At 34.1% G+C, this 61361-nt stretch overlaps 2 protein-coding genes and 1 long non-coding RNA gene across 3 annotated transcripts; all 3 read left to right on the top strand.

Moving 5' to 3' along the window:
• The first annotated feature begins 14227 nt into the window (after positions 1-14227).
• On the top strand, positions 14228-18799 carry LOC143613900 (xylose isomerase-like). The gene is made up of 20 exons (XM_077087493.1): positions 14228-14359; positions 14426-14479; positions 14561-14686; positions 14772-14846; positions 15325-15454; positions 15547-15638; positions 15732-15782; positions 16651-16727; positions 16821-16875; positions 16959-17060; positions 17157-17208; positions 17310-17355; positions 17441-17496; positions 17627-17678; positions 17838-17917; positions 18057-18127; positions 18248-18288; positions 18385-18484; positions 18560-18631; positions 18695-18799. Exons 2-20 carry the CDS (start codon positions 14426-14428, stop codon positions 18782-18784), a joined length of 1422 nt encoding a protein of 473 aa, XP_076943608.1. The 5' UTR covers positions 14228-14359; the 3' UTR covers positions 18785-18799.
• Positions 18800-20297: 1498 nt separating this feature from the next.
• Positions 20298-20678, top strand: LOC143613899 (uncharacterized). Its single transcript, XR_013150199.1, has 3 exons — positions 20298-20347; positions 20428-20466; positions 20540-20678. It is a non-coding gene; the product is annotated as an uncharacterized LOC143613899 (long non-coding RNA).
• Positions 20679-21710: 1032 nt separating this feature from the next.
• On the top strand, positions 21711-22482 carry LOC143613898 (ADP-ribosylation factor 1-like; the record flags this gene model as incomplete). The annotated part of the gene is made up of 4 exons (XM_077087492.1): positions 21711-21863; positions 21958-22005; positions 22117-22247; positions 22365-22482. Coding segments are annotated over 4 exons (366 nt in total), but the record flags the coding sequence as incomplete, so codon positions are not given.
• Positions 22483-61361: the final 38879 nt, after the last annotated feature.

Raw genomic sequence — 61361 nt, 5'->3', positions numbered from 1 at the left:
GGTTTAATGATGACATCGGTTAAGATTTGTGTTTCTAATGGGGTGTTAAAGGAAGATTTCCACACATAGAAACTCACGATAGAATCGATGATGTCAACACAATATAATGTGTTTATCGTGATGTTGCGGATGTTGCATAAATTTTCCTATGTCATAAGTGATAGCCTCTTCATTGACCCTGAGAGTGAGTTTGCCGGTGCAAACATAAATAATAGCTTTTGCAATGTCTAGAAAGTGTCTTCCTAAAATTAGAAGTACACTTTTGTCTTCCTACATATCTAGAATTACAAAATCTACTGGGAAAATAAATTTGTCAATTTTGACAAGCATGTTTTTGACAATGCCCCGAGGATATTTAACGGATCGGTCAGCTAACTGAATGCTCATGCGGGTGGGCTTTGGTTCTCCTATCCCTAATTTTGCAAAAACCGCATAAGGCATTAAGTTAATACTAGCTCCTAGGTCAGCCAGGGCATTGCTAACAGACAAATTTTCTATGGGACAAGGGATAGTAAAGCTCCCTGGATCGGTCATTTTCGGTGGCTGCTTGTTTTGGAGGATAGCTGGACATTCTTCACTCAGGGTGACATGTGATAACTCCTCCAGCTTCCTCTTGTTTCAGCACTTCTTCGAGAAACTTAGCATATTTTGGCCTTTGAGCAATAACTTCGATGAAATGGATGTTGATGTGGAGTTGTATAAAGAGTTCTAAAAACTTCCCATACTGAGCTTCCAATCTTTCCGGCTTCAGCCGTCCAGGGTATGGAATAGGTGGAACATAGGATCAGACTGGTTCCTTAGGTTGTACGTTGCCTGTTGGAATCAGTATCTCCTGCGTTTTGTCAACGGCTTCCTTCTCCATAACTAGTTCTGAATTTGGTGAAGCAACAGTGGTCGTGCCACTTCTTAGTGTAACAACGTTAGCTGTTGCATATGGATTGGTGATTGTGTTGCTTGGAAGAGTGTCAGGTGGTCTTTCGGATAATTGTCGGGCAATTTGTCCGATTGGAGTTTCTAGATTCTGCAATGATGCTTGTTGACTTTTAAGGTCAGCTTCATGCTTTAGTAATACTCCACTGATATCAATAGCTCTTGAGTCGGCCTTCTTTTCTGCTTCATTCGTTTAGGTCATGATTTGGATCAACATTTCCTCAATTTCTTAGTAGCTCGGGTTCTGATGGCTACTGGAACTTTGTTCTTGGAATTGAGGTTTAGGCTGGAAGGATTGATTCATTGGTCTTTTTTCGAATCCGGGTAAAGTTTGAGTGTTACCTCCGTCTTTCCAACTGAAATTCGGGTGGTTTCTCCATCTTGGATTGTAGTTGTTACTGAAAGTGTTGTTTTGATGGGCGATGAAGTCAACTTCCTTCATAGACATAACGACTTGTTTGCAGTCACTTTTCTTTTGAGTTCCTCCATAGGTGTCACGGGTGATTTTGGTTTTTAATATTTCGGATTGAAGTTGTTCGAATTTTTTGGAAAGGGCTTCAAGTTGTGCGGTGACAAGAGTGTTGGAATCGACATGGTGCATTTCTTTGTGTGTTGGTGTAGATCTTGGTGGGTTATAAGCGAAACTCTTCTTTGCTGCCTTCTCCATGATTTCAAATGCTTCGTTAGGTGATTTGGATCCCAGGTCTGCACCGGCGACTTGGTCAATGGCCTGTTTGTTTTGACTGGATTGTGCGTCAAAGAAAGTTTGTATTTGTAACCATACGCTCAATCCATGGTGTGGGCATCTTCTCAGAAGTAGGGATGAGCAAAATCGGGACCGGTACCGAAATCGGTACCGATTTGGTAACGTCGGTACCGAATCGGTACCAATGTTTTAAGTTTCGGGATCGGTACGGTACCGGTATTTCCCGATTTTTTACCTCCGGTACCGGTATAATCCCGGGTACCAGTACCGATACCAAGAATTAGGGATTTTCGGGATCGGGATTTTCGGGATCGGGACCGGTCGGTACCGGTCCGGTACCATGCTCATCCCTACTCAGAAGACTTTTGTATCTCTTCGATGCTGCGTGTAACAAATCATCATTATCGGTCCGTAATCCGGTAATGTTGGCTCGATATTTGGCAGTTTTATCAAGCGGAATGTATTTGAGGAGAAACTATTCAACCATCTGGTCCCAGTTGGTGATGGAACCAGAAGGAAGAGATTCTATCCATTCTAAGGCTTGACCCCTTAGAGAGAAAGGAAAGAGTTTGAGTTTGATCTGATCTTCTGAACAGTTTTGAATTATAAAGGTTCCGCAGATTCGTAGAAATCAAGATATATGAGAAAGAAGGTCTTCGTCGTGGAGAACACGAAATTGAACTGAATTTTCCACCATATAAATGGTGCTTGATTGATTTCGAAATGTTCGGTGATATCGGGTGAAGCCACTCCAGTGCCGTAGCCTTCGAGAGTTGGCTTGGCAGACTGGCTCATGTTTGGTTCATTGTTTTGTGCTTCCATCATTTCTTCGGTTTGATTTCCTCCTGATGCCGTGGCGTCTACTGACTCGTCATTGATCGTTTTGGCGGTTTCTGCAGTCTGTTTTGGCGTTCGTCGACGAAAGAGTCGTTCCGGTTCAGAAATTGGAGAAACAAGCTCAGGTCTGAATGTAGAGGACATACATGGGGTTAAATCAAATTTAAACTATTTAAATTAAACTAAAGGTTAGGCTAAAGTTAAGCTAAAAGTTAAGCTAAGCTATTTTAAAACTAAACTAAGGTATAAGTTAAGCAAAAGTAAAGGTTAGGCTAGCCTTTAATATATTATAATATAATATAATATTAAGTAAAATAAAATAAAAGTAAAGAAAATTTGTACACTTATATTCAATGATTAAATTAAAACTTGGATCGTTCTTAGAAATGTACCGTGTCCCCGGCAACATCGCCAAAAAACTTTGATGTCTTGTGTGCGGTGCGTTAAAATATATTATAATTTGGAGATTTAGCTTTGCACAAGATCGTGTTTTAAATTTATAAAAGTGATTTCTACTAAAACTAAACACACACAAAATAGGCAAGTGTACCTATCGTATATGTATGATAGTATTGGTAAGAACCAAGTATCGATCCGTGGACACAAATGTTTCTAATAATGAATCTTCGTTTTAATGTAATCGCAGAGTTTTATTCATTTTGGGTTGATTTTTGAACTTTTTATAAAATATAAATACTTATATATAATATATAGGTGACAAGAAGAGAAGTTCTAAACGAGTAGTTCAATTATATAAATGTTACCATCTAAGATCAAGAATCCACTTCATTGTTCCTTGATGATTATTAAATAAACATGTTATCAACTTGCCCTAATAATATATGATAGACTATATTCCTCATTTTTGAGTGAATACATTCTATGACATAATAGAAAATAGCATGCATATTTTCAAGTCTATCATGTGCTTAATAGCATGCTACGACGAGAATGCCAATTTAAGTAGACAAGTAGTTGGTAAAGTAGAACGATTAGGATTGACTTCGATTTCTCAAATACCAATCCTAACAACTTCGAGTGGTTGTAGTTAACTCACACAACCTCCCCTTGGTTGATTAGATTAGGTTATAATTACACATTCCATTAACATATGATTTCTTTGACTAGCATGATAACCTAAGCAATCGTGTTAGCAATGTTATTTTCGAATTATCAAAACTAGAGAAATAGATCATAACCTATATCTCATCATTTCTAAGTGTAACATAGAGATCCATGTTTTATCTTGAATAAATTACCAAAGTATTCTTTTTACCATTTCTTGTTTCCAAGAACATGAGTGATCATGAATTATTTTTAGTCATCAACCTTGATGTATTGAGTTAAAGTGATAAAACATTTCTTCATCAATCGATAATTGCAAAATAACCATGTACTTTACCAAGCTAAACCACATGTTTCACATAATCACAATTAAAACAAAGCTTCTTCATAGATTTTAGATGGTAAATGGAGTTTAGCTCATAATGAGCGTTGTTATGAACATTAAAAGAGATGATGATAACAAACACATGATTAAACTAGAACAATCTAACCAAATGTGGATGAATCTCCCTTCTTAAGGATGATGATGGATTATGATGATGTTGATGATGATGGATGATGATGGTAACCTCCAAGCCTTCAAACTCTTCACAATATCTTCAATATGAGTGTAATGTGAGTGTTTTTAAAAGATAAACCCGTATAGAGATTTTCTTCAAGCACACTTGGTTAATGCATTCTCCTCTATTTATAGGTAGTCTGAGGAAGTAGGCACGGCCCCGTGTCCTTAGAGGCACGGCCCCGTGTCCAAGTGTCCAGTTGAATTAAATATTGTCAGAATGTACATGATGACTCACCACGGGGGCGTGCTTCCTGAGGCACGGCCCCGTGCTTTTTAATGACATGTGCTAATTCTTTTTGTCTTATCTGGAAGGTAACCATGGCCCCATGGTGGCTTAAGCACGCCGCCGTGCTTCTTTGTCCAATGTTTGTCTTTTCTTGTAGATTTTTGTCTTTTCTTGAGTTCAGAAGCATGGGGGCGTGGTCCTTGAGGCAAGAGGGCGTGATTGAGGATTTTCTTGAGTTTTCTTTCGTTTTTCTTCGTCTTTTCACTTGTTTCTTCGTTTAAGGCTTGATATACCTGAAATTGCATTTTAATATGATAAGTAGCCTTCTGAGCTATATTATTTGATATAAGTTTTAGTTTTTAGAGATTCTTTGATGCTAAAAAGATGTATAATTTTATGTACATCACCCACCGTCGGCCACAATCACCGTCCACTACCACCGTCCACCACCCACCACAACCGTTCATCACCACCACATACCGTCCACCACCACCATTCACCACCTACCACAATCGTCTACCACCAATCGTCCACCATCACCCACTTCATAGTTCGTACACCACCACCAATTATTTTAGCAATCTACAAACGTTAAATGACTTCTATCTATTGTGATATATATGATAGGTAACTAATTTTCGGCTTATACAGACGATATCCAGTATATATAACAAACAATATTATATTTTCAGATTGCAGATCTTCATACCACATCTTAAGTTACAGACATTAAATCAGATGAAATCAGATTGCAGACAGTTTTTGTTTTAGAAAACAAACAACACCTAAGGAACCCAAGTCTTATCCTGACAATTTTTTGCATGTGTCACCATCGGGTGACACGTGGCAGGTTTACGTGTCAACTCAGCGACCATATAGGTCTAGTTTGTGCCACGCGAACCAATCCTTTGTGCTATGCGAATGACAAAAGATTTCAATGGCGGTTAAATAGTCCTTCGCGCTATGCGAACGGACCTGATAAAAGCCCTTCGCTCGACGTGAAATAGCACCTTTTCTGCCTATAAATAGGCATCCATGGGATGAAGTCTCAGTCATCCATCACACCTCCAATACACACATTACCTAAAAATACGTGACATGATTCCGACGTTCCGGTATTCGTGTCTCGAAGTATGTGCAAGGTGTAGAAGTGTTGTTTGTTTATTCTCTTGTTTAACTACCGACAAGTAGAAGTGTTGCCCATGTCAAGCCTAGGCATTTCTTATAACATAGCCATACAAAGTAGGGGTTGCGCCCGATTATTTTATTATTTATGGCTTGGACCCTAGTCGTGGGTATAGTCTATACCTTGATGATATAATAAGTGAAATATAGTTTTTATAAGAAAATTGTATAGATAAAATATTATTTCTTTATAATTAAAAGATGTTATAATATTTCTTAAGTAAAAAAGAAACTTAGTATATACGTTTCTTCATGAAAAAAAAAACGCAGTGTTTAATTGATAACTGTTTTGGACTAATTGTCCAAGTATAAAGAAATGACTGTCAAGGTAAAGAATATGCAAATAGACTAAAGGTCTAAAAGCTAGATTGTTGATCTAGTATTTATAAAATGTTATTATCGTACTATAGGTCCGATGTAACAAAGAAGAATATATCAGTTAGATACACTGATCATAAAAAATGTGAATACGTCCAAACTTTTTACAAATTATAAATAGGTGTCTTTAAGTGTTTACATGGGATTGTGTATCCCTAAAATGTTATAAACAAACGTAATCGATGGCCCTCAGGCTATCGTATAAGTTTGTCTGGATCCTTACATATGTGGTTAGACGGTGGGAACACCTTACCACACTTGATATGCCTCCACCACGTTAGGCCCGACCTAAGTAATGTCCGAGTGGGAATTGTCTTGTGTGTATTGATAGTAGCTAAGTAATCTCGAACGCTGCGGTGTTTTTTGAGCGATTCGAGTTGAGCTGGAGTTTGTAATTGTTCTTCAGATTTCAGAACTTGATTATTTCCTAAGCCACGTTGGGCCGAGGCCTAAGTTATGTCTGAGGAGATAATCAAGTAATAAAATATTTTGTGTTAACGTGTTCACCAGCATGTGTTGCTGACGTATTTTATAAACTGGTTTACAGGTAATCAAGAATAGGTGTTTGGAGATGGAGGATAGCCATTAGACGATCTGGTGGCTCAGATGAAGCATTTTGATATTAAAATAATGTAATTATGGTTTTCATGTTCAAACATTTTGTAACAAACTAACGGGTGTTTAATTCTCGTCTTTTTAAATATATTAATATTTTAATCACAACTTCCAATTTACAACCTTAAACTCTGATATATTTACAAAAATGTACAAACTATTGGTCACATGCCTAAGCTCTAAGTTGGGGTGTGTCATTGATGTGACAACCGCCAAAAATTAGACTAATTTGGTAATTATCTTACCCGTAATCGCGTATTAATTAGTAAAATAAATACATAGGAATAATATTTTTTAGCTAAAGTTTTTTATTTTAGTTGAGTTTTAAAATATGGAACCCGAAAAAGTTCAATTTTGTCGTGTAGCTGACACTGTACAGATTGACACCGGGTAATGTCTCGAAACAGATAAATTCATAAACATGTCAAGATGACCTCGAAAAATTAAATTTTATGTTAGGATATTAGAGATAGTATTTAAACTTAATTTTAGAAGATTCGAATCGCGAAAATTAGAAAATAAGTAACCGAAAGCCAGTAGAGGACACCGTAAGGACCCGACATTAAGTTTCTCAGAAAATTATGTTTTTAGGCAGGCACTTACTGTAATCTAATTTCGCTCAAAGTCTGATAAAAATTATTAGAAACGGATGTCGTTTGGCTAGATAAATTACGAGATACGTTAAACCCTAACACCTAGATAATACCATATATTATTATTTATCACAAACCTTTCCACTCCCTTACCCCCTCTACGGCCGCCACTCTCACACAAAACCACCCACTTGCATTATTATATTAATATATACATACATACAATGATTACCTAGATTACTTGGAAGCTTCAAACATGGACACATTCACACTCTATTATCCAACTCATAAACCTATACCTCTTTCTCTCTTTATATAACCGGCCACCCACACCACCCTTCACCATCATCATCATTTCAAAAACCACCTTACACCATTGTTAAAGATTAGGAGTTTTGATGGAGGATTAGGCAAATAACAAGGAGTAGGAAGCCAAAGAGGGAACCATAAGCTAACTTAAGGCCACGTTATCACCTCCATAGGCACCAAATCCGAAATCCAAGGTAACCCACTTCAAGATTTGTGTATATTAGTTGCTATTTGATGTTTAAATCTTGATTTTGGTATGTTTGATCATGTGCATGCAAGTATAATGTGGATGTATGCATGCAAGTATAATGTTAACCCGTGATTTTGCATGTGAATGTATAAGATGGGTTTTGTTGATTATAGGACTTGTTATGGTTGCATTTTAGCTTGTATAGATTGTCTATATTGATGTTACTTGAGTTTGTTTAACAAATGGGTTTAAGTATTGTTTTAATAATGGAAGTAAATGTGTAAATGGTCAAAAGATTGGAAATGGATTATGGGTAAAAACATCCATTAGAACCGTGGGTTTTGATTTGGGTGTTGGATTGAAGTTGTAAGCTTGTTAAATGGTAAAATGGTTAAAGAAAGAATGATAATTTTGAAAACCCACATACTTGATTTCTTGAAAAAGTTGTAAGTAATAATAATAATGGCTTTGAAAAGATAAAAAGGATCTTGGAAAAGGGTTGACAAAAGTGTAGAGATTTGATTTTGTTGGAAAGTTACTTACACATGCAAGTAATACAAAATTTTGATTTTTGATCATAAAGCTCATACTTGTCTTGTATTGATTTTTATATGGATTGAAAATGACAAACTAAGTGATTGAATGGGACATATGGAAAAGAATAAAATCTACTAGAAGTACTAGGATGCATGAAACATGATAACTTAGATAAACAAGAGTTTGTGTTAAACTTACTAATAAAAGAAACTTTGTAAATTGTACAAGAAGTTTTGCAAGATGATTTGATAAGTGAACATAATCTTGTGTGGATGATTAAAGACTTGTGGTTAGGATTACTTTAGTAAACTCTATTGTAAAGATTGTTAGTATGATAATAAGGTTATTAAAAATTGCTACTTACTAGTAATAGAAACTTTGTTGTTAAAGAATCAAGAATGTGTTTGTTTAAAAGATGATAATGGGATGAAATAAGAGGTTACTATGGGTTATTAAGATCTGGAAATTTTGGTACATAAACACCTTGTAGAGACTATAGAAATAACATGTTCAATGTGTAGTTGAAAACTTAAGTTAAGGTTTGAGTATGTGTAGAAAAAGAATTGTTTTGTGTGTATACTTGGTGCTAGATAATCAAACATGGGTAGGATAATATATTACTTGTTATTATATGTATATTTGCTGTACCAAATGGTTTGGTTTTGACATTGTGACTTAAATAGCTTGTCGGTGACTTTAAAGGTCGGAAAGTTCGACTTTTAAAGTGAACCGACATGAATTTTTGGAACTGAATTAAAACAGCTCCTAAAGTCATAATATTCTTATATTTAACATAAGTTAAAGTATAAGAAAAGTAAAGAATAGCAAAACTTAAACCAACCTGGTTCGTGTCGCGAAAACCGACACGAAAACGTCAAAAATTGGCTTTTTAAAAAATTGGCAACAAAATAAAAACCATAACATTTTTATTGAAAACTAATAAAACTTTACTAGAAACTATATAAAAAGTGTTTTTGATAATTTAAAACTAAAAGTTTTCACAAAATAACAACCGGCTCGTTTTTAAACTCAAAACCGGCAAAACCGACAAAACCGATTATAACAGAGTCAAAATTCTAAATAAAATAATAATTAAATTTTTCAAAACACTCCAGCAACTAAAGGTAATAATTTTTATAAATTTTAATAATTAATTTAAATTATTAAATAAAACAATTATTAGTTGATTACTACTTGTTTATATTTTTAAGTATGTATTTATATAATTATAAGTAGTAAACTTTATGTGTTGTGTGCTTGTATGGATTTTTAGAATAAATATATATATATATATATATATATATATATATATATATATATATTGGTCAAACATGTATATAGTTAACCATTTTTGGTCAAACTCGAATTCAAAATTAACGAACGTGTACTATTATAGGACACGAGTGTTATACGAACATCGGATTCAAAGGTGAGTTCTTCCTCCGAAAAGCATATTGTATATCTATATTCGTATTTATATATATGTTTTGAAAGCGCATTATACTTTACAAATTGTCGTTATTGTGGGATGAATCAATTTGGTTAAATAACTGTTAACCGAATTGAGGACACAGAAATGTTGGTAGATCTATCGGGGTGACGCCCCTCACTTCCATTCGCGTTGGGTTAAAAGTGGGAATATTTCGAGTATGGTACGTTTCGAGTTATCAAATTGGTAGTCATACACGCGTTGTACTCTTAGCTAGTTTACAACTAACGCTTTTTGTGCTTAAAGGTAAAATGCGAGTTTCGTTATTGTGTTGTACCGTGTTAAGATCGGTATTGTTGGGAGTATAATGGCCGTACACTATTATATTCATGTGTTGTTTTATATATAAATTGTCTATATTTATATGATAATTTTTTCTCGGGAATAACTCACCAACACATTGTGTTGATCGATATTTTAATATGCTTTTCAGGTAAGTGAAGATTTCGAGGTGGCATGGAAATGAGAGCGTGGGATGTTAGAACAAAAGTGAAGTATTGTAAACCGTGCATTAGCACGTGTATTAAACTCTGATTTTGTAAAATATTTTCTTATAATAAAAGATGATGCTTTTATTATTAATTGTCTATTATTGTTGGCTATCGGCATCTGTCATAACCCGAACGGCTTAAGTTAAAACTTCCGCTGTGTTAAGTTAAGATTTTCAGGGTGTGACAATTGATACAATGCAACTTTTTATAAATCTATATAAAAAACGAATTATATATTTAGATTTCTTATATATTATAAATTGTATAAAAGTTTAAAGTTAGATCTTGAATAAAAGTATTTCTAAATAAAGAAATGAGAAATAAAATATCTTGATAAAGAAAACGAATTATGTATTTAGATTTCTTGTACCGTAGCGCTCCTACAACTCTAAGCCAACAAGCCAACATAGAGTATTAAGGTCTGTTTGGTATGTGTAATGGAATGAGCGATGAAATGGAATGAGCGAGGGAATGGAAAACGAGGTAATGGAATGGACCATTATCATTCCATTGAAATGTTTGGTTACCATGTGAGAATGGAATGACTTATTAGTTTTTATTTTTTGATAAGCTAGAAAAAACCGGAATAAAATAAAAATGATAGTGAGTTGATAGTGGTGGGTGTGGGCGGGAGCGATTGGCAGGTGGTGGTGTTAGTGGGTGGCGGCGGCGGGGTGGGCCGTAGTGATAGCTGGGAGCGATGGTTGGTGTTGGGCGGCACTGGTAGGTGGTGGTGGGTGGTGGCGGTGGCGAACAACGGAGGCGGGTGGTGGGGGTGGGGGAGGCGGGTGGTGGGGGTGGGGGAGGCGGGTGGTGGGGGCGGCGGTGGTGGGTGGTGGTGGTGAAGGTGGGTAATGGTGGCGGACAGTGGAGGCGGGGTGGTGGTGGTGAAGGTGGGTAGTGGTGGCGGACGGTGGAGGCGGGGTGGTGGTGGTGGTGAGAGGGCAATGGGTAGTGATAGGGCTGTTCACGAGCCGAGCCGAACCGAGCGTCTGCTCGAACTCGGCTCGAATTGAAACCGAGTGGCTCAGATCGGTTCGAATTTAAGTAAACGAGCGAAAAACGTTGCTCGAACTCTGTTCGAATTAAAACGAGCGGCTCGAATCGGCTCGTTTTCGCTCAAATTGGAATGATGAAGACGAGACGACTCAACTTTAGGATGGGGAGCAACCTGTGAATAACGATTCCGGCGAGCGATTATGGTTCTCCGTTGAGCGACGTGCGGCATGGATAGAGAGGAGTGGAGTTGTGGCTGTGGATGGGACTATGACAGTATGGATTGAGAGGGTGTTGCGATGATGGACTAGAATGGATCTGTGGCTGCGTCGCTGTAGATGAAGAGGAGCGGCTCATAGTATGAAAGAAGTTTAGGGTTTGTGTGTTCACTTGCTGTACCTTATATCTTACATTATTATCTTCTATTTTTTTATATTTTAAGTATACTAAATATATTAAATTAAATATTGTTCAATATTGCAGTATCAATATTCAAGATACTTATGAAATACATCTTTATACACAATCATATGTGTATATGTATATGTATATGTATATATTATTATATAATAATAATAATTGTATGTACATATATATAATAAAACAAACTAAAAATATTCGAGCCGAACCGAACCGAGCGATCCCTTGCTCATTGCTTGGCTCGTTTACAAACCGAACTGAGCAGAGCGGCTCGTTTTCAATCGAGCGAAAAAACGAGCGAACATTTTCCGAGCAAATTCCGAGCGAGCGGCGAGCGAGTTCGAGCGACGAGCGGTTTGGACGGCCCTAGGTAGTGGTGGTGGAGGTGATATAGTGTGAAAGAGGGTTGTAATGAAAATAAACAAGGGGGTGAATGGAATGAATTTAGGGTGTCAGAGAGAATGGAATGAACATGGTAATGGGTGATTCCATTCCATTTACCAACCAAACACATTTTTTTTCATTCCATCATAATGCTCCATTCCATTCCGACTCTCATTCATACATACCAAAAGCTACCTTATAGTTAGATATTCATACCAACGTATGGTACGCCAATGGGCATGCCCTACGCCCTTACATGTCAATGTTGACTTATTTCTCAAAAAGTCATTCCAACATTGGATATACTATACTATACTATACTATACTAGCATGGAAGACGATACATTATATCAAAATCAACATATACTTTACATGTATTCAAACTTTGCTAATCATTAAAATTTAAACCATAACGAATGCCATAAACTTCTCTTCAAAACAATTAGTCGATACTCTTAACGCTTTCCTTCATTTCCTTTGTGCCAAGTCTAAAGTTTGAACATCATAATAGCCAAACCACGACAAAAAACATTCATATTGAATCATCAAATGACCAAGTTTAGTCTGATAATATGGCTCACTTCAATTCACCGAAACATGTTTCTCCCTTTTTTTTACAACGAGATCAGGCCCACATAAGATATAAAATTATAATATAACATTTTCTAATTCTCTTTCACGTCGTCATTAGACATAATTCAACTTTTCATGTTTTATTTCAATACTTTCCCAATAGATTGGCTTACTTTGTCTCCATCATAGTCTAAAATAATTAAATTGGCAACATATAAGTAGCTTTCAGTTTACCCTATCTTTACAACAAATCACATGTCAGAGACATAAGTTTTGTTTACATGACCCTAGAATATAATGTGTTTTGGGCTGTAATACATGACCAACCGGTCATATTCAACATGGTTAACACTCTTACAACTTGATCACTACTTGACCACCATATTTACACGATTAAAAACATGTTAAATGTATCGTGTTCGTATATACAAAATTAAGTGTGTAAATTAGGCCCAAATTTTTGACACAACTAAACATAGTGGCACAACATATTTATCTCATAATATAAAGGTACATTATATTTGATTAGGGTGACAATTTTAATCCAAACCCTTTTAAATGAGTCAATTTAAGTTGTTTTAAAAGTTAAATGAGTTGGTTTGGGTAAAATGTTTTAACTAAATGGGTCAAGATGAGTCATTTGAAATTCCATCATTTTATTTTCGGGTCAAAATGGGTCGACAAGTTCAAAGAAATGGGTTGATGTGGGTTATTGTCCTAAAGAAATGTGACAAGTTTTGGATCGGAACGGGTTTTCGTACAAGACAGGTTTCGGCACGAAACGGGTTTCAGATCGGAACGGGTTCGGTTCAGGTTTCAAGTCAACACGAGTTTTCACCCGTGACGTGTTGGGTTTTGGTTTCTTTTGTTTCTTTCTGGTCGATTCCAGACTCGTTTTTGTTCGTTTTTTCAGTTTTGTTTTTGTTCAGTTTGAGTTCTTTTAGTTTCGTTTTGATTGATGTGGTTCGGTTTTGGCTTTTTGTTTCTTTGTTTCATTTTCGTCGATTCTTTCGGTTTCGATTCGATTCTAGATGGTTTTTTTTTTTTTTTTTTTTTTTTTATGGAACGAGGAAAACGTATGAAACATTTTAGTGTTTTTACTTTTTTTGTTTATGATTTATATTTTGAATTATAGTTTTTTTATTATTATTTTTGAATATTTTTTTGAGGGTTTTTGATCTTAATAGAAAACCCCTCAAAAAAAATTCAAAAAAAATAATTAAAAAATCATAACTTAAAATATAAGTAAAAAACAAAAAATCTAAAAAAACTAAAATGTTTCCGCCGTTATTCTCGTTCAAAAAAAATAACTCATAAAAAAACTAAAATGTTTCCGCCGTTATTCTCGTTCAAAAAAAAAAAAAAAAACCTCAAAACCCGGTTTGACCCTAACCTATTTTGAGCCAAACCAAAACAACCCTTTTTTTAATTGACTCGTTTTGACACAAACTCATTTTGACTCATACTCGTTTGACCCATGACTCATTTCAACCCATGACTCGTTCAAACCAACCCATTTACCACCTCTATATTTGATACAATACCACTCTTAATAAATTTATATCGAAACGAATTATATATTATTGTAAATTGTATAAGAATTTAAAGTTATATCTTGAATAAAAGTCTTTGAAAATAAAGAAAAGGAGAAACAAAATATCTTGATAAAGAAAACGTTATCATAAATTTAAAAACAAGATAAAAAAACATTATTATATAGGTTCAAAACATTAAGGATCCCACATCACTTGTGAGTCTGCATCCTTATCTCCATCATTAATATTTATAAGAATACCAAACAACCTGCGGGTGTCTGCTGCAACAAATCTACATCTAATTTCATTCTAGAAACCCTATCAAAACCATTAATCAGGTCTCTTCTTGATAACCAATTTCAATTCTTTCCGATCTAAAATTGCATTCTGGGTTATTGAATGAGATGAAGAAGTTCTTGCTGTCTTTTATCTGCTTCACTGTGATCTCTAAATCAGTGGTAAATTGTTTTGCATGTCTTCCCAATTATGGGTTCTTGTTTTTTTTTTCAGTTATAAAATTAATTATTTTGATTTGGTAGATTTGTGAACCACCTACATGTCCTGCTACTAATCTTGGTGGTGGTGGTGGTGGTGATTGTGGTTTTGAAGATTCCGGTGAATGGGAAGGAGAATTATTTCCTGGGATTCCTAAAATTAAGTATGAGGTAATGGAACCCACTATTATTATTATTAGTTTTTTTTTTTTTTTGATGAATTTTTTGTTATAAATTTGATGATTGTTTCGTGTAGGGGCCGAGTAGCAAGAACCCGCTTGCGTATAAATGGTACAATGCTAACGAGGAGATTCTTGGGAAGAATATGAAGGTTAGTTTTTTTTTTTTTAATGTAGCTTTTGGTTTAGTTAATTTTAAAGATTATTTTAAAGTTTTTTGATCTAGTGAATTTTAAAGATTGTACCTTTTGATTTAGGGAATTTGAAATATTATATTAGCTTGGTCCTTAGGGCTGTTCAAAAAGCTGCTCGCAGCTCGCTCACAAAACCTTTCTTTGTAAAGGAGTTGAGCCGAGCTGGCCCGAGCCAAGCTGATCTTGGCTCGTTTAGCTGGCTTGTTGGATAGTTAAAAAATCTAAGCCGAAATTTTAACCTATATAAAATTATAACATTTTTAGTTTATTAATTATGCATTATATGCACTTTAAAATAATATCTTTCATCCTGGCTCGGCTTGGCTTGGCTTGGCTTGGCTTGTTCACAACCCTATTTGTCTTCAAACATTTTTCAATTAATTATAAAGGATCATTGTACATTTATACGACCTTATTGTTTGTTCAACGTATATAGGATTGGTTGCGATTTAGTGTTGCATTTTGGCACACGTTTCGTGGGACTGGGGGTGACCCATTTGGTGCAGCGACTAAGATGTGGCCATGGGAAGATGGTACCAATTCTCTAGGCATGGCTAAACGAAGAAGTAAGATTAACTTTTTTTGAACCTTTAAAACACTACTTTATATGTATATTTTTGCAGGATTTTATACTGATTATATTTTATTTTTGTTGCAGTGAGAGCTAACTTTGAGTTTCTTGAAAAACTTGGAGTGGACCGATGGTGCTTTCATGATAGAGATATTGCCCCCGATGGTAGAACATTAGAGGTAACTTTACTCATAATATTTTCTTAATACTTAATATATATTTTATTGTATAAAATCTTATTATATTGGTTGACAATTTTATTATCTTTGTAGGAAACTAATGCAAATCTGGATGAAATTGTAGCTCTTGCAAAAGAACTTCAGGTAATTTTAAACCTGTAAACGAACCGAACATTCATTGAACTGTTCACGAACCGTTTAGTGGAAAGTTTGTTTATAATCATTTATTCAATACATAAACAAACATGAACAAATTTTTTGTTGATTTAGTTAAATGCACGAACATGAACTCATGTCTCGTGTGCTCATTTGTGTTTGTGAATGTTCGCGAACGTTTGTTCATATTCGTTCATTTACGTCCGTTTTTTTGGTTTTATATGTTCCTTTATTTAGATATTCGTTAAATATTTTCTAGGCCCACTACAATTTATCATAGTTTTAAGAAATTAAAATATTGCCAATCAAAATTTAATCTAGTTTTATTAATGATTTAGGCCGACATATGTTTTTTTAGAGCTGAGGGTCTCTCTGGAAGCAACCTCTTTATCCCATTGGATAGAGGTACTCTTTATCCCATTGGATAGAGGTACGGTGTGCCTACACCCCACCCTCCCTAGACCCTACTTATAGCTTACTTAGCTATTGGTGGGATTCCACTGGGTATGATTGATTGATTGATTGTCCAACATATTGATGCTCGTTCATCTGTGTTATGTTTGTTCATTTGTGCTCGTTTACGTTTGGACCGTTTGTTTGTACTAATAACAAATGAACATAAATGAACACAATCATTTTATAAATAAACCAACACGAACAACAAACTCTGTTTGTCTAGTCTTTGCGTTCAACTGTTGGTTTTCTGTTAAAGTAAAACAAACGGACACAATTGCGCTCATTTGGTTCATTTACAGCCCTTGGTAATTTCTCTTGGTTTAATATAAATTTCAGCCTGTATTCTATCAAAACGTAATTAATCAATTCTTTTTATATAAACTAATTCACATTTTCTCAGGGGACCAAGATTCGTCCTTTATGGGGCACTGCTCAATTATTCATGCATCCCCGCTATATGCATGGTGGTGCCACCAGGTAATTTTTTAAAATATTATTATTTTCAAGATGTTAGTTTTAAAATGTATTTAATTAATTATAAATCTAACTTTACTTCGTATATCATCACAGCCCTGAAATTGGAGTCTATGCATACGCTGCAGCGCAAGTTAAGAAAGCAATAGAGGTCGGTAATTAGTCAGTCAATTAAATGAAATAAATATTTTTTGTTGATATAATATTATTGTGCTAATTATTATATAAAAGCAGGTTACACATTATCTTGGGGGTGAAAATTATGTATTTTGGGGTGGTCGTGAGGGTTATCAGACTCTTCTCAATACTGATATGGAAAGAGAACTTGATCACATGGTAAGATTATAACTAAAAAACAATAATAGTAACCGTTTTTTTAAATTGAGTTGTTTTAGTAATGCTACCAAACACGATAATTTTGCTTGTTTGCAGGCACGATTTTTTGAAGCTGCTGTAGCTTATAAGAAGAAGATTGGATTCACTGGTAATTTAAACAATCAGTTTTAGAAGCATTAAAGTAACTAGATTTTGTCAGTCACAAGTTAATTATATGTATGTTAACTTTACTTTTTTACTTGTTTTCAGGAACGCTTCTTATTGAGCCTAAGCCTCAAGAACCAACAAAACACCAGTAAGATATTATCTACTTTTTTCAGAAAAATAATCAACCTGCTATTTTTTGTTATTCTCATGAGTTCACATGATTATGTTGTCAGGTATGATTGGGATGCTGCCACAGCAGCTAATTTCTTACGAAAATATGGACTTACAGGTAATATTATATTCATTTTATATAAAAAAGTTTAATTGTAAAAGTATCAAAGATTGTGACTACAATATGCTATTATAAAATCAATTGCAATAGTTGTCAGTTAGACAATTCTTATTATTAATCACTGCAGGTGAATTCAAATTGAACATCGAATGCAACCATGCTACTTTATCCGGGCACAGGTGTGTGACAAATTGTATTTATTTATTTTTTAATATTTCAGTTCATTTAAAAAAAGTGGATAGAAGAATAGCCTTTAATATTTCACAGTCAAATTACAACTTTACTATTTAACTTTCATGAGGTTTGATTTTTATTTTTTTATTTTTTCTATTTTGCAGTTGTCATCATGAACTTGAAACTGCAAGGATCAATGGGTTACTAGGAAATATTGATGCAAACACCGGTGACCCTCAAGTTGGTACGATATTGACATTAAGCTACTTTGTTTGATTGTATTATTATTATTATTATTATTATTATTATTATTATTATTATTATTATTATTATAATGTTTGTGTAGTTATTTAAACTTTGACTATTTTTTTTATTCATAATAGGTTGGGATACAGATCAGTTTTTGATGGATGTTAATGAAGCCACTTTAGTTATGCTTAGCGTTATCAGAAATGTAAGTAAAGTTGCATCTTTTACTTTGAAATAGACTTCTTTGACCATCTGTCAAATATCTAGAAAACTTTAAATATTAAATAAAGTCAAAAGATGCTAAGATATGTATCTTTTGTTTCAGGGTGGACTTTCGCCTGGCGGGTTCAATTTTGATGCCAAATTGTGAGTTTTCACATAGTAACAAGTCACATTGCTTCATATTTTTTATTATAAAAAGTAATAGATTTTTTTTTTAAACTGATGTTACGTGATTCACAGGCGAAGAGAGAGCACAGACGTGGAGGACTTATTTATTGCTCATATAGCTGGAATGGATACTCTTGCACGCGGTCTTCGTAATGCTGCAAGATTGATTAAGGTACTACATTCTCGTATTTTAGTTTTTAATTTTTATATTTGTCTTACATGAGGTCATATTATTCTTTTATTAAAGGATGGTTCTTTGGATGAGCTTGTTCGTAAGAGATATCAGAGCTTTGATTCAGAGCTCGGTGCCCAGATTGAGGTAATCATCCGATTCCCATGTTAACATAATTTGGCCCGTGTTTAAAGTCTTGTTTTTTTTCAGGCTGGAAAAGCTGATTTTGAGTTGCTAGAAAAGAAAGCTATGGAATGGGGAGAACCTCTAGTTCCTTCTGGCAAACAGGCAATTAACTAATTTAATATATTTTTTGTAAATGTTTTTATTTTTTATTATTTTAAGGATGGCGATTATTGATTTTTCTAACGTGCAGGAACTTGCGGAGATGATCTTCCAATCAGCAATGCAGGTTAGAAGTTTTCCGGTAGGAATTCGTAGGTTAAGATGTTGAAATAAGAAGTTTTCGTGCAACGCATCTGTATATTTGATCGCTTAATAGATATTTTGCATGATATGAATAATTAAGTTGAGCACTGTGTTGGTTAGCCTTTAAGTCCAATCAAAATCCATGCAAGTGAAAGGTAAGGTGGAATTTTAAGTGTCGAAGAAAAAAGAGTTGCCGGTGTGATCATTGCGTTAAAATACGGAGTCATTATGTATATTGGTTTATTATTTAAATAGATCTTAAAACCTAGATACTGTATCTGATAAATAAAGATTTAAGACGATGTTGTCAGCGACATTTGGTCTAATGGTATCTGAGTGTGTAATAGGATCTTCCTCCGTTGAAAATTGAAGGATCAAATCTTGTAGTATGTGAATTAGATATATAGTAAGTGAGTTAGATTTAGGAGTAGACACAAGTGAAAAAAAGTAGTTATAGACTTATAGGTGCTAAATAAATCATAAGTTTGAGATCTTTTACCATCATATGATCAATATCCATATTGTTGTTAAGTGTGCTTAGCCAGAAGGCACTTGTTTGTTTTATCTAAGCTCTTTTATTAAGATCTAAAGGTAAAGTGGTGATCAAAACAAAAACAAACATAAAGACACATAAATCAATACATAACATAAGAGTATTCAAAATTATAATTCCAAAATATTCATCTAAAACAAGTTTTATAAGATGATCCAAATAAATAGTTCAAACAAGTTTCACAAGATTCCAATACCAAAAAAAAAACCTTGTGAAGTGTTGGGTTCCGTCTCTTTGTTCAAATACGTGTTGGGCAAGCCAAAACTTGAATGATATCGGATTAATCGCAGCCCGATGATCCACACATACTACTAAAATACAAATCTATGTAAAGTGTTTGTATATCAACAAGTACAAGGAATCAATCTCTTTGTTCAATACTCATAGAAACATAAATTATAAAAAAATTAGTAAGAATCAATTTAAAAAAATTATATTGAAACGTTGATTAAAAAAAAGTTACACGCAATTTACCATTTCAACCTCCCAAAATGGAGGGTGTTGTTTTTTCATTCCAATAGCAAATTTGGTATTTCATATAGAAGGCAGTGGAAAAATCATCCATGGAATTACTAATTTAATTTTATCGAAACCTCATGAATCTGTTAACCAATCCTCCAATTCTCCGCTTCAAAGGTACGCCTCTTCTTTCGTCTCAATCAATTACTTGCCTTCATGTTGATGTATGTCAGTAATTCTGAATTCAAGTTAATGTCTTTTTGTTTTCTGTTAATTAGGGTTTCAATATTTGCCTATATATATTTGGGGAAATCTGGTCCGGTAGAATAGACTAGATGGGGCTCGTGTTTACTAGACTGTTCTCTTCGCTTTTCGGATACTTGTTCTCGGTCTAGACAATGCTGGCAAAACCACTATACTCTGTATCATCTCATCTTTTACTCCCTCTAATATGTTACTATGCAAGTTGAGTTTGTGTACTGATTGCTCATGTGTCATGCAGATCGCCTTCAGATGGGTGAAGTTGTCTCCACTATTCCAAGTAGGCTTTTTTAATCTTGTTATTTGGATTTCGTCTAACTGAATGTGTGGACTGATTTCGAGTTTCTGTGCAGCGATCGGGTTTAATGTAGAGACCGTGCAATACAACAACATCAAGTTTCAAGTCTGGGATCTCGGTATGTATGCTGATTGTTCTTGATTTGGATTTCTTGCTATATTTTTGGTTAATTTGGTAGTTGTTGACCCCGGCTATATGTGCACTTATCATTTGGATAATATTGGATTTGGTTGGGAAGTATACAGATTAATAATAAGAATCATGTTCTAGTTAAATTTGACATATTCTCAACCAATATCATTACATGCGCTGATATGAGATAATATAAAGAATGCAGCAGCACCATGATCAATAATGCAGTTGCTTACTAGTTATAATAAGCTTGAATACCCTTAGTTAAGGCTGCCAAAACAATATACTAGCTTTTGTGCATTTTAACAGATGGTATATATTTAATCAAATAAGTTTTACAGGTGTACGTAAATCATAGGGTTTAATTTAGAGATTAAAACCTTTAAAAAACTCAAGTTTCCAAACCTGGGAGGCTGGGACAAAATGGTTGTTTTTATTATTGTGATATCACACTCTGGAATGTTCTCATATTATTTAGCTTTAGCATAGAAAAACTGCAATCAGTTGAACGCGTAAAATCAAACATGATCTTTAATTTTACCATTTTTCATTTAATTTCAACTTTGATGACATATTATAATTAATAGTACGGCTTAAAATCTTCGGGGTAAGATGGATTAATAGGCTGCGATTTTGTATTTGTGAAGCTTGCTTGAACACCATAATTGGAGTTTATGTAAATTTTGTAGCTGTAAAATGTTAGGCCATTTATATGTTTGAAAGTTCAAGCTTACATCAGAATCCTAAATAAAGGGAAATACCAAAGACAAAGAATCTAACAGTTGTTTTAAGAATTATGATACGTATATACTTTCATATGATTACACTTGGAACACTTTGGTTAATTTCATTGGTCTTCCAGAAAATTTTTGAAACATGTAGACTTGTTGTCATCTAATTTTTTTTGTCATATCTATCAAAATTTCCTGCCTTTGCTTGTTTTCATTTAGAAAAATTCATTTTATCTGTTTACTGTTTTTCCTTGCTGATACAATGTTTTTATGATACAGGTGGGCAAACTAGCATCCGGTAGCCTTAGTATCTTCTCAAATTACATACCATATTCTAATCCGAATCGCTAATCGTATTTTTTAATATTTCTAATCATTTTTATAAAATTATCTCAATATTTCAGGCCATACTGGAGATGCTATTTTCCAAATACTCAAGCCATAATATATGTCGTCGATTCCAGTGACACGGAACGACTAGTAATTGCAAAAGAAGAGTTTCATGCAATTTTAGAGGTATTTCTTTTCAAATATCACAACAATGGTTTTTCTTAATTTCCTTCTTTTTACAGTTTTTTCTAAAATATCTGTATTGTGTTTAACATAATAGGAAGAGGAGTTAAAAGGTGCTGTGGTTCTCATATTTGCTAACAAGCAGGTTTCACACTTTAACATTTCACACAACCAATATAAATCTGCCAATATTGTAAATAAATTATCATCATTATTATCAAATAATTGATATTATTTTTCTTACATTAATATATAGGATCTACCTGGTGCGCTTGATGATGCTGCCGTAACCGAATCCTTGGAATTGCATAAAATAAAAAACCGTCAATGGTCAATATTTAAAACTTCTGCAATCAAAGGAGAAGGTCTCTTTGAGGGTTTAGACTGGTAACTTCAATTCTAGTCATATATTTCTCACTGAGACCCTTTAATACATATAGTATAATATTTTATTATACATAATGAAACAGTAAAACTTATGGTTTTATATATTAATAATGGCAGGTTGAGCAACACACTTAAGTCTGGGGGTGGCTAAAGCTAGGAGTTTGTGAGTTGGTAGTTCATTGATATTGATATGGTGTTTAATTAGGTATGAGAGGCATAATCTGTTTTGGAGGCCAAATACTATTATTGAACCATTTTGATTAGTTTTTGTATACTTGTTTTTGAAATATTTTCCCCATGAAAAATGAATATCGTGTAAGTTGGCTGTGTGCTTATCTTTACTGGCAGATGTGTGTATGGAAACTAATGAGGTTTTGTAATTGCTCACCGAATTTGTTTCTGGAGAGGAAAGGAAAACTCAAGTCGTATTTGCTCGTTCCGGCTCTGTTGTTTATTAAAGAACTTTCTATGTTTCGTTTGTATATTGTGGACGAGTTTCATATGTATCAGAAAGGTAGAAAAAGTTGATACTGTGACATTTTTATAACTAAGGTAAAAACATGTCACTTTTGTAATTAACGTAGAAACAAGTATTTATAAACGAGTCCTAGACGTTTTTGGTAGGTGCCAACTAATTAAAGACAACTAGGGGGATCAAAAAATGTTAATGACTAGTGAAAGCTCAGCATTTCATTAGAACCCAAATATGCACCAAATGGCTAGATTGTCACACAATACTCGGAAGGTGTATTGAGTCTATTGGCTAACGAAAGTAGCCTGAAGTTTGCTACTTATTTCGGTGCCCTTTGATGCATCTAATCTAATCTAACTACTATATTAAAGAAACACATAGTTTCCACATGGCTTTTAACTAATCTATCCAAATAGGATTCCACCTCAACAATAGCCAAAATTATAATTTACACACAAGCTTCCATTTTTACCATGTCAACTATGATAATTGATGTTAACCTTATCTTTTTTTTTAACTGGCATAGATTCACAAGATTGTTATTATGTATATTATTAAATTTAAATTTTTTAATTCATGTGTTTAACTATCCGTGTATCACACGGGCTCTGTCCTAGATCTAAATATGTTGATGCGTACACTTTGATACTCACTTTTACACATACATTTTATTATTGTAAGGCCATCCTTAACATTACCAAATATGTGAACATACATATGAAAATGAACATGAATATAGACTCTTTTTATACATTACGATTTTGTTAAAAGAATAATGCCGAATTGTTGACTATAAGTATAACACAAGATGAAATGATATTTGAAAATTTTATTAACTTTTGAGACATCTTTTTAAGTAGACTTGGGCTATCTCAATATTCAAAGCTGAAAAGCCCGCTGCTCAGGCCCAGCTCAGGCATAACATAAATCTTAAAAATGTGAAGTACCTTTAAAGGTGTCCAGGCCTGTATTGAAATAATTAGAGGTGCACAAATCGGGTTTTCAAATACCTGGGTTCGAGTATGAAATCGGGTTCGGGTATGACCAGGTATTGGAAAATCTGGTATTGGTGATACCCAGGTCGGGTTAGGGTCCGGGTCCGGGTATTGTCTCTAAAAACCATACCCTATGCATCGGGTTCGGTTCGGGTTAGAACCGGGTATTCAAAACCAGGTATTCGAATACCCTATTTTTGGGTATCAAAAAAACCATATTTTCAGGTTTTTTTGGCTTTTTTCTGGGTATTTTTCGGGTATAAATTGGATTTTTTAAAAGTTTGCAATTTTTAGAGGTACTTTTCGGGTATTATTAAGTATTTTTTGGGTATACATCTGGCATTTGAAATACCCAGTTTCGGGTATTAGAAAAACCCGGTTCCGGGTATGGAACCGGTTCGGTTTTTCAGGTATTTTCGGGTACAAATCGTGTCCGGTTCGGGTTCGGGTTTTAGTACCGAAATGCATACCCTATCCGTACCCTATGGGTAGAGTCGAGTGCGGGTTCGTTATTAATAACCTAAGTATTAAAAAAACGGTTTCGGGTTCAGGTTTTTTGTGCTCCTCTAGAAATAATAAGGTTAACATTTTCCTAATCCTTTTTAAATTTTGTCGTTCGGCTGTAAAAATTGAGACTATATAAACTTTTGTTACACATACTTATAACTGTTCTTTGGGTAATTTAATCGGGTTTCGGGTTGTTCGGGTCGGGTTATTCGGGTGCATAAAGGCAATTGACCCAAGAACCGACTCAAATAAGTTCGGGTTGAACGGGTCGGGTTGATTCGGGTCGGGTTTCGGGTTTAACAAGTAAAAAAACAACTTTCACAAAATCATAAATATATAAAACCAATATATCATAATTTAAAGAACATCTAGTATACAAATATAAAACACTAGTTTGAGGCTTGTGTATTACACATGTAATTGATAAAAGTTCTAAACTTTAGCCATTAAATAAAATTCAGTCAACAAAATGATCATATATTGTTAAATACAATTACAATTTATATTAAAATTGTAAAAATTACATAATAACTAAGGTTACACAAATATAATACAAATAAGTAAAAAACTTCCGTGTACACTACATTTGTTGTATTGGTTCGTATACATTGTTTATCAAATATCAAAATCTTTAATCCATACCTGCTTGTAACACTTGATAAGGTGACATGTAGGTTTGCGTGTAACTCTTGATGTAGCCACATATAGTTGTTCATGTGACAAATAAGGTTTTTTCAAGCACGTACCAAATTACCAACCCTAAATAATGATAATATATCCATGAAACTAACAAAAAAAATATTCATACACATAAAATATCATACCTTTTAAACAATTAATATTATGTCATTTGAGATCATCAGTTTATTTTTATCCAAAAAAACATGATTATCCCAAAAACATATTACCTGAACATTGACGACATAATTATCCTTAGAATCTTTATAATCTGAAATTGATTGATCATGATAAATTTGTTGTTATTAATATTCTATGTATGACAAAATTTTAATTGATTTTATATTTTACAATTAAAAGTTGTATAATCAAACAACATACATAATCAAAAATTAATATATAACAAAACGATTTGTTTCATTTCATATGAATGTAATTCATAGGAGAATGACAAAGACATACCAACCTTAAAGCCATTTTTTGAATAACAGTGATTATTCTGAGTCAGCATATTAGAAGATGTGAAGTTGCATAAAGTGAAGCTAGTGACTCTTATTTATAATAGTTCAAAGTATTGGTTAATATTATGGAAAGTTGTTGGAATACTTAATTAATCGATATATATATATATATATATATATATATATATATATATATATATATATGATGAGTATCATTACAGAATTGTAAATGTTTAAGAACTTGAAGGAACCCTTGAAAACTAACGTTTTTTATGAAAAATTTTGTATTTAATATTATTTAAGTGCAGCTTTATCATTTTTTATATTTATATTTACGATTATAATTTTAAAAATTAGTTTTTATACATATCTATGTTTTGTTTTACACTTTTGTAAATTTGTTTATACATAAATTTTACACATATGTAAACTTGTGATTAATATATGTAATCAACAATTTTTATATAAAATATGATAATAGTACTCTTAAATCATGTTAATATATAAAAAAAAATTTTAAAATGTTTGGTTGTTTAGAGTTCTTAATTTTTTTTAGAGTTCTATTAACAACTTATAGAGAAAAAAAGAAGAAGCAAAGATTTTCAATTTTATGAAAGCATGATAAATGATTTTTAACATGATCAACTATTTTTTTTCAATTAATATTAAAATGAAATATCCTAGAAATGTAAAGAGGAACATGATCAAGTTACAAATAATAAGAAAAATAATAAATATTCCTATTAAGTTATGTTATAATTAAGTGTGAATCTTAATGACTTTTTTTAGCATATTGAATAATAATGTTATGAATATACACCATAATAAACAATTTAATTATGATTAACCAACAAAAAAACACAAATGTAACCCAAAATTGTTGTATTTATATAAAGATATAATTAATAAGTTAATAAAATATTGAAATTATGTAAAAACTTAACAAAAACGATATTCTTTGAATCTAGGTTTCAATATCTTAAATGATTTTTGGAAAACGAAATCAGTGGATGAGTTTGAAACAAATTTTTTGGTTTAAAATTTTGAATTTGAATGTTTTTAATTAAATAATTTGTATTATAAGACATATTAAAGTAAATATATTTAAATGTATAAAAAAGTATAAATCAAGTTATAAAAATATATGTTTTGAAACATTTTTGTATGAGTTATAGAAGAAAATATTGAAAACTAAATATTGATTTTCTTACTGCTAAAACCCTTTATATTACACAAAAAGTCAAATAAATAAATCAAAAGGTCAAATAAATAAATAACATATAGTTCATATAGTAAATCGTTATACATATGAATTGTAATTATAATATTCAAGTTCATAGAATTAATTAAAACTAAACACCAAGATTTATGTAATATGCACTCTCTATGTTTGCAATATTTATATAAAAATTTTGGAGAAAATTAAGAACATATACATTTTCCTATGTTCAAATGCTTATGAGAAAATTTTAAATAAAAATTTGAAACCATTCTTTATATAAAATATTATGCATTGTTGCTCAAATCCTAGTTTAAAAACAATTTGTAGTTTATTACCATACAAATCCAAATTCTTAGAAAATGATGTGCCTTTATTTTTTTTTAATTCGCAATTACCTGCGACTTGAAAATTTTATTATAACAGGCTTACAATTTCAATGTTGAAATTTCCTTATTTTCTTATCTACCATTATTGTTAATGAATGAATCTAATAGGAGTAACCTTTAATAAAAATAAACTTGAATTCATATATTGAAATAATTTAAAGATAAGGGGCCATATATTGAAATATGTTGAAAAAAAGATGAGGATAACTATATGATTGACAAGTGGTAAAATTAAGTAGTATTTTATTAGAATAGATAGATGATTGAATATATCATTAGTATAGAATGTGATTATAGGACAACCAACGTAGACATTCAGTTACAAATTGATTATAGATCGAATAATTTGAACATAATTAGTATGGAACATAATATAAAACATGCTTATATACATTATTATCTTGAATCAACTAGAACAAAAACAAAATTTCTGTCAAACTACTAATGTTATTGTGTTGCTTCTGATGGAATCGAAAATAAAAAATAATTGATCAGTTATCAATACATATAAATAGATTAAATACCATTTAGTATTTAGGGATCATTAAATTGATTTTGAGGATGATTAACGCATGTCGAGTAATAGTACCTTAAATGGCGCTACAGTGATATACGCAAGCTGAAGTTATAACATCGCACGTCCCTTGATTAACCTACTTCGGGTTATTCGGGTCAACAAGAATGTGGGGATTTCAACCCAAATAGTTAATCTCGGGTTCGGGTTAGATGTTTAAACAGGTTGGATAGATTTGGGTCGGGTTTGTGGGGTGTTGGGTCGGGTTTCTTATTCGGGTACGGTTAAAAAATACACCCCTACTTATAAATAATTATATGCTTGTTTCATAATTCATATAAGCATGATAACCAAATATTATGTTTCCGTCAACACTATAGCATTCATCATCGAGTACGTCATTGGTTTAAGTAATTATTGATAGGAAAAAGTCTTATGCACGAGTAGAGTTGGATCCATGAATCTTTTCCAATGGATCCATTTTTTTGTTGTTGTAGAGTTGTCTTTCAACTCGACGTCTGAATTTTTAGGACTGTAGAATCACATAGTAAAAATACAATGTTGTTAAATACATTAAAAGTAAAAGTTCTTCAAAAACCATGGCAATATAAAAGATTTACTAATTCATAAACTTTGTACAAATCCTCTTAGAAAATAGTTTGTTTTTCTTTTTCAAAACAAGATGAACGTTTAACTTTAAATTAATAACAAAAAATCTTTAAAATCAATTTTAAGAAGATGATAAATTGGAAAGGAAGAAAAGAGATAGGGTTTATGTAATCGCTATACGTGTGTAACACAAAAAACAATTTTATTTTAATTAACGGGTTTGCTCAAAACTAAAGATACTCAAAGCCTTTCTAAACGTCAATATGCCATTTTCTTCTTTCTCATAATACTATTCTATTAAGAACGAATCAATGTCCGAGATCCCTTAACGAAGAGCGCTCGTGGACACCAGTGAACAAGGATGAGGTCAACCCTTCAGTTAGTAGCCTAGTCTGTATCTGCAACAAGCACACGCGAGGCAAGGGAAGGTAGTTGCGGGAGCTTAGATCCTGATGATAAAGATACCGAAGCAGCCCAATATTATAATTAATATTATCGAATGAGAATATATTTTACGAAATAGAAATCATGTGTAAAGTTAACAAAAAAAAAGAAGTTAATTTTGTATTAATATCCAACATAGATCAGATATTTCGGAATCTGCATGATATCTGAATTCAGATATTTTGAAGTGACAACGGAAGTGTCCTTTCTGGATATGAAGAGCTAGTTGACTTTAAATTCATATGTTGTTACTTTCTATTTTAAATTAATTAACCCTTGAAAGTACATAGATTTGCCATAAAATCAAAAGATTTGCAACTTTTTAGTGTTAGTAGAATTTCAGACAGTCGTCTTCTTAGAACTTGGTTCTCTCTCTCTCTCTCTCTATATATATATATATATTCTATTGCGTCGTTACTTAACTTAGTAAACACGTACAAAAGATAAGAGAATCCAACTAACTGCTTATGTGTAAAATCAAAATTAAGCATGCATCTTACTTAATTTTAGTCTTAGGTAATCTATTTTTCTTGACGCATAATGTAAACACTAAGATTAGAGGATACAACTAATTCCTTGTTTGTAAACTCAAAATTAAATGAGCATCTTACGAAGTTGAAATTGATGGCGATAGACTAAATTTGAACTATTAAATGGAAGTGTGAAATATTAATGCATCCACGATTGATACGTATGTTCTAATAGATAAAACAAATTAACCAACATTATCAAAAGCGGATATTTAGATGAAAAAAATTGGTTCTTAAAAAGACAGATATTTAGAAAGAATATAAGTTGGCTCGTTTTCGTCATCCACCAGCCACAGAAAAAACCATCGCATGTCAACAAACTATGTCTTGTTTAACAAAAATGAGATGAGTTCCTTATTCCACTAGTTAAATTTTGAAGAAATATATTCCTTTTTGCAAATTGATTCGATTAGAACAAAAAGGATAAGGTGCATCCAAGTTGATGCAGAATTTATATATGTAATCTATACCTTGATCTGTACTATTATAGCACTGGCATATATTATTCATCTCTTATCTAATGACATATTTTGACACAATTGCAAAAGGGATACATGTATTCAAACTTTATTTGAGGACAATCATAAGAGTGATCGACATATATGCGACACAAACGCTCCCACTGTCCCACTTCAAAACTCAACTTGTTATCAATTCATCATCATAACCCTCAAATATATATGTAACAAAAAGAATTGCATATTCCACTTGCTTCAACTATACATCCATACATACGCTTTGTTTTTTTGTTTTTGTTCATAATTAGAACTTTGAAAATATATGTGCAGGAATGGCGATATTAAAGGAAAATAATTAGTCAACACAATCAAAAGAATTAATACTCATAATATGTTATACAAACCTTGACACTGCTTTTACCTAATTTATATATACAAATCCCTCGTGTAAGTAAATGCTCTCATTTCCCTATTGTAAAATGCCTATATATGGCTTGTATTATGTATAATGAAGAATATATATAATCTACAGTATCAAAAACTATTATACAGCTTACGTCAATCCAAATAAATAATGCAAGTCTCCATCGATCTTTGCCTAGTTGCAGCATTATTTTTGTTTCCTATAACACTTGATCACCACAAACTTCAGATGTGGGATTCCATTACTGTTTTCGAGGATTTGTGGTTGGTATGAGTGGTGTTGAGGATGGAGAATTATATCGACTCGCTTTCAACAGTACTGAAGTAACATGCATGACCACTCCGCGTGCCATGAGTTCGTGTACACTCATGGGTTGTCCTACAATTGTGCATAATTGAGCACCGACAGCAAATATTTTCAAGCCCACTTTACTAAGATTATAACATTAAAAAACAAAGAAGAAATTGTTGATCAAGCTTTACTTGCACTTTTTCACCTTTATTGATTAAAGTTAGATCGAAAAATTGAATATCTGAATCGATGATTGGGTATCATGATAATCTTTTATAATTAGCCAACATGATGGGGTGTTATAAGACGGGAAAAGACAACCCTAGTTTATGAAACAGTGGGCATAGGAAACTTTCGTAAAGTTATTGATGTATAATTATGGCTATGGTCTCTTTAAATATATAAAAGTAATAATTAAATCTAATTATTTGATTAATAATTCAGTATCATGATGTACACTTATAGTGCTAGCAATGTAGAACAGCACTCCCTAGTTGCCGCATCATATATATAAATAAATGGCATATATGATTATGTATAATATTTATAGCTGGCAATTAACGTACAAACTCTAAAGCCCGTGCAAAGCGTACAAATGAAAGAGCAAAATGCGAAAGAACATAATTACACGATAGAGTAATTTAATTACGCTAAATAGCATTATTACTTTCACTTCATTCATCGTGAATCGCGTTAACGCATCTAATCTCTTTGACACTCAAAAGCTTTCGTTGCTCTTCTAACCTCATTCATGTCATATGGTGTTACTTACTTACTTGGGCATTCAAACAGTGGCGAAGCTTGGGCGAGTTCGTCGGAGGGGCCGGACTCAAAATGTATTATAAAAATCATAAATTAGGGGGCCGGCCTCAAATTTTCGGTATAAAACGGGTAAATTTACATTACGTATACAAAATTTCGGACGAATAAAGGGTCGATTTACACTACCGCGCAAAAAAACAGGGGGGGCCGGGTAAGGAAGCTTCGCCCCTGCATTCAGATCCATCAATTATTCTATGTAGGGATTTAACCCATACTCGAATAGAAGTACGTGTAACATTTGTTGGAAATGAGACACTGAAACTGTAGTGTTAATCACGCATCATCAAAAGTATAGGAGTAGTATTGTAAATAGTTGAAACTATGTTTAGTTATGATTTAATGGTTGTTGTAAAGTCGAGGATCTAGATGTGTCAAATTGGAAGATTATAACTTCCATGTACACATGTCAAGTTATGATTGGTCTATCCATGTAACTTCCATGTACACATGTCAAGTTATGATCGATCTATGTAATCTATAAATAGGGCCAACAATTGTACGTTTAAATCATTCAATCCAAGTTCAAGTTATTCAATTAATATTGTTCATATTATCTTCTTGTTCATATATTATCTTTAACAATTCAATATTAAAGATCTAGTTTCGGGCCAATAGAAACTACAATGTTCAATCTTGTTGAAAACTCCAACAACTCTAATGACCAGTTTCAGTTGCAAAACATGGGCTTTTGCATGCCGACGAAGCAAACAATGTAACTGATCAATTGCATACCTAATGCATTATATCAAGGAACAATGATTGCCAAGCAACAACTTAGTACTATATAATTGAAGAAGACTGCAGCAAATCAAGTCGTTTTGGTTAAAGCAAGTCCACATGCAGATCAAGTCGTTTTGGTTAAAGCAAGTTCACATGGTCAGTTGTTACCAAGCACAAGGCATGGGTTGCCACATACTAGCTATTAGATCAAGCAGTGGACTAGCGTAGCCAGGATCTTTTTCCTACGGGATTAGAAATTTTTGATGGACGAGCGGCCAATAGAATATTCAGTTTTTTAGTGTTTTTAAGATTTCTTATTAGGTGGTTTTAAATGTTTTAAAAGAAGAATGTTTTTATGACATGCCAGATGACTATATGTAACATCCCGAAATTTCTAGAATAATATTAATTACATTATTTATTGTCAGTGAGAAAGTTTACTCGGGTAAATGGGAAGTAATAAGATTAAGTAGGGGTTAATACGAGTCGGACTAGTGTTGGGTAATGGATATGGGTTATGTACTTGGGTTAATAAGGAAGAAAGATGGACCATGGGCTCAAGCCCATGATCCATAATTATATAAACCTTAAATTCTCATTTTTCATTCATTTCACACATATTCTATACACCACCAAAACACACACTTAGCTCTCTCTCATCCTACTTTCTTTCTTTAAACCGAAACCAAGAAGAAGAATCGATCCCGAACCGAGTTAGCCGTGCACAGTTCAAGAAGGGAATAACCTTTAGCAGTGAACGTAACCGAGTTCAAGTGAGTTTCTAGACCCACTTCCTTGTTATGTTTTCGAGGCTGTGTACATACTCGATGTGAAGTGTGAATACACTTACCTTAAGTGGTAAGTGTATGCTATAATGTTTGATGTGATATATTTATATATGTTATGAATGGATGTCTGTTGGTGCGTGAATGATCTTCGGATATTGCACATGTAGACGGGAAGGTATCGTTAGTCGGTGTGCGAACAATCTTCGGATATTGCGCGTGCCGTCATTCAGGAATGATCCCCAAGTGGTTATTAGTGCGTAAATGTTGTGGTGTAACTTGATTATTATGTAACGACGTAATGATATATAGTGTGTTGTAGACAAGAAGAGGTAGGGCGTGATTGAAGTAGCAGGGGTCTAGTAAGGGTATTAGTGGCATGGCGATAGTACGTGGTAGGGTAAGCCTATGCGTGACTTCGTTATTCAAGTGGCAAAGTGGCATAACGTTATTCGTTATTAAAGTGGCAAAGTGGCAACGTTATTCGTTATTAAGGTGGCTAAGCTGTAGGGGTAAATAAGAGGTTAAGTGGTAGGGTGAGCAGGTCAGATAGTGGATTATGTGTCCTCAAATACGTATTTAATGCATGTAGTGGTTGTATGATAAGTTGCTTGATTAACTAGAACTCACTCAGCGTAGCTGACTTTTAGTATGCACGCAGGTGATTTGACTAAAGAGTTAGCATCAGAATGGCACATAGCATGGATTGAACGGCTGGCATCTGAAGATGGAAGAAATAATGTTTTGTGTCATGGTATCAAAGAAAGGATTTAACGTTGTGTAACGAACGATTGCTGTTTTATATTCCGCGAAAAGTGTTAATAAACTCTGATTTGTAGAACTGTGTTTATGAGTAAATCCGACGCTAAAGTAGGGCTACCAGGAACGGGGCCTTACACTATACATGTATGTTGGTATTTTTTGGAGTACTTATTGTGGATGCTCTAACAATAGCGGTTAAAGCAAGTCCATGTGGTCAGTTGTTACCAAGTACGTACATGTTAAAATTAGCATATAGAAGACGAATAGAGCATCATTGTTTATCTATAGTTGGACATTGATCGAGTGCTAGAAATTTGTTATGATCGGATCTTATTTTCCATTGAAATACTACTCTCTGTGAAATTTTTTTTACCCTTAAGGCTTCACGCTACGGGGCTCGGATGGGGGCTCCTATGGGGCATTGAAGCCCCTACACACCGCCAAGGGGCGCTCAAGGGTGGGGCGCGCAAGGGGAGACGGCTTCAGAACGACTGGCGCCTTTGAGTGCTTTTTGTGGGCCCTCCTTTTCACACACTCTCACTCTCTCATATGCATATATATATGTATATATATTGAGGCGGTAAAGGGATTTTAAACCAAAACAGCATTATGGAGAAGGGTTTCGAAGCCCCATTTCTTACGTGACGATGACGTGGAAGCCCACTAATTCAACTAGTTTAAAAACCTGACTGCACTTTATTTTTTTATTTTTTATTTTTTTATCAATTTCGATGACCTGATTCAACCCGTTTAAAATATTGACACACGATAGACATATGAAGAAAAAAGAAGTTTAATTAAATATATGTTTGTTTGTGTAAATGACGAACTATATAGTGTTGATAATGGTGGTCTATCAACACTCATAGTCATTGCACCCCACTAATGCTGTTGTGTATACCACTCTTGCGTAAAAGCATATAATCATTGATTTCTAACCAAGCTAAAGTGATTCTTCCTTTGCTTGCAATCCTTGCATTTTGACTATATAAATTAAAGTTACAATTTTTAAGATGGAAACTATAGAAACCATGCAAAAAGGACACGAAAGTATAACAAAATTTCAAAATTATTTGAATTGATGAATATTTTTTTCATGAAGTACTATGAACTTTTTCATATTAAAACATTATAATATAAGTATCCTGTTTTTTTATTTATTTAAAAACTCAAAAGATATATAAATAAGTTATCATTCGTTCTTTCTGTTATTTTCCTCACGAAACTGTAAACTTTAATTTTATTTTTGAAAAGTATTGTTCATCATTTAAACAGATCCAACGGAAAAGAAACAAAACATAAATATTTTATTACGAAATTGTTTGATTTCATCAGCATCCATTAACTTTTTTATGATTCCCAAAACCACCATTTTGGCACCCAAATGAGGAAAAAGACAAGGTTTATGATTACAATAAATTATTGGAAGACGGCCAATTAGATCTCCGTTCTCAATATCTTTAATCTTTATACGTACACACTCAAAACACATCATTCCACTTCCAACAAAAATTAAATGATAGTGCAATAGTACATGAGATAATGAGATCACTTGGTTGAATTCTTTTTTGTAATTTGATTTTTTTTGTTTAATATTATGAGAGCATGTATAGGATTAAGTTTGAATGGTTGAGTTATTTCATCAACGCCAATAAAAATAAGAAGTGTGATAAATTATAACTAACTGACACGTGTCAAGTAGAGATCAAAGGAAAAATGGTATAAAAGTAATAGTGCACATTATCAATCTCCGCATGCAAGTCACATGTTAATTTCATCATCATTTTTAAACGCTTATAACTTTTTCATATGTTATTTTTTTAAAGAAATAAAATTTACCATAATAACAAGTGTTTTTTTATATTTAATCGTAGTTATTAAATGCTTTAGGCGCACACAAAGCGCATAGGTCTCTCCGAGGGCCTAGGCGCATGGCAAAAAAGAAGTGTGGGCCTAAAAAACGCACTTAAATAAAAAAAATTAAAATTTATTATGTAATGGTAAATGTCACTTTTTTCAAATACCAAACTATTCCAAAACCATAATCCTCAACATAAAGTACCAAAATCATCTCAAATACCAAAATAACCAAAGTGTTCATACTTGAAAATACACACACACACACACACATATATATATATATATGGGAGGGTTATACTAAAAATAAGTAGTTTCCTAGGAAGACTAGGAATAAATCATAGCCCTTTGATAATATCAATCAATGGTTGAGATTTAAAATTACTAAAAACCGTCATAGTTTCCTAGATTACTCTTTCACCACTATAACCGACATAGTTTCTTAGAATTGTTCTTTCACCATATTTTGTAATGCCACTTGTCAAAAATCTGTTGGTTCTTACCATTCTTAGGAAACTCTTTCTTTTTATTTGAAACCTATTATATATATATATATATATATATAGGATGGTTTAAGAGAAAAATGATATTACTGCAAGAAGAGAAATGAATATGGGCCACTAGTTTTGTTTTAGGTTTTAAATGCTTAAAGCGAAACAAAGAAATTATTAATCATTCTCTTTTTTCAATTAATATAACTAATAAACCATAATACTTATCTACTTAATTAATATAACTAATTAAATTATTATAATTGGAAAATATTAAGAACTCATTTATTATAACTTATTTTTTGTGTCTTGAATTTTTATCCTACACAAATATAATTTATTTATACATTAAAAATTTTTTCTATTCAAAACAAATTAGGATTTTTACATATATCCTCTTCATAAGCCTCTTAATTACATATTTCCCCAATGTTAAACTCTTAATTACATATTTCCCCTCTTAACATGTAATTACCCTTTTACCCTTTTTTTAATTTACTATCACCTACAAACCAAACGTTCTTCCATTCACCTTACAGAAAACAGAACGACCTCTGCTTCCGTTGATGCCTCCGTCAGCTCCGGCGTCTGTCTCCGTGACCTCCATTCACGATTTCTTAATTGGTGATAAGTAGACAAATTAATATGACGTTTTCGTTTCGTCAAATACATATAAATAATTACTATAATTGGTGGAGTAGTGAAGAAGATAATCAAAGAGACTATGGCAATTACATTTTCCCCGCGTTCGCTCCCTTTCGATTCGTTTGAATCTGTTCGAAAAAAATAAAGAAGCGGCGTCAACGGTACTCGAAAGCGACCGATGCGGTGGCGATTGATGGATTTGCAGTGGTAAAAGATTCGAGAAGATTTTTTGGTTTTGATGATGGATATGGTTGTGGAAACGGAGGTACATATGGAATGGAAGAACTGTTTGATCAATTGGTAAGAATTGTTTGATAAAAACATATTTAAGGGATGGTGTTTTTGAGTGTGCATGGAAGGTGTTTGATAAAAGTCCTGAACCAATATTCTCATCCATGAGTTTTTACATTATGCATTCAAGCAGCCCAGATACGACCCATTAATCCTCTCTAGCACTATTTTTTTTACTATTGGAGATATAAATTTGATTATTTGTGGTTGTTAAAACTCAAAACTTTCGTATTTGAAGATGTCGTTTTGTTGTTTTCATTTCTATAAAACGCTGAATATGTTTTGATGGGTATTATGATTGAGAAAAATATAAAAATCATTTACTAAAAGTAAGGGTAAAATAGTCATTAAATAAGTTAATTTTAATGAAATGGGTAAATATATAATATATATGTTTTAGTAAGGGGAATATGTAATTTGATTTTTAGCTTGGGTAAATATGTAATAAATGATCTTAAGAAGGGGATATATGTAAATACCCCAAACAAATTTCTTCCAACTCAATATATTAATATTTATCAACACATACTTACATTATAATGAAAAATACCAAAAAACTATTTTACATGTGTTTGTATTAGATATTAACAAACAAACATATAACATACACAAAAACGTATAATCTACACTTGTTTTAAGAATAAGACAACATATAACCTACAAACAAAAAACATATAACCTGCACACAAAATTCATCATCAATAAAATAGACACGCACATGAAAATATATAACCTACACACGAAAAACATATAATCTATACACACAAATTTTATCTTACACAAATACAATTTATTCATACATTATTTTTTTTATTCGAAACCAATTTCTTTAAACTCAACATATCAATATTCATCAACACGTAGTTATATTGTGATGAATAATACAAAAAACTATCTTACACATGTTTGCATTAAAAAAATATACAACCTACCAAAAAACATATAACTTACACTTGTTTCTAAGAATAAGAAAACATATAACCTAAATACGAAAAACATATAACATACGCATGTGTAGGATATGTGTATTTTTGTGTAGTTTATATAATTGTTGATGTCGAATTACATATGTAAGTTGTATGCTTTTTGTATGTTGTAAGTTTTTATTGCTCAAAACAAGTGTAGGTTATTTGTAGGTTATATAACTTTGTGAATGTTGTATATTTATTGTTTACATTTAATGGACAAATTTGTATGATATTTTTTATTATTATTTATGAAAATAATTTTTATAGGCATACCAATTGAAAAAAATATATATTATGTTTTGATATTTAGTGTTAAAAAACACGTTGATATATGCTAGCAAATTGAGTGAAAATTATTTTTTTAATATAAAGAAATTGTATTATATGAATAAATTGTATTTATGTTGAATAAAATGAAGAATGTATAAATAAAAAATAAATCTAAAGTGTTTTTATCTTTTTAATTATTATAGTTAAATTAGTTAAATATATTAATTAGAGAGGGATTTATTATGGTTATATTAATTGTATTAACTGGAGAGAAATGGTGCATTTATTGTTGTATTTACATTTTTTTATTTATTTTTAAATATTTAAAGCCTGAAATAACTAGTGGCTTATATTCATTTCTCGAATTTCTCGCACTAATATCATTTTTCTCTTGAACTTAAACCTATATATATATAGGATTTGGTTCATTTCAAAAGCGCTGCTTAGTGCGAGAAGTGCGAGAAATGAATTCAACCAATCATGACTTTTTCTTTTGTTTTAAGATTAATTTAATAACAAGGGTGTATTAGTAAAAGTAGTTTTTTTTCATATTTGGTAGGTTTTAAGGAAGTCAAACATTAATTAGTTTTAATTGAACTCCTATTTATTATTATAAATTAAACGGATTTAAAAAATCATGAAGATAACCCTAAAGTAATAAATTCATATTATCAACAAATTAGCCTACATCCAGTTATTTTCAATATATTATGTTTTCTCAGTTTTGCTATTGAATTGATTTAAGTTAACCAATGTGTGTAATACACTTTTTTAAATATCCAACATCATAATAACATATCATAATAATTTAACATATTAATAAGTTAATTTGTTACACACATAACTTACACAAAGTAATGTTATCTCTTAATTTAACCTGCATAAATCTTGTATTTATGTCTCTTAACCATACATACAACATGACCATTCCAACACAATGTGCATTTCAGATTGCAATTCTCTATTAAACTTATGCATTAACCAGGTTAGTACTAACCAAATTCGAAAATAACAACTTATGTAATTCTAACCAACACTAATACCCACACGGTTTACAAACATTTTACATTCAAATTTGTAATCTAAGCAACATCGCAACACCCTCATATACAGTTGGCTATGTGATTTTAGTCACATCGTCATTCATAATGCGCTTGATATTGTTTTTCACCAAACCCAACCCTCGATTTTGAGACTGTGAATTCTTTAAATGCCAAATTTTTAAAGAGCATATATTCCACATAACCAAACACTATACACCTAACATAATAAACATATAATCATTAATATATGACAAGCCAGAAATTTCAATAAAAAATTTATGTTACGAATGTTATAAAATAACATGATCTCATACATAATAAAAAAAAAACTTAACAACATATTTACCATAAAATACTAAATATATAAATTTACAGCATACACAAAGACATTATACAATACATTAAAACCTACATATAACATCCTTATACCCAACATATAAATGTTCCACACACAAACCTGTAAATATACACAGCACACATGTTGTATTAGAAATAACTCTAAAACATCCTACACAAACAAAGCTTTCAACATATACATCGTACAAACTGTAAGTCCCGAATCTGGATCACTACAATTATGATATCAATAAGCAAGTATTGGTGCGGAATACCAACACTTGTTGAATCAAGAACATGAGCAAACACAAGAATGTAACACCGGAGTTGCTTCAAAACACACGTATTATTAGTATACGTCGGGTGCTTAAGCACTTAATACTTGCACGTCTAGAGACTCTTAGACGGCCAAAATACACATAAACCAACAACTTAACCCTATACAATACATGTACTATATATAAGGAACCAAACCACCTAAGCCCAAATGAACCAAAAGCCCACCGAGATCTCATAAGAGATCTCGGCTCGGCTTATACAATAGTCCCGTGACCCAAGCCCACATACATGTTAAACCCAAATACACTTAGACTAAGTACAAACCATCAAAACTAGGCCCAACAATCTCCCCCTTGGTTTGTAGCTTGGTCTTCAATCATGCTCCATGTAGTCAATATCAGCATCTTTCAACACGCCTGCCCAAAAATTGCATCGGATAATAAAAGCTACCATACCAGTGAATTCTTTAGCAACCGTTTCAAAAATCGGATCAGCATTTATCTGGAAGGCACTGAGGGTCTTGATGTCCCTTTCTCCCAACTTTAATAAGTCTTTTGGATCAACAAATCTATACTGAATCTTTCCTTTCGCTAGTTTAATAACAACTGTGGCAATGACACTATCATACATCCAAAATCTCATGTTGTCCAATGTGCCATCTGGAATCGCTTCAGGAACAGGAATGCGAGTAGCCTTGTTCGTAGCTGTCCACATGGCGTTGACCATTGTTTTTCCAGTCCTCGGATCCTTGACTCCATTTGCTTTCTTTCAAAAGGATTCTGCAGTTTTCATGTTTGGGAAACCTCTATTGACTTCTTATAAAGTTCCAGAAGTCTATACCACGTTAATCATTCGTCGGGTTGGTGAAAGGAGAGTTTATCAAGTCACTAAGATCCACCTTCGTCCAAGACCCAAAATCCTTCATCTTCTTATAATACTCAGTGGCCCCGACTTCCTTTTAACCTACCACATGTTCTTATCGGCATCGAAACCCCATGACACAACTCCCAAACGATCGCCATATTTGTCTGAGAAGCCTTTAAGGAAAGTGACAATGAATCTATCTGGATTATCTGATGATTGGACATTTTGATTTGAGTTCTTCATTACCAGCAATCTTTTCTGAACTCTATCAGACTTTTCTTTGGAGATTGGTGGTGCGTCCATATATTGTTTCAATGTCTCAGACTCATCAATGTTCTCTACAGGGCGAGTAGTAGAGCTGCCACCTTGATTAACGTTGGGTATTTTAGAGGCCACATCATCACTTCCTTTAAACTCATCTCCAAACTTATGAAACAGTTTTTGTTGGAGATCAAGATACAAAGCCGTTAATTCTCCCATGTTGGACTGGAGTTCTTTAATCTTGGTATCTTTACCAGAATTGCCTGCTTCCAGCTCTTGATTACGGACATCTTTAACAACTGAATCTTGTTTGAGCTCAAAAACTCGACGTTGGAGAGCTTGCACGTCAACAAGAGCATCTTCTAACACAATGCCCTTGCCCTTGTTCTGCATAATTTTTTCTTGCATGGCAAGAATCTCAGCAATCTTATCAGTAACATTCGAACTTGACTGACCTTGATTTTCTGGGCCTGATTAGCTGGAGGGAGCAGCATTAAATGGCATGTTGGCCTCATCAGTGTGTGGAATATTCGATTCAAAATCAAAATCACGAGCAAAGTCATCAAACAACTGATCTTGAATCAATTGCTCAATAGTGGGTGCATTTGGTTCATTTTGAGTTTCTGGAGCATGAGTCTCGGGTTGTTGAGTTTTTTGAAGTGGGCTATTTGTTGCATCTGTGGTTGGTGTAGTGGTTGTTTCATGTTCACTTACTAGCACGCCAAGCCTCGGGTCTTTCTTTCTTCGTTTACGTGGACCGAGGTCTGCGGCGGGATCTTCTGCTATATCTTCTTCAATGTTTTCAGCAACTATCTTGTTGGAACCCACGGTGAGTATCAATCTCAATAACAATAACACTAACAGATCTCAGATCTGTGAATAATCGATTAATACTTTAACTATAGATCTAGCTCATAATTACGTATGATTAAGTGTTGTATATGTTTATCTATTATTAGTATATGTATATCAGTAAACGTATAATATTAAGGATGAAGATCGAGAGAAGATTTGGACAGACATTCGTTAATTAACTCTCAAAAACTTAAATTATATGTGAACAGTGTTCACTATTTATAGAAGATAGGTCTGGTTCGCTAACATCCCCTAGTGAACTAGACGCTACTTCGTTACATACATAAATAAGACGAAACACCCCCTGATTCGTTAACATCCACTAACGAATCAGGGGAGACTTAACTTAAGGACTAGTTCGCTAAACATCCTTAGCAAACTAGCCTAATACCTTAACGAACTACAAGAAATAATAATTGTTTATTACATTAAACAAACGACAAATACGTTAACGACAATTACAAAGACTCAAGACGCAAAACCGTGCACTAACAGACACCCCCTCGTCTTGAGCTCTTTGTCTTTAAATTACTTGAAGCGCTTGGACCGCCAGTCTCTGCAACTATGAATTCCATTTTCATGACAAACGCGCACAAAACGTTGAAATTGCATAGCCAGGTCGTAGTCTTCATTGCGCTCGATCAGAATATGTTTCCTGTGTAGCACGTCATTGTCTGTTTCAGATAAATTAACCAACCACATCGGGTCGATTATCTTGATAAGCTCAGTCTTCAGTCCTTTACCAAGTACAATGACGGCCTCGCCCGTACGATTGTCATAGTACCAGTGGTTGATTGAGAGATGCATTTGTTGGGGCATCGACTTCACCGGCACTCGTTTCATCGTCTTCGGCGGCTTTACTTTAAGAACAAGTTTCTTCCATCCAGTCTTTGGATCAATCTCGTCAATGCGTTTACGTTTCAGGACCTGGGGCTTGAAGAACTTAAACCCTTGATTAACTTCGAACAGCAAGTGTTGATGAAACCACTCAGCTGTCCGGATGCCACCACGATAGATGGACGCCTCGCGAGGGTACAAACATCCCAACGCGGTAGTGTAAGAACATCCATTATCTTCTAGTAGTACTGAACTCCCTTTTCCCATTTAACTATACATACCTTAAGCTCGGAATCGTATAGCCATGAAACGATATCACCATGAACCTTGGATACAGTCTTGAAGGTAGTTACTTGATTTTCTTTGACCCATGCAGCTGCTATGTCTTTTTGTTCTTGATCAACAAATCTATACGCCTTGATAATCTTACCCACAGCTTTAAATCTGAACCATTTAGCAATATCCTCATCAGTTGGGTCCAAAATTGAGTCAAAACGAGTATCCACAATTTTCTTTCCCTCAGTCATCTTCTCCAAATCATCCTCAGCTGCTTTAAAATTTTGCTCATTAAATACCGGAGCACCTTGATCAACGTTCGTGTGTTGATACAAGTCAGGGTACTCCTCAGCAGTAACATCTTCCATCTAAACATCCTCGTCTTCATAGATAAAATCCGCATTCATTTGAATAGACAGATCATCCTCTATACCTTCCTCATTCACCACTTCGACATCAGGCTCAGTTTCTAACACAGTCAGCTGTTCGTCATTCAATCCAAGCAGTATAGAAATCTGCTCTCATGTCAGAGACCTGTCAACAAACTCACCCACCTCTATCTCATCCTTGTTCACCATACTTCTAATCACCCCCTTTCCATCCATAAATATAATCGTGTCAGCTTCAATCATCTCAATTGGTTTAGCAGCCGAATAATCACGATAAACAACAATCTGTTTTTCCGAATCGTCAACAGAACTCGTACCCGCACCTGAAGTAGGGTCTTGAGTTTGTTTAGGCTCACCACTAGCACCAGACTCATCATCATCAGGATCTTCCTCATTATTCTTGATCTTCTTCAAAGCATCATCTTTGCATGTCAATTGCAAAATCAGATCCTCTTGTTCTTTCAGTTTCACCCCCTGAGACTCAACAATCTCACGTAGGGCCTTGGTTTCTTTTTGACAGAAAGAAACATAACTGATTAGTTTCTTTTGATTCTCCATTAGGCGTTCTTGATTTAACCGATCAGCAGACATCTGGTTCTCATACAAATGCAGAAGATTTAAAAGCATTTCTGTCTAACGATTTGGTGGCAAAGCATAGAAGGATGGATGAATTGGTTGGATTGGTCCCTGAGGCCTTGTAATTCTCATGAATGAGATATCACTAGGAGGAGGAGGCCTCATAGATGTTGTTGGGGGAGCTGTAGCCACTGTAGCAGTCGGCAAAGGTATTTCAGTTAACGCTGATTGAGGAATCATACTCAACTGCTCATGTGGAACCATCGTCGTCGTCAAAGTCATCGCCGGAGTGCTAGTTGTAATTGGCACTACCGAGCGTTGAGGTGTGGTTTGACGAGGCGGTGGCACACCGATAATTACACCAGCCCCAGCAGATACACGTCTCTTCTTTGATGGCTCACCAGTTGCCACTGCCTTGCCTTTTCTCTTTCTTTCTTGTTGAGCTGCAATAGTGGCAGCTAATGCAACTTCAACTGCGGCCTGTTGCTCTCGAAGAGCTGCATCACCATTGTCACCATTTCCACCTTCATTACCCCCATCACCATCGTTACCATCATCACCATCATTTCCACCATCACCATCGTTCCCACCTTCTCCTTCCTCACACTCGGAATCTGAATCCTCATGAATCCAGCGATCCTCGGAAGGACATGCATAATTAGGATTAACGATATGACCAATCATTCGTTTATCCGCTGGCCTTCCCTTTCGATAAATTGACATTCGATAAATTAGGATTAATATCGTCATGCTGTTCTTGAGGAGGTTGCTCTTGTGGTGGTTGTTCTTGCTGCCCTTGATCGGCAGCCGGTGGATCTTGATTCACTTGATCAACCATTTTACCGAATGAATAGAAATCAATAAAAGTAATATGAAGATGTAATATATATATATATATATATATATATATATATATATATATATATATATATATATATATATATATATATTTATTTATTTATAAGTGGTGATTTAATTTCATATATGTGTAATTAATTTATTTACGCGTTTAGACGGTGTAACTAATTAGTGAATTCAAAAGGTAATTTAAATTTAATTAATTAATTAAGAGTAAATGTCATTCGTGTGTTTATCACTCTGATTCGTTACTATCCAGTAACGAATCAGGTGATTCGCTATCATGTAAATACATTAACGAATTAGCTGTAGCGAATTAACTATAGATATTAGCGAACTAAAGTCTAGTTCATTACAGATTTGGCGAATCCATATGTTGATTCGTTGAGACAGTGATTCGCTAAGCTCGTTCGTGTATTTCCTTAACGAATTGAACACGTGGCAGTTTCAATTCACTAGGGTTACGAATGGTCCAGAAAATAGACTTAATGTTTGACAATTTTGGTCAAAGTCAAAATTACTAAGAATATCGACGGTCAACTAAGCCAAAACAGATGCAATAATTCGTTCATGTTTATCATTGAGTAATCAAAGCAACAAACCTATCCGACTTGGAATCATAATCCGACGCTCAAGGTGTTAAGATTGAGGCTTAACACCATGACATAAACAACACGAATATGTAAGCTAAACAGAGGCTAAAACCCCAAACCGATTAATGTTCAATCAACCTAGCAAACGATAATCAATCGATGATTAACGTCTACCCAAGGTCTTGGAATCACATTCCGGTGACACTGAAACAAAAATAAGCTATATTATCACAGTATATCATAAATAAATTAGGGTTTAGAACTCGGAAAACCCTTTGGACACAAAAGTCCATAATTAGTGTATTAAAACACCATCATTGTTGACGAAAATCACATCGCTGTGATCGTTAATACCTTAGTAACACAATAATATCCTTGATATGTCAAAATTTGAAGGTCGAAAATCAGAGGAAAAATTTGAAAAGGGTGACTTTGTGTTGAAGAAAGAAGATGAACAATTAAAGACTGTTCGTCTTACTGTCTTATATAGTGTAACACGTCTCCCAAGGTACTTTTTGTACGAATCAAGCGATTCGTATAAAGTTTAAGTTAACGAATTAGACAATTCGTTATTCTAATTCGTTGCCTCAACATAACGAACAAGACGTGACTTATATCCTGATTCGTTAAATATGTATAACGAAGTAGAGATGATTCGTTACAGATTGCGGAAGCGAATTAGGTGAGCGAACTGGAAATCAGTTCGCTAAAGAATCACCTAGTTCGTTATCCATATTTAACGAAGTAGCTTTTACCAATTAAAAGGTTTATTTAATTTTAACTTAAATAAATAAATTAATTAAATAAAAACCAATAAATAAATATTAAAAGTTTTAACTTAAAACCATTACCAAGGACCATTTTATCCCGATAATTGAATACTTTAAAACATTTCATTTTTTCGAAACATAATTTAAAATCATTAAATAATATATAAAGAAAGAAAGATAGAATATTTTTGGTATTTTATAAAAATTTTAAAGACTGTATGTACAAAAAAATATATATATATCTGAACCTTTTAAAAACTGAACAATCTTTTTGTGTTTTTCTATGATTTTAACAAAAGCAGTACATATTTTTGTGTTTTTGTTGAGTTTGAGCAGAGAATCATATTGACCAAAGTGCCCGTCCATCACAGTTTTATATTTCATCGATATTATGACTGGCGTTAAGTCGGTCATTGGTATTGTTGTCCACTTAAATCTAATAACAAACTTTCAAGTGTTTTTGTGATATGATTAATTGATTCAATTATAGCACATAATATCAGAAATTATCAGCCTCTAATCTCGGTTCAAGCTTAATTTGATTTTTGCCATATCACCCCAACTTGACTTAAACAATTATATTGTTGATCAAAAATAAATTTTTTTTAAAGAAATTTATGAGCAATGCATTGATTTTCTGTTACTGTAAGTGAATATGCACGAGTCCATCTGTCGGCTTACATACATCGTATCCCCTGGGGTCCGTTTCTTAATGGTATTAAGACGCGAGCAAGGGAGGAAAAATGTATGACTAACAACGGATTTTGATCAAGTCATTAATTTGGATTTGTACTAGGTACAACAGTGATCAAGTTTAATGACTTTGGGTTTGCTCTAAAAGCGAATGAAATATTCATGCCTATGAATACCCAGATGATTAAGCCGCATAAAGACTCACAGTGTCCAGAACCTCAAAGCTTGTTATTTGTTTTATTTTATTTTTGGATGATCAAACAAGTATAAGGTTTGAGTATGACAGGTTATTACTTTTCTGCCATCCTCACCGAGACTTTTCCTAGAGACTAACACCTCTTTCAATTTGGCGTTTCTTTATGTTTATATCACATACTTTACTCTACTTGGTTGTTTTAAGATCTACCAATGAACCAATGCAATTAAGCACACAGTCTTTTAAGCTTACTTCTTGCTAGACTTGGGGTCAAGATAATCAATGTACTATCATTTTCTCTTTTTGCTTCAAAAACTCAAAATCTTGAGGAGCATAAAACAAAAACAAAATAAGTTTAATCGCCCCAGTTAACTTAAGTCTATAAATAAATGGCTATTATATCAATTAAACAAGTGAATAATAGGACGAAGACATGCAAGCATGCTTCATAAACTTAAATAACCGACATAATTTTCAACGAGAAAAGAATAAAAAAAACGCATAACGAACGCCCCAACTATTTTCCATTAATAGGTAAATGGCTAACCTGATCATTTACAAGTAAATGTCAGGACCAAACATATAAACGTACATGCCCTTCAAATGTAGATAATTGACATAATTTTCAGCAAACACATGCAATTTTTTTTTTGGTTTTCTCTATTCATACTTTAAAAACACAATATTTTTGTCTTTAATATTCTTATAAACAAAATAAACTTCACATTCTTTTTAGATTTTCGGATTTTTCTGTACAAACTGAAAGAATACATTCTTTTTGGATTTTCAAATTTTAAAATGTTTTTGGTTCAAAAAAAAAATTTTAAGAGAAAAGAAATCACAATATTTTTGATTTTTCTGAATTTTCTAATGTTTTTGGGTTTTATCTATACAAACGAAAAAACACAATAATTTTGTATTTTCTAGATTTTCACCCCCTAAAACCAAAATAAATTTTAAAAGAAAAATCAACAGAAAATAAAGATAGTCTTCCTTGTTAAGGATATCAGCTAGGGTCTTCAATCCGTTTAAACCAAGCAAAAAATGAAAACGCGTTTTGTCAAAAGCTTTGGTAAACAGATCGGCTTTCTGAAAGTCAGTATGTACTTTCTCAAGTTCAATCAACTTCTTTTCAAAGCAATCCCGGATAAAGTGATATCGAATTTCGATATGTTTTGTTTTCGAATGTTGTATGGGATTCTTTGTGATAGAAATTGCAGCAGAATTATCAATTAGAATAGGAGTAGTAAGAAACTTCAAACCGTAGTCGCGAAGATGTTGTTGTATCCACAAAACCTGGGAACAGCAACTCGAGGCTGCAACATACTCAGCTTCGAAGGTTGAAGTGGAGACTGTTGTCTGCTTCTTACACTGCCAGGAAACAAGCCGGTTTCCTAAAAATTGACATCCTGCAGTCGTTGATTTGAAGTTGATCTTGCAACCTCCATTGTCCGACTCGGAATAAGCAGTAAGATCGAAAGCATTATCCTTGGGGTACCACAACCCGATGTCTGGATTTCCCCTCAAATACTGAAGAATTCTCTTGACCGCAGATAGGTGAGTCACTCGTGGACTTGCTTGATACCTAGCACAAAGACAAACATCAAACATAATATCAGGGAGAGAAGCCGTTAGATACATTAAAGAACCGATCATGGCACGATAGAGGGTAGGATCAACGGTATCCTCCAAATTTATCCGGTGATAAATTATGACCCACGGGAAGAGGAGTAGAAGGGATTTTTCCGGCAGATATCTTGAATCGGCTCAAGACATCGTTCACATACTTAGTCTGGTGAATGAAGATTCCGTTAGCAGACTGGTGAACCAGCAACCCAAAAAAGAAATTCATCTCTCCCATCGAACTCATCTCAAACTTTGTTTGCATGGACTTCTCGAACTCCTTACACAAAGTGTCGTTTGTTGACCTGAAGATAATGTCGTCGACATAAATCTGAACTAGGAGAAGATCTTCACCAACAGTTTTATGAAATAAAGTGCAGTCGACAGTCCCTCGTTTGAAGCCGTTATCAGTCAGATGGTCGCCAAGCGTGCCATACCAAGCTCTCGGGGCTTGATGTAGACCATACAGGGCCTTGTTTAATCGGTAAACTCGGTCCGGATAATCAAGATCTTCAAAACCAGGAGGCTGTAAAACAAACACTTTCTCGTGTAGTTCACCATTGAGAAAAGCACTTTTAACATCCATCTGATAGACCTTGATATTCTTATAAGCTGCATATGCCAGGAAGATTCGAATCGACTCTAATCTTGCAACTGGAGCATATACCTCCGTATAATCAATACCCTCTTGCTGATGAAAACCTTGCACCACTAGACGTGCTTTGTTTCTGAAAATCACCCCTCGATCGTCTTTCTTACACTTAAATACCCACTTAGTCGGAATCGCTTTCTTGACTCTAGCAGGCTTGTCTATTAAATCCCAAACACCCAAACGTGCAAATTGCTGTAATTCTTCTTGCATAGCTTCTACCCAAGAAGGATCTTCAAGTTCCTTACGAGTTGTCCTTGGCTCAACTTGAGATAGAAAACAAGTGAATTTTGAAAGATTTACAATACCCGATGAATGTAAATCAGCATATGCACACAATACATTATTATCACTTGATGAAGCAACTTGATGACGTGTACGAACGCCCACATCAAGTTCTCCAATTATGTTTTCGTGTGGATGATATCCATGAATCCGAAGAGTTGGATTCTCAGGAACAAAAACATTATCAAATAAATTAGTGTAATGGTCACCAAGTTCAAGAGATGAAACATTATCACTGTCAAGGTTAATAACTTGATCTTCATCATCATCATCAGAAGAAGTGAAAACATTATCGATAGCAACTGGAGAAGCAACTTGAGGTTCCTCAGTTGGAGCATCAGATTGAGCTTCAACATCATTAGAACTTGAAAATCTTGGAATTGCCAAATGATCTTCAAAGTATGCTCGAACCAGGTCTTCGTCTATGTGTTCAGTTGATGGAGTAAATGAATTAAATAAACTATCATAGTCAAACATCCAATTGGGACCTTTCCTTTGAGGAGGAGTTGTGTACTTTTGACAGTCCACATGGTACCACTCTTCAACGCAACCAGATGTAAAATTGAATACCCTTTTCTTTGGAGATGCATATCCCAAGAAATACCCTTCAATAGCTTTTTCTTCAAATTTACCCGCATCCTTCTTCAACATTGTACATGGACACCCAAAAGGTTCCAGGTACTTTAAGTTAGGTTTTCGATTATTCAACAACTCATAGCTTGTCTTTTTAAGTCTTTTAACGGTTAGAACCCGATTAAGAGTATAGCAAGTGGTATTCACTGCCTCGTTCTAGAATTGGACGGGAAGCTTAGAATCAGCGAGCATTGTACGTGCAGCTTCAATCAAGGTTCGATTCTTTCGTTCGGCAACACCATTTTGCTGAGGTACATAAGGTGCACTGTATTCTCGATGAATTCCTTTGTGAGCACAATAGAAATCCAAGAGAGTGTTTTTGAATTCAGTACCATTATCACTTTGAATTCTTCTCACCTTTTGTTTGTAAAGTGATTCGATCTTGGTGATAAGGTTTTGTACCAAAACCTGTGTTTGATCTTTCGAACTCATAAATAACACCCATGAGTATCTTGAATAATCATCAGTCACCACAAGACAATACCAATCCCCAGAAATTCTCGCACGATTCACAGGTTCAAATAAATCCATATGAAGTCGTTCAAGCGGAGTATTAATGGAATTCAATAATTTAGAAGGATGTGTCTTCTTCTTCTGCTTGCCCTTTTTACATGCAACGCAGTGATCGGATAATTTAAAATTCTTCAACGAGACACCTTCCACTAAATCATTAGCCATCAAATAATTCATCTTTCTAACATGTATGTGACCCATTCTACGATGCCATAGAATTGAGTCTTTCTCGGTTGCTTTCGAGACAAAACATGTTTCGATCGATGTGGATACCTTAGAGCTCATGATTAAGACATAAATATCATTCGATCGTGGTGATCGCATGACAACCATGTCCTCGGGAATAACATAACCCGGTTTTAAGATAAGACATTCTTTGTCAGTAAATATCGTTGTGTAATTTTTATCACAAATCTGAGATACACTTAATAAGTTATGATCCACTTTATCATAATAATTTACTTTCTCAAACGTAATATGACCATTTAAAACTTCACCATCTTGTGTGATCATGCCCCCCGAATTCCCAGCAAATGCTACATAACCCCCTTGAATATTTCTCACGTTGGTTAATAAGTCAAGATTCCCAGTGATATGACGAGAATATCCACTATCCATTATCCAGTTTTCACCAGACACTGTCTTGGATGAACCCTACACACAAAATAAAGATGATTAGTTCAAAAAGGCAGCCCAGGCCTCAGTCTTGGGCACCTTTTGGTTTTCTCTTTGATCATTAACTTTAACAGAATTCAACTGTTGTTCAGCCACTTGTGAATAAGTTACTGGCTTTCTAGACTTTCATCTTAAGTAAGCTGCTTGAACCATAATTGAATTCTCATTCTTGCATAACGGTGCAGTTGGAATAAACTTGGGTTTCACTTGACCATGAGTCTCATTAACATGAATCACCTTTCGAGGATTCACATTAGGGAACATAATACGAGTGTCATCAGTATACGACACAGGTCGTTTCAGAATCTATTTTACCAAAGGAACTGGCTTAGAATGGTCCTTGATAAAAGGATGAAGATTCTGATAGCTGTTCTGACTACAATTCCTAACTACATGACCATGTTGACCGCAAAGAAAACAGCTTCATATGTCTACGCGATGATGTTGAGAGGTAATTGGAATGAATGACGCAGAAGTTTGATGATGACTCACATTTTTGGTCATGCTCTTAGCAAACTCATCAGATAATTCAGATTTCCTTTTCAAATAAAAATCTAAATTTGAACAATTCGAGAAACTTTTCAACGTATCTGTCCCAGTTGACTTCACAAAATGAATTTTATTAGCATGTTTTAGAACTTTCTTTGCTTTAGTCAATGGGTCAGATGGAACTGATGTTTTCACTTGAGCATATCGACGTTCAAGATCTTGAATCTGTGACGTTTCATTGATAAAAACACTCTCAATAAGTTCAGGTTTAATGATACTTATTGGAATATATTTTTCTGTGAACATCGTGTCCATCCCTTTTAACTTAAAAACTCTAACAGATGAAGGCTTAGAACTAGGAGGATTAACAAATCGCATTAAGTCCTCATCATAAATCTTTGGTTTATCTGACTTCTTTGCTTTCACTGGTTTAGTTTTTACCGGTTCTTCCTTTTCATGTGAGACTTGAATGAACCATACACGGCTTCCTCAAATTCTTGAGGTTCGAAAAGAATATGATTAGAACTTGGGATGTTCTTATTCTTGTGTATTATCTCAGGTTCAAACATGTCCTCGATAATTACTTTGTCAACATTCTCAACAAAGACCTTTTTACTTTGAACATGAGGTTTTTGAGGAGCAACTTGGGGCTTAACAGTTTCTGTTTTAACTGGTTTAGATTTTTCAGAAATCACAGTTTCTTTTTCAATCAAACCCTCTTCTTTCCTAGCAAAAGGATTAATTTTATAATCATTGTGAAATGGTGGTGGAATTTCAACAAAACCAATTCCTTTCTTTGAATCCTTTTGTTTACTAGATACTTCAATAATTTCATTCAACAGAAAAGAAGAATTTCTAAATTTTCCCAGTTTGTTCTTCAACTCAAGAACCTCATTCTCAAGCTCGGTTATCTTTGAACGATGTTTCAGGATTTCTTGAAACTTTTGGTCATTAATCGTCATTTTTACAGATAACTCAGCTTTGAGATCGTGGTTACTTGTCGACAATGCTTCAATCTTTTCTCGAGATCTAATCTGAGACTCAAGAGATTGTCGATAAGTATCCTTCAGAGAAGCAATTTCTCTTACAAGATTATTATTTTGACTTTTCAAAGCTTCTAACTTAGGTTTGTTAGATTCACAATCAACACATGATACTTTAACAGATGAAGTAGCAGAAATAGAATGACTAACCTCATTGATCTTGGCCATGCAAGCAAATACTGTTGGAGATTTATCGCAAGAGTCGTCAGAATCAGATCCAAAATCATTATCAGAAGACATATCACTCCCACTTGTATCTTGACAATCTTTATGTAAACCAAACATAGCCAAATTTGCTTGAGCATCATTACATAGTAACCGTTGTGACCAATCATTTCCATCAGCTAACATTGCTTGTGTTGTAGAAGAAGAAGGTTTCTTTTCAGCATCACTACCTCGTGGTGTAGAAGAATTTTGATGAAAAACACCCTTATCTCCTATCAGAAAAATTCCCAATTCTCCCTTTGGTGCTTCGACTCTCACATAAAGTTCTTGCTTCGACAATTCAAAAGTCGGAGAAGGTTTTTTAACCGGTGGATATTGAGGTTCCGCAAGCGATACTTCCCGATACTGTATTTGAAGCAGTTGTTCGAATTCCTTATGATACGCAACTGAACAAGTTCTTGCTAATGGGAGTTATACATTTGTGTATTGATAAGACCATTCACTATTTCTTGAAGCTCGATCTCTCCCCCGGATGAACCATATAGCCAAGAGAAACCCTATGCCACATAATGGCTGTAGACCCCCGAAAAAAAGATGTGTGTAGAAAAAAATTGAAGAGATTTCAAGACAAAAAAATCCTTCTTTTTCCACTCAATCAAAAATCCTCCAATTCTCAAAGGAGACTAGAAGAAATCATACTTTCATACAATATCCAGTGTATTCTTTCTTTGATTTGTCACATTCCTTTGCGAAATGCCCAAATTCTTGACAATTATGGCATTTTACTTTCAATTTGTCAAAACCCAATTTCTTGTTTAAAGCCGGAAGATCTTTTCCAGTTCTTTGCATGAATCGTTTAACTTTACGGACGATCATAGCCATATTCCACTTTAAATCCATGATTTCCAAATCATCAGGATCTATCTGATCATAGTCCTCATAAGTTAAATCACTTGTGGCAATTTTGCTACTTACCAAGTTTTCATACGAAGACATGAAAGCTGTCAGAAAAGCAAAGTTTTGCTCAGCTTCCTTCATATTAACACTAGGTGGTGAAGCAAATGGATTCGTAGTAGTTGAACTTCCAGAACCACTAGACAATCCAGAATTACCAGCAGAATAGAAACATACTTTTGGATCATTAAACATAGTTGATTCTTTTTCACTTGCAGCTTGAGTAAGAAAAGCATTGATTGGAGAGATAGTTGAACTAAGAGGTAAACTTCCACCATAGAAAGCTGGATCTTGACTTTCCTTGGAAGATTTTTGACACTTAAGATCATATTCTCTAGCTTCGATCTTTTGTAAAAATTCAAGCGCAGTCAAATCTTCATTCAAGAAATAGTCATTCTCTTTCAACACCATTTGAAATGTTGAGTAAGAACTTGGAAGCTCCCTCTTAATAGTGTCAATTTTATCCGTTTCAGAAATTTCCAATTTCATGTTGTCCATTTCAGCAATTAAATGAATAAACCGTGTAATCATCTCTTCAACTGTTTCTCCCTTCAATAGATTAAAGTTTCGAAACTGAAACTTGAGCATCACTTTCTTACTCTCAGTTGTGTTCCCCATACTTCTCATACGAAGATGTTGGAATAGAGAAGCACATCTCTTTATGTTACCCACTTGATGAAAGATATTTTCAGGTAAAGCCATAGTAAGAGTGGAATAAGCTTTTGTCTCGATTTCTAAAGCTTTCTTCTCTTCTTGTGAATATTGAGAAACAGCTTTAGGAACAAACCCAATAGTATCATCACCAATCAATGGTTCCTTATAAACTTCATCTAGACAATATGAGCAGTCAGGGTGAACAGATCCCAAATGAGCAGGAAACCGAGGTTCCCACTTGGCAAAGTCACTAAACTTCATCAATCTTGGACATTTCGAATGTGAACCTATCTCAGTATCAAGTTGCAACATTAGTTGCATCAACATGTTTTGAGAAGCCAATGCATACATACCAGCCATCTTTGAAAAGTTTCAAAAACTTCAAGGGTACCACGAATCAACAAGCAAGTAAATTAACGAACTGTAAACAGTTGTAGAGAACTGTGAACTGTAGATAAGCGAATCAATTCTTAACGAATCAGAAAGTCAACGAATCAGACTTAACTAACGAATTGACTAGCGAATTGCAAAATGTAATATTAACGAATCAGAAAGAAAATCAATAGCGAATCACTAAGGAAGACTTAGCGAAATAGATAGCGAACCAGCTACAGTTGATTTAGCGAATCAACTATAACAAATCAGGTTGTTACAACTGTTTGTAACAAACTTTGATACCTTATGCCATGTGGCAAAGGTTGTTATGACACAAATCCCAAAGTGGACACGTGTCTTACGAATTAGTTAACCCAATCAACGAATTAGATAACACGAATTAGCTATTATAGTGAATTGACTAACGAATCACGTGAAATGAATAACGAATTGACAAATTTAATGAACGAATCAAAGTGAACAGGATAGCGAATCAACGTAGCGAATCATGTTCATCTTTGAATCTTCAACAAGAATTTCCAGAAATCTGGAAATAATGAACACCAAACCCAGAACACCAGAAGTCAGATCCGTAATACACACTCAATTTTTAACCAAAATCCACAAATTACCTATCAAAACACTCGTAACACAATCACGAATCCAATACAAAAAACCTCGTAACCGATTATCTCCGATAACTAACTCAATTATCCCAAAACATCAACTCTGTTTCGGCCATAATCCAAATCAATACTGAATCCACTCAAAACCAAATCAAACCTCAATTACAATTCCCAAAACCTTTCCAATACTTTAACCAATTCAAATCCAATCCGAACCTACCATAATCAATCCATTAACCTGTGAATTAAACCAAATTCACTAAAACAGAAAACTAACAAACTAATCTTCCAAATTAACACCAAATCAAGTGTAATTGAGCCCCGAAAGCTCTGATACCACTTGTTGGAACCCACGGTGAGTATCAATCTCAATAACAATAACACTAACAGATCTCAGATCTTTGAATAATCGATTAATACTTTAACTATAGATCTAGCTCATAATTACGTATGATTAAGTGTTGTATATGTTTATCTATTATTAGTATATGTATATCAGTAATCGTCTAATATTAAGGATGAAGATCGAGAGAAGATTTGGACAGACATTCGTTAATTAACTCTCAAAAACTTAAACTATATGTGAACAGTGTTCACTATTTATAGAAGATAGGTCTGGTTCGCTAACATTTCCTAGCGAACCAAACGCTACTTCGTTACATACATAAATAAGACGAAACACCCCCTGATTCGTTAACATCCCCTAACGAATCAGGGAAGACTTAACTTAAGGACTAGTTCGCTAAACATCCTTAGAGAACTAGACTAATACCTTAACGAACTGCAAGAAATAATAATTGTTTATTACATTAAACAAATGACAAATACGTTAACGACAATTACAAAGACTCAAGATGCAAAACCGTGCACTAACATGTCTGAGGAGGCTTCATAGTAGTTGACTGAAGTTGTTCTTTAAATATCTCAAAATTTCTAACTGTTGGGCACTCGGAGCCGTCTCCAAGTTATGATGTTCTATTTCTTCACTTTCATCATCAGAAATTTCAAAGGTTGCAGCACGTGGTTGAACTGGTGCCACATGCTCATCAGCAACCTGAGCTACAATAGGTTCAATCTCTGTTTCAGCAAATCGACCAAATTTTACCAGAGCATTGAGACCATGATAAACAATCTTGGATCCTTTTATGTTCTGTTTCATCAACCCAAAGGTGTTGGGTCCCATTGACTTCATATCCAAAGTATCAACATACTTGACAAGATCGGTGTAGTGAGAATCAAAAATCATCTGTATGAATCTTGGTTACGTAAGGAACATCTCTTTCTTCTTCCCTTTCAGATTGCTCATCATTTCATTGAAAACAAACTTGGAATAATTGTAATTCCAATCCATGATCAGAGCAATGACAGCAGACATCTGGACATGACATATCTCATCAGAGCCCTCTTTCCTACCCGACACGCAAGTGAAGAACGTGTGAATCAAGAATCTCCAGTATGGGTGAAATAGCTTCTTGATTGCCGGAGGATAGGTGCCCTCGTAACCCATTCTGGAAAGGATCTCAGTAACATCAGTAGTGGAATAATCAGTCGGGTAATCAGGTTAATCACCAAACAGCAACACCTTTCTGATTATAGCCTCGGTGATTCAAACTGGCTTCTTTTGAACTTTGGAGTCTATAAACACGACTCCATCTTGCCCTCGTAGGTTGATTGAGGCATTGTTCCAAAACTCTGTGATCATCTTCTTGTATATAACAGGATTTTCTCGTAGTGCGTGAGAAATCCTGCACGTGTTGAGACCGACGATCATAGACTTGAATTCCTTGTGAGTCAGAGATGGATCATATAAGTGTCCAGCTATATTGTGCGTATCAACGACCTTTAATGGAGCCTGATCAGCCATTACTGCACCAAATGAATCAAGTTAGTGAAAATAGAGTCATTAGTTGATTTGGGCTTTAATATTTAAGAATTAGCCCAAAGAAAATCAACATATAGCCCATTAAATATAATAACAGTAATGGTCAGGCCCAATCAGAGAGATTTAGGCCCATTAGGAGAGATCTCGGTTAACAGGATGAGTTCTCGGTCAACAGTCAACGAAAGTCAACCGTGAACACCTTGACAACTGTTGACATATAACCCTTTGGTTTCCTTCTTGGAAATTGTGAAATCTTCTTCAACCTACCGAGATCTCCATTAAAACTCTATTAAACCTCCATTAAAACCTGCAACAAAAACACTAATCTCCGACATAATACTCTAAACAACCAATTTAGGTTCTTAGTCGTTCATACTAAAGCTCTACAACCCTTTACAGTCCTCAAAATTTGGTCACACCATTATCAATGCCTTTAAGAACCCACCGAAACACCAAATATCTTGAGCCTTTTTGCTCATTTACCTATGAGATAACCGATTAGTGTCAACGAACGAACTAGATCAATCAAAGTATGCAATAATGCTTTCGGTTTAACAGTGAGAGTTGAGAGATGAAAAGGTTTTGAGTTTAAAAATAATGAATTAGGGGTAAGATTTATACCCTGACCAACAAGGGCCGAAAACCCTTAATGGGCTCAAACACATTCAGTCAGCCCAGAACGAAAACTAAAAAAAAAATTCAGCCCAATACCCTTCTAAGACCAATATTAAAAGCAAACTCAGTTTAAACAAACGTTTTGAGGAGAGTAGATTCAAGATAAAACGAAACAAATAAAATAATAAAAAATATTACCGCAAAAAAAATAACATACCAAATAAATTAAATAATAGGAATATACATATTGACGTACAAAAGAACTCCCTTGAATTTTATAAGATCGGGATCAAATTTCAGTTTTTGATAAAAATGCCGTCTTTTATTAAAAAGATCCGAACATGGAATCATATTGTTTAAAAGGTTGTTACAAGGATTCATGTTCAGCGTTATTATGACATAAAGAGACATGTTGATAGCAGGTATAACAAATTTAGCATGATTTTAATTGCATCAGTGATATGAATTAGGTTCAGTTTGGCATAAAGCTTAGATGGACATCACTAATGGAACTATGATGCCTTCAATCTCTTCTCAAAGTGTATCTTGCTTTACCCAGATCAACCCAAATTGACTTCAACCCCTAATGCTTGATTAAAAGATTTTTATATAAGCCAAATTTAAGCTTTAAGATTGAACGTTAGACTTACAAGCCAGTGAACAGACAAGCCTTTCATTCGAGACATGACAAGACTTACTTGTGTGCCCCTATCTCTGTAGTTCTAGTTTGACCCTTTAAGTTTTAAAAAAAACATTTTAATAGAATAAAATAAACTCATATAACTCTTTTGTAGATTTTTTTTAGCAACTTAATAATAATAATAATAATAATAACTTAACAACACAATATTTTTCGCGATCAAGACACTATCGGGCTCGTGTATGACTGGGTAATTGCTTTTCTGCCTATCCTTCGGAGAGATGTATATGAAGACATGCACATTTCTTCAAAATGACTCTCCACAGTAAGTTTAGCATATTTAGTTTATATCACTTCAACTTTTACGCATCATGGAAAGCTACCATACAAATCAATGACTGTTCTAGAGCCTTTTAAGCTTAATAACTTCACCCGTTAGGCACACAAAAAACAATTTATCTATCATTTTCCAAAGGTTGGATCAATTTTCATTTGAAAATATTTTGAAACTTCTAAACAGCTGTTAACTGAATAATAATATCACTTCCCAGAGAGTTACATAAAACACACGTGTTTAGAATTCAGTCACCCCGGTCACTGTTAAGCTTTTGGGTAAATGGAAATCATGTATGACCACAAGTGGTTAACCGGACCAAACATGTATGGGCATACATGTCCTTCCAGCTCAGAGTTACCGACATAGTTTTAAGTGAAAGATCACAAAACACAAAACACATCATAATCGCCCCGGGTGCTTTCAGTCATTGGGTAAATGGCTATCCTGTGAAACTACAAGTAGATCACCAGACCAACCATATACGAGTATATGTCCTTCAAGCTTGAGCATCCGACATAATTTTAAGCGAGAATGAATCTTAAACAAAAGACAATGCACACACACTATTTTTGACTTTTTTTAAATTTTTCTAATGATAAAGACAACGCATACACACTGTTTTTGACTTTTTGTTTTTTTATAAAAACAACGCGCACACACTGTTTTTGACTTTTTGATTCCCCCCCCCCCCCCCCCTAAATTTGTGCAAAGATAAAGAAAAATGTACAAATTTATACCCAAAAAGACTCAATCCTCGAAACGAAGCATTTTAAGAAAACCCACAAGCACATTAAATTTTGCTGTTCCGACCAGTTTAATAAATAAGTCTGCCACATTGTTGTCAGTGTGGACTTGTTCAAGATGAATCAATTTACGATCGAAATAGTCACGAATAAAATGAATTTTAATATCGATGTGCTTGGTTTTAGAGTGTTGAACAGGGTTTTTCACAATTGCAATGGTCGCATCATTATCACAAAAAATAGGAGTGTCAACAAATTCCAAACCGTAATCTAGCAATTGGTTTTGCATCCAGATAACCTGAGAGCAGCAATCAGATGCGGCAACATACTCCGCTTCGGCGGTCGAGGTAGACACCGTCTGTTGTTTCTTACACTGCCATGAAATGAGACGGTCTCCTAAGAACTGGCAACCAGCTGACGTGGATTTCCTGTCAACGTCATCTCCACCATAATTGCTATCAGCAAAAGCATAAAGATCAAATTCTGATTTTTTGGGATGCCAAAGACCTAACTTTGGTTTTCCCTTCAAATATCTGAAAATACGTTTAACAGAAATTAAATGAGAGAGTTTAGGATTAGCCTGGAAACGAGCACATTGGCAGACTGCAAACATGATGTCAGGACGACTGGCTGTGAGATACATCAGAGACCCGATCATCGATCGATAGTATGTTTGATCTACGGAACTCCCATCAGGATCATATGACAGTAGTGGTCTTTCTGCCATGGGAATGTTGGTACTCTTGGAATCTTGAAGCTCAAACTTTGCCAGCATATCCTCAACGTACTTCCCTTGATGTAGTAAGATTCCTGCCGAGCTTTGTCGAACCTGTAGCCCCAGAAAAGTGGTCATTTCACCCAACGAACTCATTTCAAACCTTTTCTTCAATACATCTTCAAATCTAGTGCATAACTCAGCGCTGGTGGAGCAAAAAATGATGTCATCGACATAGATCTGAACAAGAATCAAATATTTTCCGACAGTCTTCCGGAACAAGGTTTGGTCGATGGTCCACGCTTATAGCCATGATCGAGAAGATGCGCGGTCAATGTAGCATACCACGCTCGAGGAGCCTGATGTAACCCGTATAATGCTTTGTCTTTCTTGTAGACATGATTTGGTTTCTTAGGATCAACAAAACCAGGTGGCTGATCAACATAAATCTCTTCCTTAACTTCATCATACAGAAATGCGGTCTTAACATCCATCTGATACACTGTGAACCCCAAGAACGATGCGTTGGCCAGAAAAATCCTAATGGCCTCAAGTCTAGCCAATGGAGCATAGACCTTAGTGTAATCTAGTCCCTCAACCTGACGAAAACCACGAACTACCAATCGTGCCTTATTTCGAACAATGACCCCTGTTTCATCTTGCTTGTTTCGGAAAACCCATCTTGTGTCAAGAGCTTTCTTTCCATTAGGTAACTTAACCAATCTCCAAACCTTCAACTTATCAAACTGGTTTAATTCTTCGTGCATAGAATCAACTCAACTAGGTTCTTGAAGAGCCATTTCTACTGACTTTGGTTCAATTTGAGAGATGAAACAGAAAAACATACAGCTGTTTATGTGTCCTGTCTGACTTCTGGTGGACACTCCCGCTTCAATAAGACCTATGACATTTTTAATTGGATGATTTTTCTGAATTCTCGATGGAATCGACTAATCAGAAACATCACCGGTGGATTGTAAATTTGACAAGTTCTTAGTATCATCAACAAGAGGATTCTTCCATCCAGATGTCGCCGTACTGTGAGAGTACGAGGTGCTGGCGACATATTC

This window comes from Bidens hawaiensis, unplaced genomic scaffold (genome assembly GCF_021521415.1).
Source record: "Bidens hawaiensis isolate Kalapana, Puna unplaced genomic scaffold, B.hawaiensis_p1.1 tig00038515_1, whole genome shotgun sequence".
NCBI lineage: Eukaryota > Viridiplantae > Streptophyta > Magnoliopsida > Asterales > Asteraceae > Bidens > Bidens hawaiensis.
The sequence above is the reverse complement of the archived record's forward strand: the minus strand, read 5'-3'. Positions and strand labels throughout refer to the sequence as shown.

Coding starts and splice junctions, on each gene's coding strand:
- LOC143613900 (XM_077087493.1), top strand. CDS start 14,426: ATGAAGAAGTTCTTGCTGTCTTTTATCTGCTTCACTGTGATCTCTAAA. Junction 17,356..17,440: donor CAAGAACCAACAAAACACCA/GTAAGATATTAT, acceptor TTATGTTGTCAG/GTATGATTGGGATGCTGCCA. Junction 18,485..18,559: donor ATGCTGCAAGATTGATTAAG/GTACTACATTCT, acceptor CTTTTATTAAAG/GATGGTTCTTTGGATGAGCT.